This window comes from Anopheles marshallii, chromosome 2 (genome assembly GCF_943734725.1).
Source record: "Anopheles marshallii chromosome 2, idAnoMarsDA_429_01, whole genome shotgun sequence".
Taxonomy (NCBI): Eukaryota; Metazoa; Arthropoda; class Insecta; order Diptera; family Culicidae; genus Anopheles; species Anopheles marshallii.
The window spans coordinates 29,913,445-29,985,454 of NC_071326.1; the positions used below are offsets into that span (position 1 = coordinate 29,913,445).

The window sequence follows — 72,010 nt, forward strand, 5'->3', positions numbered from 1 at the left end:
ATACTTTCAGCTATTGACGCGTTCGTTTGCATCATGTGCAGTGATACTGTACATATGGAATTATGAAATTCACGTTTATCATTTGTCATAAGGCCGTTTAATACCAAAAGAGGATTAAATGAGAAGCGAACAAAACATTACCGGAAGCGGTCCATTCATGCATTTTGTAGCAACGCCCACACGAAAGTAACGAGACCAAATCCCATAATTGTCGGATTTTTTTTATAGACACTACAGGGGTTTACAAAAGCGCACTTGCAAAGCCATGAAGTTTAATGTTAATTTAGAAGCAGTTAAAAGAAAAAAATCCAAATAAAGAAGAATGCGCTCTCATGTGATTGAAAAATCTCGTTAACCATCTAAAGCTAATCTCGTTGACATTAGCATCAAAATGAACACACATATTCAGCAATATCAGCCGTGAAAGAAAAGATGGCTCAACTGATAGTATGATCTGCACGATTGTGAAGTTTCGCTGGCATTTCAAAAAGGCGAAACCAAACCTCACTCACGGGCAACCGCATCCGTTCCGATTCTGACACATTGCGTCCGACACGGTTGTCTGGTGCGGCTGCGGCTGCCATCGGCTTGTCCGACGGGGATTGCGGCGCGATCGTCACATTCGGTTCCGGAATATTTATGTCGTTATGTTAAATCACTCTTATTCTTGTGCTCGCTAAATTGAGTTGCTGACTTGCTGAAAACGTTCGTATTTTTATTTATGTTTACGAGCGGTTACCATGTGGTTGTGCATTTTTGTGTGTGCCGTTTGCCGCCTGGGATGTGGTGCATGTAAAACTGCGCCAAATGCACACCGGCTCGCGGGAACGCGCGAACTGACAGTGCAAAGACGCGAGCATGAGAATGTTTTGCATGAGAATCTGTCGAGCATCGGTTACGGGGCTACGGGGCGCAAACCAGACGTGTACACGGAATGGGCAGACTTCCTGTCACTTTGGACTCGGTGCTCGTAACGTTCATGGTCCCGGTCGCCGACAGGTCGACGAAAGGCAAGCGGTTCACCAAAAAGGCCTGCCCGCCGTCGGGTTGCGTTGGCTGCAGGACCTCAGCACCGTGCAACGTCGGAGCCAAATGATATGTATATTGCGCTATTTAAACGGAATTAATGTAATTTATTTGTATTTATTGTTCTGTCGATTTGTGTGTTTTGCGAACCAAGCGGCCGGTTGGTTGGTTGGGCCGAGTGGTGGAAGGCGCCCTAATCGAAGCACGAAGCGCGCGGCGCGTTTTGGTGCTGAAATGCAAACGAGCAACGAAAAATGGATCGTTAACGATGTAGGACAGCGCGGACTAGTGTTGCAGAACATCTCCTTTGCGGTTCGCTCTACCACCAGACTGTGAGCGGAATGCAACGTACCTTTCGGTGGAAGGTGGTGTAGACGTACCGAAGGTAATAAAGTGCTGGTTTGTCAAGCTTTGTCGATAAAACATGCGAAAAATGCAACCACTGAAGGCTTCTCAGTGGGATGATTTTATTGAAAAGCCATGTGAAAGTGTTTCACTTCTTTATTCATTTCATACAGCCAAGCCAAATGGCTTTCTATAAAGTATTTATAATTGTTTTATAATGTTATTGTTATATTTCACTGAGTTTAGACTTATACTGGAAAAAACACATTGGATATTTTATGTGTTTTCCCAATGGCTATTTACTACTTTAATAGCCTTCGAAAGATGTTCAAGTTTAGTCCTAGAACAAACTCGTAGACTTTAACCTGGACATGTAATAAATAATGAGGTCCCCCGTCAAAAAGAGACTTTAAATATAATATTGGATGAATTCGAAGTTAATTGTTAAAACGCCATCGAAAGTTAGAGCCATTAGAGCACCATTGAACATCTAAAATCTATATGTGTAGCCGAACTTCAACTACCAGAAATTAACAAGTCAGCTGACCAATTAAGCTGCACCAGCGGAGCGGGTATTCCTGTAGCCCAGTAATGAGGAGCGATAAGGAAATAGTCTTGGTTTGTAGGCTCCAAGAATAATTAAACTCCAAACAGGTCGTATGCTTATTGGAGAGTACTTTAAGTCTGGAATCACAATTAGCCTTTGCATTCAATTTCTTCAGTATTTAAGCTTCATAAGGTAATCTACTATAATTATGCTCAAGTAGCTTCTACAATATTTTGCCTTAATAATTTTCTCTCTATTCTAAATTGTCTAAAAACGACCAACGTACATTCTTTTCGTCTGTTTAATAGCTGCTGTCCAAGAGATCACGGAAGAGTCAAAGATTGTCCTAACCCAGAACGTGTTCATTCACCCTAAACCATTCCAAGCAGCTTAAACATTGTTGTTCTTGGGTTTTCACAGCCCACACCAGTGAACCCAAAAGTCATAAATTCTTATTTAAAATCAACGAAAAGCATCAAATCCTAGGGCTTCCAGGTTGGGCGATTGCCATAGAATCCCTTCCCATGAAGCTATCAGCGAAACGATAATCGCATTCGTGTTTTTGTTTGATCCGGTATTAAAAAGTTTGTTTTAGCTTCTGTACCACCATCCCGATGTCTATTACGCTGTGAACGCGACTGTTTGCGTTGCCCTCGAAGCTGGTTCGTTGCTTTCGGGCTTAAGAAAGGGTGTATCCCAAGTGTTGTTTAAAATGCAAATACGCTTCGGACCAAGTGATCCAAAGAACCGGGGGTGACGTTACGCACATTTCCCAGCATAGTTACAGTCCCATTCTCAATATCAGTGCGGGGACAAGACAATGACAAACACTTTCCAACTGATTATTCTTAGGTATGATTGTGCAGGGATAGACTCTCGCACACACACACACACCGGTTGGGATTATTTTCCACTTGAGTAAACATTGTCTACCCGAAACGGAAGTGGAAGCAAGGATACCTTGTCAGGAAGGACGATAACGACACACTCGATGATGATAATGACGATGAGTGACTCGGCAGCTTTCCACCGTCCAGCTCCAGTCCGGCGGTCGAATAAAAACTACAGCCACAGCGTCCTTTCTTGCCCTTCGCACCTTTGGAATAAAACAAACTAAAGGTTAATGGCGCTTGTGTGCTGAAAAAGATGCCCCGGAAGAAGGATGTTATCCCGCTGCCGAAAAACAAAAAGCACAACAAAACCGTTGGTACATCTTCGCACACTGGCTGGAAACCTGCTGTTTGGTGGACGGAAGAGATAATTATACACCCAGTGGCTCAGCGGTGAAACAAATCATGCTGGCAGACACCGAGCGAACGAAGAAATGCAGTTGCAACAAATCGTCCCGTACCCTGAGTCCCCGACCTGGTCTACGGGGCGATGCATTGAAATTGAGTCATTTTCTTCTCGAGTTTCCCGCGGGTACCGGCCGTGGCAGGTGTTGACCATTAACCGTCCGTTCCGATGCCGGTCGGGATGTCCGAGGGGTATCTTATCTTGCGTTAGGTGTCCTATTATAATGATTATAATCATCATTCAAACGAAAGGGCCTTCGAACAACGTTCTTATTTGTTTATACAGAGCCCGTTCGATCGTTAGGGGGTGAAGAAAAAATGAACCACCATTTTTCGATGTTTTATTATTTTATCGTTACCATCATCGTCGCTGTTGTTTTATTTTAAAATAACCTAATAACCTAACCTCTAATAAAACCTTTTTTTGGAAGTGGAAAAAGGTTAAGAAAAAACAACACACACACACCTCGCAAACAACAATCCCGTACGGTGGGCATTTGATTATGAGTGAAGTTGTTAGAAGTGCGACCCAGGCCAAGGATCGGGAACCCGCATTCCAACACAGAGCATTGTATCATAAATTTTAGCGTCAACCATCAAGCGACGGTAATGATAGTGTTGGTGCTTGCAAAAGGTGCCACTTTACATCTTTTACTTTTCGTGTGCGGTTGGAACGATAGTCGATCGACGAATGTTGTTCAGCTGCAGCCAAATGGTGTGGGACAACTTATCTAAAATACCTTCAAAACATAATGTGTTTTTTTTTACCACCGCGCGGTTCTTTTTCTAATGGGTGCAAAACATTAATCGTTGTTTTTACGATGTGAAAACGGCTTCTATTATCGGAGGAACAATTGTTGCCACTATTCCTATTCGTTCAGCGATGCGAGTAAGGGAAGTACTCGTAAAGAAATGAGAAAAATGTTTGCTATTATTATTGGTTGAAATGAAATATGATGCAATTTCATAATGATAAATATGATAAAGTTTTTTTAACCAGGCATTCATTAATAGCCTATTATGCTGATCGTGGAGAGTCTTTGAACTAGATCCAGCTCTCAGTTCGTAGGAGCAAATATCTGCTACACGTGGTTAAAACAATTTCGGAAAGATTGCTCTCGTAATAATGTTTTCTACAATTTATGTAACTGTCCTCGTGTCGTTGATGCCACATGTCCTTGATGTCATGTCCATATTGTCAGCAAAGGTCGTCACGCTGTTCTTGTGTAGTGGAGTGCGATTGAAATTTGGGTTCAAGATTACTCAAAACCATCATTCTTCGCTATTGTGGAGTATCCGGTGTGTACACATTTGACTGTGCGTACACTGCAAGAATTGTGATCTGGAGTCTCTCTTGTATGCCTTTTTAAAATGCCATCCTAGAATAAGACTCGATACATGACCTTCGGAATCCTAGACCAAACATCTGAAACATGACGCACATGTTTTCATTGTGCTCGGTTTCCTGCCATTTTCTTCGCAGAATTTACCATCCACGAACATAATTGTTACTAACTACCCTTCTTTATTTAGCGATTTCTCATGATCAGTCAGCCACCGCAAATCAGTCTGAGCTAAACATATCAAACTGCAAATGGCACATCAAAGAGAAATTTTTCCCATAATCCCATCTATTACTGCCAATTGACGGATAATGTATGCTCGTTATCAGTTCGCGTACAACGCGCGACGTTCTACTGTTTCGAATCATCTCATCTTACAACCCCGTTAAATGGTTCTGCATTAGGTAAATAGCTTTTACTGCTCTTGAAATTCGATTTTTCACGTTTCACGTTACACTTCTCCCTTGGCAAGCGTCATATACTTTCGTCCGGCATGCACGGGAAAAGTTGGACGAACGTCGAAACCCTGGCTCAGTCCCTAGGCAGCACAAAATTCGTGTTTGAAGTGTCCAATAGCGAGTCCCGATCCTAATGTCTGATGGTCGATATTGTAGCAATAATCTAATCATTTCATCACGAGTCAAATGGCAACGTAAATAGGTTTCAAATTCTATTGCTTCGACTGTATCCCAAAAAAAAAAAAACACACCCCTTGAACGTTACGGAGAACATACTGAAAAACATGCAGAAGACATGTGAAACAAATCAAATATAGCTGAATCGATCGATAGATGGAAGTAAGAGCACCTGTAGCCCCAGCCGCTGTTATTAGTACGTGTTACCAACGCAGAAGGTACACCCACGTGCAGGTCTATGTTGTCCCCTTGGGTCAATACAGTGTTTGTATCCGTGTAGTAAGATTGTTTCGGAAATTTATTGCTCACCCTTCTCCAGATCGAAAACAACAACAGGCTACGAAAAACACAACATGTCCTGTTTTTTTTTTATAACACGGTCAATTTGTTCACTTCCCAACACGCACTCGCACGAGTTTCGGGTCGGAATATGATTGTTTTCAAATCAAAAACAACTTTCCTTTGCGCTCCTTTGCGTTGGTCCAGTGCGTTAAAAGGTTTCGTGATCTCCGTGAGTTTTATTTATGGAATGAGTCAATCAAATCATTAATACACGAGCAAATGCCATTTCTTTTGATCGCTTGTTAAATCACAGCTCATGCTTTTGGGTGGAAAATTTATGCTTTTGCTCGTACAATCACAAAAAAGCACGCTCACCAAACGGTTGAACCGTTGAAAGGTACCACCGTCGGTCAACGGCTTGAAAGCGTTTTATTGTTTTATTGATCTTGATCTAAATTTATGATTATCGATAACAGCATCACCTGTCCGGCACTTTGCTCGCCTCGGGGTACACGATAATCAATCTTTATTTTCCGCCGTAGATACTGCTACCGCCCTCTCGCGTCCTATCGCTCCCCGGGTGTTGTTGTTTGGCGGTTGGTCTATTCTTGCCTAAAATGGCGCCGCAAACAGCAAACCGAGCCTTCCCTATGCCCGATGGATTCGATTGCTTGTGCCCCAAGACAGAAGAAAAAAAAGGAGTTTACTGCAGTAAGGCAGGCATTAGATTACAGCTTCCAACTCGGCAGTCGTCTGTCGCGTCTGTGTATAAAGATCACCAAATCCCGATCTCTCCCCCCTCCCACAAATGGGGTAGGAAACGGAGTGACAAAAAGGAAACAGCGAACAGTCGATTTTTTTTTCTTTTCGTTTGATATCCGAAACCCCTTTTTTCTCTCACTACATAGGAGAAGTCATCCCAAAAGAACGGGGGGTCCTAGGTAATCTATCACCGTGATAAAAATCTTTCAATCATAATTTATTCAATTACTCCTGTCAAACGAAGTCATTACTCTTTCCACCGGGTTTCGTTTTCGCTTTCGTTTGCAGGATTTATATTGCGTTCGGGGAATGAGATACAGGAGGACAGAGAGACAGAAAAAAAACGCACACACAACGCAGAACATTGTAGAACGGTCCATTTTGCCCAGTTACAGAGCACGGCTCAAGTACTTTCCGACCACGGACAGGGAAAGACACTACGTACAGTGTAGAACGCCAGCAAAACAGTACCAAACGATGACACACACAAAAAGTAGCAGCAAAACAATATTTAACGAATGATTTATTTGTCTCGCGACCGTAAAATCTCATCCCCGGGCATCATGTGACGGTCGCTACAAAGTGTCCAGATTTTGCAACTACCCCCACCCAGCGCTTTGACAAATCGCGCCCGCTCTAATGTGGATCCAGCCAGTCCGGACTCATCATGTGCCATTACTGCAGTTTTGCAGCGTTGTCCGTCACCGTGGTCGGGTTCTTCGTCGCACTGATTTACGGGACTGCTGGTTGTTTTTGGCTGGATAGATCGGTGTAAAAGGGTGCATGAAGTGCGAAGAAAACGCATTATGGGACCGATTTGTCTTGCTCTAATGACTGGAACTTGTTTCGTTTATAGCGGCAGCAAACGGAGTCATCGTAGCGCAAATGTAGCTTGTTTAATAAATCAGCTTCAAAGTGAAGTTACTTCGCTAAATGAGCCATACCGAGTGACAGCTCAATTGAAGGCAATGACACAAACGTTTCAATCAAAGTTGAGTAGGTTTCAAATGTGGTAAATCAGTGATAGTAGAATACCCGAGGTATCATGATCGAACTGGCGTAATAAATATGCTATATCCAAGCAATTTTCTACCAGCATGCTTGGAAATTTGAAGACTACATATTCAATGGCGCCTTTTCTAGCTAAACGTTGGGAAAACATAAAAAACGGAAGAGCATTTTAATTTGGATGTTATATGACCAAACCGTAACTACTCGAACGTCGATAAACTTATAGGGCACTTCCATGACTTCCAAGCTTCATCTAATAGAGATGTGAGTAACCGAGTTGTTTGCCACTACTAAGATTTTGTACATGATCTCCTGAAAGAGATCGTTCTATACCTTTGCGATATTTGTATTCTCCAGTATCCAGTGGGGCATTAAACATACCTTGGAGGCCCTGAGCGGAATGATAATTGGGACACCTAATTACCACCCGGGATGGGTGGTCATGATCTAATTTCAGATCAGTTTAACATCCTTATCGGGCTGCCCGATATCATCCTTAACGGGATGCGCTGAATATATTTCATAACTGTTGAACGGGGGGTGACTCTTCGAGGCCCCTCTAGCCCCCCACACGGCGAGACCCTAGGCGATCGCCTACTCCGCCCACCGTTAGATCCGCCACTGCCAGTATCAATCGCATAACTTGATCGTCGCTCTGTAACAATAGATCTTAATAAACATGGCGGATGTAGCTAGTACAATCCTTGTAAAGCTCATCCTTTCGGATTTATAATTGTTATGCCATACACTTGAGGTTAAACCTCCTTCTGAGCATTATTCTGTTATACTACGTTATGCAAAAATAAAATTAGATCCATATGTACAACAGCTTCTAGATCTCGACTTTTTTATTTTTATTCCGGACGTTTATAGTCCTTCTGTGCATCATTTTGTTATACTAAATCTTGCAAAGAAATAAGTATGCATGTAGTTAGTAGAATCTTTCTTAGCCTCGTAGACTTCGTTCTATTGGTTCTTATTACAGACATCTGAGGTTTTAACTCCTTCTGAGCATCATTATGTAATAGTTCATTATACAAAGAAATCCTTCCATATAGGTGTTCATGAGATGTTAAATACTTTAACTCGCCTTTCTGTACTCTTAGTATTCGGAAGAATTGTAGAAGAAAATGAATAAGAATTGCCAAATTATCTCATATTTTCAATTTTCACCCCGCATATTAAAAATTCAAGTACATTTTTCAATTTTTAATGATAAAAGTTATTATTAGTTAGTTTGCTGTGATCTAGTCCTTAACAACCATTCATATTCTGATGTCAATAGGGTAAATCATGTAAGTAAATAATTTTTAAAAATTATTATCGCTTCTTGACTCCCCAAACGCATGAATTATCAAGCCTTTTGAGCAGCTTTCATTAATAATGTCCACCATTACGATCAAAAATTGACCTCGATTCGTTGTCTGGCTGGATGCACTGTGCGTCGATTACTGACAGTCCAGAGACTTTGCAACACCACAACGCCGACCGGAAGTGTGCTTGCAGATCCCGGAACGGGTCACGTTTACTGAATTTTTAAATAAAGCCTACCGAACTTCCGCGGCATTGTCGCACGCCAGAATGGCGGGACATGATCCTGAAAAATGTATCCCAAAAAAAAAAAAAGAACCCCAAACGCTGGGATGCGTATGCACGTTTTTGGGAAGCGAACCACCTGCAACACGGTAAAACTAATGAAGGCAACAGGGAACGAGCGGCACATTTCGATAGCACAAAATGGTGGATACTAATGGCGTGCACGGTGCACTGGGCTTGGCGATGGCGTACTTGGGACGGTGAGCATGGTATGCACCGGTTCCACTGCGACAGCCGTGAATAATAAACGAGGACTAATGCTATTTTTTGGTTTTGGTATTGCGTTTTTTTTTGTGTCCAACGTTCGGTCCGTGTTACAGAGACGTTTCAGCAACCAGGGCCTAGGTGTTATCGGTCACATCGTTCTGGTGTCCTTTTTGTACAGCATTACTTTTACTGCTGCATTGTACCAACCAGTTCCGAATTTTCATATCCTATCCACAAATGTATAGCCACATCGGGAGTCGTTTGACTATTTTGTTCCTTTCTTTAGTTTTTTTTTCTTTTTTGTTTATTACGACCACCACACATGCTCACAAACAATGTCCCACACACCGGAACCAATATCGGCATCCAGTTCCGCATATTGTGGGGTTTGCATAGGGTTTGTTTTATTTATTCGAGCTTCCTTGTTTTTCAAACCTATTTCCGAATTGCTGTCCCGTTCCGTGTGCTGCTCACCGCATACCTGCGCCTGTTCCGGTTCCTTCCGGCTTTCCGGTGTTTCTGTAACACAGCGTTGTCGTGTTGCATTCCCGGTGTGCAGCGGTGCGCATAGCCCACGCCCGTGCACACGCATGTCGTACGGAGATTGATGGTCGTTGTAACGTGGAATGATTATTTCGCACATTAATTTTCCCATCCACGCCGTTTCGCACTAATGGTCGTTTGGGGGATTTTTTTGGCAGAAATTATGGCACGGTTTCGGTTACGGTGACTGTGTTTGCTGGGGAGTTCTGTTTTCTTTTTTTTGCGGTAAGGTATTGCAAAATTCATTTGAAAAGTAAGTTTGCTACAAAGTATAAAAATAATGCAACTTTGTAGTGAAAGTTCATTAAAACTGCCGTTGCTATAAAATGGGAGGGATATTTACTCAGCACAATCATTAATAGCTGTAATGCTTCGAAAGGGATATATTGCATGAAATTTCCTTCATCTTTCCGCAATTTCTTCTATGTAATAAATTAAAACAGCATTTTTGTAACAGCTATACAGGATTTTAAATTGACACCCCACGCTCCCGCCTATTCTACTATTGAACGTTTTAATGGGACTAGCCCTGATTGGAAGCGACCGATTCTTCACCGCCCTGTCTTAATCATTATTTATTTGGTTAACGGAAGGGCAAATGTAGGCCAAACCCATCCTTCCCCCAAGGGTTGCCTCCAATCCCTAATATATCACCCACCAGTTTTTGCTCTTGTTAGTCTTCCCGCTTTGTCCCAATGTAGTCGCGGTGATTTGCTTCGTTAAATTGAAACAACCTTCTCCAATGAACATGTCTTACCCTAAACCGGGCGCGCGAGTACTGTATCGGTTTGTGTGTGTGTGAGTGTGTATGTGAACGAGCAACACCCACCCAGAAGGTATCTAGGTATACCACTCGTTCTGTGGTCTTGCGGTCGGTTCCAACTCCCACGCATCGCCGTATTTCCGGAGGCGATAGGATTCCGGCCGATTAGACGCCGGACCAGATGATGGTCCACACTAACGAGATCACGCAGAAAAGGCCATACCGCCATTCGCTTTGTGGAATGTGATACTACTTACCTTTAACTAGCCGGCCATTTGCGTACCGAAGATACTGACGCAGCCACGGTACGCGTCCCAAAGAGGTGACCGAGCCAGCGCCGGCGCGAAACGGGAAACGGGCATCAAATGGCATCGTTCCAAATCGTCATGATGATGGTGGCCGAGGTGGTCGATGCGGTGGAACTGGGGTAGCACACAAGCAACATGGCTACGCAGATAAACCCGATGGCACTCCAAGCACCAAGCGAACCAAACGGGTGGCGGTGAAGCATCAAAATTTATGTAGCGCGATGATTGCCTTACAATGAGTGCAACAATTGCGCGGTGTGATGTTGATTGGTGTACCGGCGCTGTTTATAGTTCCAGTTCTTTCTTCCACGCAACAGTGCCCCAAAGATTCTGAAGGACAATTTGCACAGAACACACACACACGCACACGCCAATGACTTGATTATTTTGTTCATCAACCCATCGAACCGAACAGGTCGGTAAATTGTTCGTCTATAAAATAAATAATCCAACGATTATCAACGCAATTGTTTGCTGCGTGCAATTCACAACTGTTGCCGAGATGTGGGTTTTTCATCTTCTTTTGCCCTATCACCTATTCCCTTCAGAGAAGCATACCCAATGCGGTGTCATCTTTCGCGGCGAATCTTTTCCCAGCCGATACAACGCTTCGCATAGTTTTGCACTGCTTGGCGGCAGTTTCGTTGATTGCAAAGTTACGATTACCTCGCTCGCTGGTCCGTTTATCATGTTGCATGCGGTGCATCCAATGGCCTTGTCCGTGGTTGTACACATGTTCATTAGCACACCATCACCACAAGCATAAACTCGAAGATGAGACTACAGTAGACTGGAATATACTTGTGAACAGTGCCCATCGATTCTGCCCTGAGGGGAATTTAATGAAGATTTTTACGGTTTCGTGGTTGAATAATGTAGTCGTTCGGAATCGATTTGTGGAATGTGCTGCTTGTATGCCGGCAAGTGGAGTACACGACGTTGTATTACGTGGTTAATCAAAGCTCATTAATGCGGCATTAAGTGTAGTAAATAAATTTAGGAACGAGTGAAGTATAAATAATCTGTGTACTAATATGTGATTTAAGTTATTTAAAAACATATCAAACTAATCGTTAGAATAAAAAAAAATTATGAAGAATTGGAAAATATAGCTTTCTAGATAGATTTACCAATCAAACCGATTATGAACCGATAAGCCGATTGTGCTAGAGAATGTACTTCAACATCTAGAAATATATTAAAATTGAACTTTTTTAGAAGTAAGCTTTAATCTTCAAATCATCATGTACAAAAATAGATAAACTAACTATAAACATAAACATAACATAACATAACACAAATAAAATTACCATCTTCTCAATAATGAAAGTATCTTCATAATGAAAAAATAAATAGTCTAAAGTTAATGAGCAAATGGTTAAGAAATAAATGGGTAGTAAATAAATAATGATATAAGGAATCAGCAAATAAAATAAGTCAATAGAAAAGATTAGAACAACGAGATGGGTTTTAAGCAAAACTGCAAAAATAACGTAGTTTTCAAACAAATAAAACAAGAAATATAATAAAAGCTCTACAAAATAAGTTTTAAATCAAAATAGAAAGCAAAACTATTTAAAAAAAATAGAGCAAATGATAAATGATAAAGTTTTTTCAAACTTTAAGTATTAAAATAGAAAACATGTACCGTGCTCAAATGCATTTATCAATTTTATGTTTAGTTGCCACAAGGTGCAATTATCTGCACACTTATTGATTCCTAAGGAAGCAAGTAAAATATGGACCGGTAAGCTCATTATTTCACGCTATACGATTTGTTTACAAACTGCACTTCTAGCTCCTGCCCTATTATTTATGAAGTGTGATGCCAGGCAAAACAATTCTCACCGGCAGTGCTGAAAACAGTGCTGCATAAGCATATTATATCGCTCTTGGGAACTTATTCATATGCAAATAAGCTGTAAAAACAACGTCACTGCAAACGAACGAACACCGATTTTTGTAATGGAACGATCTGTTTATCCTTCGATTGATGAACACGTACCGGGAAAATTCAATTATTTGCCCATTTATTGCAGCTTAGCGGAATGCATCGGTGTACTGGTGCGTTTTTGAATGACTATTCTAAACTGGTCGCAGTTTTTTTCCTCCCCCCCCGCATGTCCACACACATTCGGGAATGGCATTTTTGTGTTGATTTGATTGTACCATCCACGTGTGCCGGGTCACGATAAACTGCATTTGCAGCAGCTCGCGGAATGTGATCGGTATAAAACAATAATAACAACCAACAGCAAGAGAAAAAAAACCGAACTTCCCCACACATAGCTTCCCTCAACTAAACAATGAGTGGACAAAATTGAATAACCGCTTTGAAAAGTGGCATGGCGTGTAAATGGGGTATAAAAATAATAAATTCCATCACCCACGCAAACATCGTTAGTATTGCATGACCGAACGCACTGCATTGCAAAATGTCCTCGCCCACTAATCCGGATTGGGTGTTCCCGGTGTTGAAGGGGAAGGGGAGGTGGTAGAGGTTTTTGCGGACATACGACTAGAGCGCCAGAGAATCCAATTTACACTCGAACCCTTTTTGCCTAAGCGGAACAGACAGTCCGGGTACGGTCGAGTTTCGTTTTCAGTTCCATCATCCCGGGTTGACCAAATTACCGGAAAATTCATTTTGTCACGCAAAATGCATCGACACATAATGAGTGTTGTGGATGGTGTTGCTGTTGCGATCTATGCTACCGCTTTTCACCGAGTCCGGTGTCCGATCGACTGTCCACACTGGGGATGGTTTCCATCTGTACACCCAGCTAAATACAAACCTCACCTGGCAGAGTCGCTATTGAAAACCCACCCCGTTTGGTTTTGAGGTCTTTACCGGTGCATGGTTTGGTATGGTAGCGAGTGTGGAAAACCAATAGGAATGCAAATGTAGCACTGCCGAGCAATCCTCAACTCCAACTACTCCCTATCCAATTCAGCTATGTTCAGCTGAAAATACACACACACACAGCAGTGAAATCGGTGATCGTTCATAATAAATAATAATGACTTTATTAGAATGTTTATGCGCCGTTTCATTTCTGAAGCGTATCAACGACGCAGTAATGCACCGACCACAGGGAAAATGGTGCCCTGCTCAAGCGGAGCTAGATGGAGCGTGGCGTGCAACCGACGCCTATAACATGCACCCTATCCGCACCCCGCACAGAGCACGAGGTTGCAGCTCTGAGTTATATTATTATCATCATTACTACCATTATTAGAGGTTCGGACAAGCGATATTGTGTCCGGTGAGTAGGTCCCCCGGTGAGTCCACAATGGATGTGTTGTCCCTTCCAGTTCCAATACGTTTGCACCAACACCAAATCCATATGCTAATGGGGGAGCAGGGTTTGATCGCAGACACCATGTCACAGGGGTACGTTAACCTAACTGTTGTTCTTGGAGTTTCACTTTCCCTTCTCAAACTGGATACCGAAATAAGACATAATGAGGGTGGAGCAAGAAAAGATTACTAACGAAGTTGTTAAGTAAATGTAAAATATGAGAAAGAATTTTCCTGTATCTGATTGAAATCCTTCAGACTGCAGTCAATTCTTAAATCTATCGTAATAAAAATGATCCGCACATCATCACTCGAAAAGACAGCCTTTAGTGTCTTTTAAGTAGCTAGTCAGATAGCCAGTCTTTTTCAAGAGACTTCAAATAAAATTATTCATAAAGCTCCGTTCGCGTCCCGTTTCCAAATCGTTCCTGGCAGAGGTAAAACATAATTAAATCTCATCCGATACATCTCACATCAAACGTCAAACGGAGTTGGAAGATGTGGTACAGCAAACATCAAAGCGCATTTCGATCAAAACTCGTTCCAAAGATGAAACTTACACTTCACGAACTAGGCCGAACATATCGGACCATCTTCACAAGACTGCACGTATTACACTTGTCCGCCCGTGCTCTTATTATTCAATTAACCCTTCCAGTAATAAAGTGCGTTGATTGCACCGAGCGACTGTTCCGGACTTGAGAATCTTAGATTGCATCTTGGTGAGCACGCTCCACAAAACGGCCAACCGCACTCAAATGAAGTGTATGTAAGGAGAGTGTAACGCCAAACCGTGGCCGAGAGTGGAATGTAAATTAGTTTCCATGGGGCGAGGGTTGACGTTGTGTCTTAAGTATAGCTCTGGTTAAGGAACCTGGTACTGTCCAGCAGAGCGATGCTCAAGATGACATTTCCTGTCCAGATACCGCCCCATTGAAATGGAAAGCGATCGATGCTTCAAAGCATCCGGTTACCGTTCAATGAGCAGTTCGTTTTTGCGTGGGGCGGGAACAAACATTCGACAGATGCTTGCCGACCCATCGGACAAACCGAACCCTGGGTCCTACGTGTCCGTTTTGCGAGAAGGGAGTTGAAGATTAAAATTAATGACCTGAAGCAATTTAAGGTGCCATTCCTTACGACTTACGTGCTGCATCTGCCAACTTCATCCCGGGTTCCCGGTGAGGTGACCAGGTTGGCGTGAGCCTCGAAACATCCTAGCTGTGTGCTGCCATGGGCAAGCACGTCAACCGCAAAGTAATTAAATAATCTGTCAAAATGAAATTGAACTATCAGCTGGAAGTTTGCCGCTGCAATCTCTCAGAGTTCTGTGGGAGAGTTTGTCCATAGGGATGCTTTTCAGCATAAGTTTCGTACTGCACATCTTAATTACACGCTCCCATTCACATCAGGACATCCGGAACACGGGAGACACTGGTCTCACTATCAGTAAGCTGCCCATCATCATCATCGGAATAGTGGAAGATCCTCCCCAAAGAAAGTTGCAGCACTGTTTCGGTTCGAGAAGTTAACAGTTACGTTGCAGTTTTCTTATTGTGGCAATTCAATTGTCAATTTGCTTCACTATTCCATGAATTAATATTGGTTCTTGAGTGGTTTTTTCTGAAAAATCTATTCTCATTTCACACAAAATAATGTCGATTCGGTTCGGATCGCTTTCTCAAATACTTCACATTTGAAGAATCGTACTATAAAAAAGCCTTGCATTTTAATGTTTATTTAACATGTCGACACGATGGATGGTTTATGTTAAGAAGAAAAACAAAAGACCTCAACAAAAGGTAAAAGGTTATGCGTAACGAGGAAGCCAAAATGGAGGCCTAACTAAATCAACCTGTCAATCATAAAATTTATGTCTACCCATGTCATCCCCGCGATCACGCTACTGGGATATTGTGTGCTTTTTATACATGCCCAACCAGAATTCTGGTCCCACCGAGACCATCACCGCGCGTTCTCGCGAGGGTTTTGAACGGTATCGCCGATGGTGGCCACACGCTTGTACCAGCAGCAGGGTAGTCGCAGAAACCCGAAGATTCTCTAGGATCAGTTCCACTTCCTTCCTCTACGCGACCAATCTGGTACCGTCTGTTGGCTTCTTGGAGTGTCATCAGTTTAAATTATTCATACCGCTGGCACGGTCGGTACAGTTCGGAACGAGATGGCAAGAGCCAGTGCCCTTATGAAGCGGATTTTTTGCCTCTCCGTTGCCTTTCAACGTTCAGTCAGACATTTTTGTGTGTGAATAGCAACATTCAGACGCACACACCGTTTTGTCTATGGGCCAGTGCTGTGGATAGTTTGAATAATAGATACCACACGCGACGCGACATTGACACAGATCATCCCTTTGAGGTGATACATTTTTCATGACCTCAGTGACAAGTGGACGGGTTGGACAGTTGGCGGCTGCAAAAATTAAGACGCATCGGTTTGACGCATCCTTCTTCCAAAATAAAACATCCATCATCATTGTCAGTACCAGCAGCAGCAAACTCCCTCTAAACCTCCATCAGCAACGGGGCTTCATATCGACATGCTCCACACGCAGATTAATGTCTTCATTTCGCTTCCGTGACCATGTGCATTTAGTACATTACACCACATACACACACACGCACAGGCAAAACAAACGTACGGCTCGTTCTTCAACGCCGAAGTCATTGTTTTATGGCTCATTCTTCGGTCAGCACGCATCGTATCCCCTTGTCCTGCCATCACAAACCGGCGAATGGCTCCGCCTAATTAAGACATCATTCGCAAAAGGGCTATTGCGTTAAATTGAATAATTACCTCTCGCAGTCGAAACATATTAAGTCACTCGGACCGGCTTAACGGTGGAAGATTTTCTTCCCCAAAAAGAGTACTTTTATTCAGAGGATGAACCACCATGTGATTCGAATTCGGGTCGAGTAACATATAATTAGACTGCTTTTTTAATGTTCCCAATGGGCACGAGAGAAAAACAAAACCCATGCGGGATTACTCAGAAGCGAAACACATCGGGCAGAAAATTATAATTCCCTCAGTGGGATGGACGGTTCCCAATACAAATGCACAATTTAGGCTGCAAGGTTTTGGTAACTTTGCTTGCTTTTATCTGTTTTTATTCTCGGGAAATGGTTTTACTGCTTAGTTTAAGCGGAATAGGAGGAGTCGTAGCTATTGTATTGGATTTTTGGAGGTTGGTTGAAGGGTGGAATGACCGATTGAAAAACTGGTAATGATACAGGTACACTTGCCCATTCCAAATTCCAAGCGTCAATTAAGGTCTATATTAATCGCTTTGATATGCTAATACATTTTCCGTTTCTCGTGAGTTGCATCTATTGTTTAGAAACATTAAATAAATGTTATCTTTAGCATCTGGTCCGCCTTGCTGTTACTATCGTTATTATTACTCAACTTCTTCTCTAAATAATTTACTTTCAGACATTACACCTTAATTTCTACAAACAAAACACATCCTGGGTGTGAAGTGAAACACCTCACCCTAATCCCGACTAATTAACCATCTCTGCCGTCTCTGATAGAACCACCTCTGCCTCTAACACACTACCTATATCTCCATCAAGCTCCTGACATTGTAACGAGAAGTGATAGCCTCTGTTATTCCGGCGTCAGGGATAACGCAAAAGCCGACATTTTTCTCACCCGTCGCAAAAGCGTCCCTTGTCGGGTTAGGGACTTTAGATCAAACCGAAACACCGGTAATACGACTCATTGAGCTAACGCCACGTATGTGTGGGTGTGTGTTCGAAGATCTCTCGCGAGACGGCATTTCCTGGCCATTGGGTCTTAGCCGCTGTGATAATGTGGTGGTGGCAACAAAATTTATGGAAAAGGACTCGTCCGACTTTTCCCTTGCCAGGTAGCCTGGACCTGATCGACTGTTGGACGTGGCAGGTCATGGTCTTCTACCGAAATAATCCCATACATCTTTCCATTGATGGCAGGCCGTATTTTAGCTTGGAATTTTACGTACACAGCCGTCGAACGCGCAAACACCAAGCGAACATGCAAACCGATCACCTCAGGTTCGCCATTGGTTGACCTCTGGAATCGGTGTCGGTATAATCCCTTGGCACGCAATCACACATACACACTTATAGCTGGAAATGGTTGCACTACGGCGGTGCCTTTTAATGTGCTGATACATACATGCTATCGTCCTGCCAGGTATGAGAAGGATCTATTAAGTTGTAAGGTTGTTAACATAACGAGCCCCTAAGTGACATGTACCGGTAAAACCGTTTGTGATCCTTCAACTCGTCCGGTATCTTCCCGGTATAGTAGCAATACTGACCATTTCGTTTCCTTTACTCGTTCCACGCATATGTACATCCCATCGGTCCTGTGGCCCGGTCCGGACAGGGGTGGTAATTTATTTTTCCTTTTTTTCCGCTGTTGTTTCCACAAACGGCACAATTTATGGGTGCCGAAAAGGTGCCAAGTCACCCTGATTACGACGCTAAGATATCCCTTCCTGTCGCTGGTTTTGTGCTGTGAATGTCGACCCGGCAGAGCCCAAATGGCTACGCTGGCGTCTTCATTCTGTACGGCTTGTTGTGTTTGTTTGTTGGCAAGTTTGTCGGGAAATGATACGCACTTTCCACGCAACACCGGCGCAGGCTGAACTCATTCATCAGGCGAAACGCAGCCAAACAAAAACACCCATTCCCGAGCATACGCAAAGGTGTCAAGGAAATGTGCCGGGTAGACTTGCCTATCGAGGTATTCTTTTCATTTCGATGGCTTACGGTGTGCTTCGCAAAGGACGATTTATTACGTTCGATAATATCCATCTTCCGGTGGTGGCTTTGTGATTTTGCTTTTCACTTTACCGCACGGCAGATTGTTAGATTATTTGGTTTCGGTTGCAGAATGGTGAAATGGTACTGATGATCATTATATGAACTTTACATGTGTATGGTAATAATCCAAGAAATGGATACTATCACAAGGAATACTCCGAACGTTAGCTCTGAAACACAGAAAAAACAGATTGTAGGGTTGCTCCACGTCTAAAACAAACTTAGGTAATATTGAAAATTAAAAAAAAGGTTTCCAGAGAGATGCCCTGTCCCAATTGCTTTCAACTAATAGCTGTCGGTAGGGCCACCTCCTCATTACGAAGTTCAACCAAAGTGCGTATTGAGAACACATCGACGTACTATTTTACTGCGTCGACTGTGGCGAAGTTGGCACAGCGGTGTTCATGACAAACACTCTTAATAATCATGAAAAGTTCTCATGTTACTAACACAGTACCGCAAAACAGCTTACGAGCATCGTGTGTCTAAAGAAATTTTTTTTAATGACTATAAGTCCTGGTTTTGGATGTACTAACTGACTCACGAAACTATAAACCACAAAAATAGCTGATGAATGACACCTCAAACAGACACTACGATATGGTTTATTAGTCTTACGATATCCTATCCAGAATATCTAACTTATTTAAATGACAAATATTTCTGGCCCATTATGTTTGGACAAACATGTACGATGCTAGCATGGTATAATGACACTATACGATTACCCTGCTGTAACAGCGATTAACTTAACCAGCAACATTTCGTTGGCCTTCTGGCCGAACAGGACGGATGTGTTTGACCCAAAAATAAATTAAAAATTTACACAAGTTAATCGAAATTACTAGAGGTAAAGTTTTAAATACACTGTAAAAGATTTGAATTCTATTCCTTTTATAGCAAAACTCAATCATTTGTCAAACAACCTGCTACAATTGATAAAACAAATTTAAATGATGTGCTGCAACCATTTGGTCCACTTGGTTAAAAAAAAATCCATTCCGTCCCTTGATAAGAAAGATACTCATCCAATCTTGAGCTCATTTCGCTAATCAAACACAACCGGTTCGAGCCGGCACCGCATCGAATGGTGTTGCGTTTAAGCTATTTCCTATTTTCACTGTCATTTCACGCTCGCTCAAACTACCTACACCAGGCGAAACTATCGAAACAACAACGTGCCCAACCGAGCAGCAGGAAATGAGAATCGTACGGCGTCACGTAACGAATCGATGTCGCAGCCCGAAACGCAAATCACGCCATGTTTTCCAATGATCATCAACACAATACACATTTAACCCCATCCCATGCACAGTTCACGCCCGGCAGCGACTTTGACACGCGAAAGCAATTTCGGATACGATTTTTCTCTGCCTGCGTACAGTGCAGAAAGGAGGAACAAGAAGACAGAACAGCCCGAACGCCATCAGTGGCGAAAAACGGCGAAAACCCCGAAGACACACCGAAAGGACATCCGTGTCAACAGCGTGGCAAACATCGCAACACGACTCCCGGGCTAGCAAAATTGCAAGCTGTGCGCTTACCCCGATATTTCGTATCCCTTCCGCACCGTTTCACCGCATCGATTTCCGGCACCCGGTCGATGGTTCTGTAGCATCTGTTCAAATATTTGCGCTCCACTAAATAGCAAACAAGCAAAACAACGACACAACGCCTCGTCGGCACTAGGCGCCACCCTTGGCGGTACGCTTTTAATGAGCACTCCTGTCCATCCCGGCCGGGATCTGGCGGGCCCGGCGGTTCGGGTTGCGTTTCCAGCTTATCCGTTTGTTCGGGTTGGACCGATACGATTCGGTAGATCTAGCGATCCTTGTAACGGGTTTCGGAGATTGGTAAGGATCGATGCAGTTGGCAACAAAGCTTCCTGCGTCCCGTTACAGTTGCAGTTGCAGCGAACCTAAGAATCCTTCGGCAAATAATCAAGCATCATTTGTGTCAATCAAAGCGACAGCACGCTGCCTGATAGTTTGCCCGCTTCCCATCATCGGCTTTACAGCGACGGGATTTGTTTGTTTTAGCGTCCTCGAACAAAGCGTGTGCATGTTCCCTCTGGGAGTAGACATAGCGATTGATTAAAAAATTCGCCATGAAGTTTGATGGAAGCACCATCGTTACTCTTGGGACTCTTGGGAGTTGGGAGAGATTCAAATGTTGGGCCGTGTAATATCCGAGACAATAGAGAGAGAGAGAGGGAATAATTTTGTTAGGTAAATATTTTACAATTGCATCCGATTAATGTAAAGCTAACAGACTTTCCTTCTTTAGGTGAAATGATTTTTTTTTGCTCCACAGTGTTATTTGGTTTTGGGTGGTATCTGCTTCCATACAAATGTACTTCAAATCAAACAATTTTCCGTTTCCCAATAATAAATAAAATACGTACACACTTGCCAAACACACGCAATCAGCGAGATCCCGTCCTGACAATAAATACAGCCAATACATTATTCCAATATTGATTGTGATGCTTTTGGCGGGATAGCGAGAGTAGAAAGGAAAACCACAAGGGCCAAGATTTGTTAGTGCTTTGTCGGGGAGGGAAAAAAAACAGGTTCAATTTTCCCTGTGTACGCAATTTACGAAATTTACACTCCACTAGACACGTGGCTCCACAGGAGGAATAAACCGTGCCGGTACAGGCGTACTGTGTCAAATAAAGCATACACACATCTTTGGCGATGAAAATTGAACCTTCACCGTGTGGCATGCTCGAGTGATTTTGTTTCCTTTTTTTTATCTCTCTATGTGTATCCCGTGGCCCTCTTCAGGTTGGCTTTACTTATAGCAATAGGTATACAATATTATAATGCCAATCGGTTTCCTTTTTTTATACCCTGTTCTCTGCTTTTAGTTGCTTCGCGTGGGGACACATTACCTTCTCGTGGGGAAGCCGAGTGATGTGTCTAGGCCTTTGCTCGAACGAGTTTGTCGCTGAAGTGCTCCTTTTCATCTCATCACGCCAGGCAGCTTTTTCTGCCTGCGAATTCGACGCCATTCGTTGACATACTCGAGCGGACGAGGGATAAGTGCGGCACAGGATATGGGGCAATAATTTCATGTCTTCCCATCGAGTCTTCATAAATTCGGGCGGGCAAACAGTGGCCAGAAAGAGAGAGAGATCGCGAAATGGTTCGCAAGCTATGTCATAATACGTGCCTTGCTCGTACGTCAAATTCAAATTGTATGTGAACTAAGTGAATTTACGCGAAGGACTTCGCAGAAAACGGGGTATTTTTTTTTTATTCTGGGCAAAATGAAAATCATTTCTAGCGGCGCTAGCTACTGCCTTTTATTGGCAGCCTATTTTCGGTCGCTCATACATCGTGGGCCGGTTGTGGATGTGATGAATAGGACAATTTCTTTTTTCTTCCCTTCTACGTGCATGTTAGTGATTGCTCCTAAGTACTCAGTATATGAAAAAATTGCCTTATTGATATAAGTCGAAGGCGGGATTATTAGTATCACATAAAATTTAATAAAGCCGGAAATGTTGCTTCCCTTTAGAGTGACTCACAATTTTGCAATATGCGTATTTTAAGGTGAACTGACATTTTTTCTACCATTGCTTCGCTCCCTTGAAGAATTCGCGAACGTAAAAAAAAACACTCAGCATCCAACTAAGCCTCTGCGTCAGTTTCATTTCCGTCGCAGTGTTATTTATTTTGCATTTGGTTCCTGACTTCCGGTCCGACTTAGACAGGCTTGGCGAAGCGTAAAAATTACGAATCTTGCACTCGAAGCAACCAACCGTCCCAGCACATGTCCTGCCAATGGTTGACGTGATTTGGGAGCGTCATTTACGCATTATCCTTTTTTTTCGCTTGCTTCGTAATACGGACATAGACTGCACATGACTACAAGAGGCAAACACATTCGGCTGCTATTTGCGGCAGAATTTGGGCTTATAAGAGGATTTAAAGGATCTCTCGGGGCCTCTCGGTATTCGACGGGCCGTGAAGTGGAAGGGATGATCGATTAAACGGGCGACTCACGCACGGGGAACTGCACAAGCCTGGAAAAAATCCTTTTGAGTATTTTGGGGAATTTTTCTTCTCGTAACAAAAAACCGAACCGATGCTGATGACAATGTTCTTGAGCGGCGCTTGATATACATTTTTTATCTACATCTTTTTCCTTTCCTTTTTTTTTTGGTTTTGATCAATCATCCGACTGACAGAAGCCGGCGGCGGCGGCGGCGATTGGCACGTGAGAATGTACTGCCAGCAAGGGTCACTTTGCTTTCGGCCTAACCGCCGGTGGAATGTGCGTACTGGCGTGGCTTTAAACATGTCAAAAACATTGATGATTTCTGATAGGGATTACAGCGTCTAAGTTGTCACGAAAATTTCCAGTCTGTAAACAGGTGAATGAGCCTTCGGGAAAGAAAGGATGAGTAGGGTACCGGTATAGCGAATGTATCGCACGAAAAGTTTCTGTTGGTTTACAAAACAAATATTTATGCGTCGACTAGGAAGCATTTCTTTCGAGGTAATTTTTGGAAGAAATTTCATGTTACGAATACAAAAATACTACATTTTGTATTCATTATTTTATTTTTTACATTAAATATTTCATGCTAGGACGTCAACAAATAGCCACCCTCAAAATCATAACTGTAGTAAACTTCTGATTGCTTGAGGCCGTGGTCAGTTTCCCAGTTTTCTTAATACAACCAAACCAGTTGGCATTAGTTTTAATTCGATTCCAATATTTAACACTATTAATTTCAAAACGCGGTTCAAGACGAAAGTTCATCGAAGAATAGAGTTGTTATGATGTACTTATCATTATTCGAGTTTGTTATCATCACTACATAAAACTTATATAATTCTACTCACAAACGTCTGTGAGACATCTCCTTCCCCGAGACTTTGTCCAAAATTGACGAAACCCTCTTAGCTAAGTTCCAAAGGAAGATGTTCAGAAGGATTTTTGGCCCCGTATGTGTGAAAGGACAATGGAGTAGTCGCTACAATGACGAGCTCTATGAGGGGTGAACTGACTGTCGTACAGCGGATTAGACTCACCAGGTTCCGTTGAGCCGATAAATATGAAACTAAATAAATATATGAATTTTATTTATGGATTTTTTGGATGGATTTTTAATATATGGATTAAATGAAAATCGACACAATAATTAAACACAAAAATACTCAATTTAAAGTCGTTCGAAATAAAACTCTCAGACCATCGTATAACATTCAGGATTTGATGACCAAAGTGGCCGAAATCATTATCACTCAAGCAATATATATTAATCCGATTAACATAACGCCCCGGACAATGGATTAGACTACTGTTTTGCATTTCTAATCTGTCACTGCCTGCTGCACCATTGCGACCAACCCCGGCCACTAGAAATCGCAATTAGGATCAATTAAGTGCAAAAATATTATTATTAGCACCAGAACGCGTGGTCGCGCTGGGCGACTAGCTGAACAGTCGCTCTTCTTCCGCCCGCTTGTCGGGATGGTGTTAATAAATCGAATCTGCAGTACCTGCCAGCACATCGTCGAACATTAATGATGGCTAATAGATTCAGTGGCGGGGTTTCAAGCTGTTTCAGCCCCTTTCGGAACGGCACAACCAATCGTGAAGGTCGATCGGTGTTAATCTCCTCGATTATGCGCTGCCATATGGTAGGAATTATGCTTCGGTGCCGTATGCTCTGTTCCGCCGGTGAGCAGCACCGTTTATTTATTGACCAACATCCGTCACCACAAGCACTAGAAACTGTCATTGCTGTGTATGTGTGTATGTTTGTTGTCCTTCGTCACTCGGCCATGTGAAGCCCGTTGGTCGTTGGTGAGTATGTTGTTGCACCATTCGAGCATATACCAAGCGTGGCAGCCAGAAGGTCCATTGTCTGTAAAGGATGTTATGGACAGACAGAGGGAGGATTGTAACAAAATCGATAAACATTTCCAAAATAGGATTAAAACTGACCTGTGGACCTTTTTCTACGGATTTATTCTAAATTTTCATCCCTCGCCTTTGGTTCATACATACCGTCTGGTCGACCACTAACCAGCTGAAGAGGGACAAATCACGTTGTCAACCAGCCGGCATCCACTTGGTCCAGGGACCCGAACACAAACATCCACGAACTTAAATCGTTCCGAATGTCCCTTTTTTGCTGCCCCTTCCCTCACTTCTATATCTTCCATGTTGGTCATTAGTTTTTTAGGATTTTACTTTCGACTCCTATCCTTCGCAGGACACTGTTGCGCCGCCACGATCCCTTGCAGTTGAGAAGTTTGGATCCGGCACATATTGTTTGAACTAATAATGCAAAAATATCTGGTAATTTATTGTCCACATGCAGAGCTACGCTTATGGTAGGACATATGCCCCCTGAGGTCATCACCATCATCTCCGTACGTCACTATTTGACGTACGCTACGATGTACACAGCTGGTCAAGCAGTGTGAGCAAAAAGGGACATAAATGAAGAACCTGCAGTAGCTCTGCGAGACCCAAACACTTGGTCCACGGACGACCGAAGAAGGTTGATTTATTGTTCGAGCACAAAACAAAACTCAAAGCCAAAACACCATTTAGCATATGCATCGTCTAGACGGGTGTGTTGCTTTGCCTTCGTTGCTCTTCTCCAATGGTCTACTCTCTATGGTGCCACTGTGTTCTGTGCATCTCGTCCGCTCTATTCGTATTAACTTTTCATTTCTCTCTGTATATTAGACTACATTATCGTTAAAGTAATGGGTTTCGATCCTTTTCTTTTGTTCTTCTCGTCTGATTTGCATACTGTAGCACTTTGTCATGGGTTAGTCAAAGGTAAGGAAGCGAAGAAGAATGTGTTCCCTGCGCGAAGCCAGGCATACTAAATAATAGACCAGATAAAACGTGTTTTATTAAAGCACTGTGATGTGCATAGTACCAGTTTTATTCCCCAATTCCGAAACTAAGGTATCATGTGCTGCTGAGCCACGATGCCAACCTTCAAATAGACATCCAAACTGCCATCCGCTTCGCTTGGGTGGCAAAAACGAAGCGTAATTTGTTTGGACAAATCTTACCATTTCCTGGTTCAAAGATTAAGTGTAGCACTTTCGAGACAAAAATTGAATTATTCCACAAACTTCCCTAACCCTTAACCGGCTTCTTTTGCCAATTTGCTCCCGTGCTCGTAGTGTAATATTTTCTGTTTTGTTCCGTGCAAGTCGCACCCCATATCACACGGTACACATTTCCATTCCCGCTCCATCTCGAATCGGTTCGCCGTAGCAAAACTCTAAACAAACACACCCTATTTTCTTCTTCAATTTATCCTAAATTACTCACAAGAGTATTTTGTCTTGCCGCCTTGGTTGTTTCCCCGGGAGGTGCCAAAAATCTCGTAAATCTTTTTTTGTCCGTCGTCTTCTTCCCCTGTGCTGCGATCTACTTGGCAGGCACGATGGGTTGGGAGTGTTTCATCAAATATTAAAAAAGTCGGAAGAAACTTGCAACCGTACCGATTGTTGCCCTGCTTGTCGGTGTCTGATGGTGCCGGTGCCCATTTATCAACACCAGGGCCGGGTACCGTTCGATCACAGTTTTGCTTTTTCCCGGGGAAATGTCTTGCCCGCTTCCTGAAGTCGTTTGATGCAACAGTAACAGCAAAGATTCCCCCTGGGAGCTCAACCTCCCCTCTTTTGTGCCAAAATAGTTATCAATGAACTTTGAGCCTTTCCGTGCCCGTGCTTGAGGTGAACAGCTCAATAGACCATCCGCTTCTCGTCACCATTTGCTTGTGCCCGGTAGTGAGCAGGGAGCGGATCCGTGTACCCTCCAGGCAACGGTCAGGACTCATCGCGTATTCTTTGCTCGATTTAGGATGATTTTCTACTTAAATGAGTCATAAAATATTTAATAATGCTGCCTGCTGCATTATTCAACCTAATGAAACTCTCTCCTGGTCTCTTGTGCGGAACAAATGTTACGATTTGTTGCATTCCGGGGGCAATTGATGGGTTTGGACGTTCGTTAGTTTGGCCAGCAGCTTGTAGCCCTCGGACATGACCAGTCAATTAGAAGTGGAACACACAAAACACAAAATTCAGCTCTAAGCGCAACGAAATAGGGCTACAATTTACGATTATGGCATCCTTGCCCAATTGCGCCGTTGTACCGTTGTGGCCCTAGCCAAGCGAGAGGGTGCAAATCTTTCTCAATCCTTTCCGGGAAAAAAAACGCGAGCGAAAGAAAAACGGTTCACTCACAGCAACCCTCCCGTGGACCTTGGACAGGTGAACCGGACACTCTCGGTGTGCTTAATGTGGCAACAGAACAAATAAGTTCGCATGTCGCTTTTACTCGGTGGAAAACAAAATTCAAAAGAATAAAAAACAACACCAAGTGACTGGACATGGTCAACTTTGGACAACTTTGGACGGGCAGAAATAAAACACAAGAACGAACAGCATTCACCAACCGTTGGGCTGCTTGATGCCGGCCGGTTAAGATTGAATAATTCATGAATGAATGAAAAATTCCAAATTAGATTAGTTGCGGAAAGTTTTGAAAGGACCGAAATAGCATGTCGCCAAAAAAAAAGTTCCTTCTTTAAAAAAAAACATGTCACTCGATCTCCTTTTTTGACGAGGTAAGTTGTGCGTGTGCGTTTTTATTCTTGCGTAAGTTTGTCATTTTTTGCTCCATCTTGAAACTGGTAGGCTTTGTGCTTTCTTTGAGCTTTGGCGCATTTTTTCACAACCTCCCCAAAGGTGGTTTTTCCGCGTCTAAGAACTTTAACGCAACAACCAAAATGTTAAAAAAAACCGAGCCTGTACTCCTGGTTCCAATTATCATAACTCATGCCACGCAGTTGAATATTGGTCCAATTTGGTACGTTCTTTCTTGTGCGCTATAATAACAAAAGGTAGAACCACCCAGCACACCATCATCACAGGCCACTACTGCGGGACCGTTCAAGTACAAATCACTGTTGTTCACAAACTGTTTGCACCAATCTGTCGACACCGGGTGCCGTTTCCACTAGTTTGTTGTCCTTGTTATTGCCATTGTTCGCCTCTTTTCTTCGCGTTGTCACCATTTTTTCCAACTTTCAAGCCTGTTTACACTTCGTTTTTATTTCGTTTTATGATAGTTTTACTTTTACTTTACGTTTTTTTTTAATGTCTCTTTCTGCTACCTTTACAACAACAAAAAACTCATTCCTTTTATCATGTGCCGAGTGGTAATGGTTTTTTTTCTTGTTGTATGCTCCGATGACGATCTACAGACACCAGAAAATAAAGAATGGAGCACTTCTTCCGGGAGCCCTGTTTGGAGTTGGTGTTGAAAGCGCTGACCGAACCGTGTGCAATGTTTCGTGCGCGTACGAATCGCGTGATAATAATATAACGAACGATTTCGGATATAACTATTCTGCGAAGTTTGCAGTGCCAACTCCTGCTGCCTAAATAGAAAAGTAATCCAAGTTCGAAATGACTTTTATCCCATCGCCAACCAACATACACAGCAATCACGCGCAAATGGTAAAAGTTGGTCTAACGACCGTAGGTAGGCCTGGGATTGCTGCTATTGGAATTGGCCCCGTTAGTTTAAAAGCACGGTTATTTGGTGAACATGTTCGTACATTGTGAAGCATATGACAAAAAAAAGAAGTTTCCTTATGGAATAAATTTGAAACCGCATATTTAAAAACGCATCTTTCGATATCTAATCGTTTGCTATCGATCGCGATAAATCTTGCTGGCATGTTCATCCAATAAAGCTTTTATTTCCGAATGAAACAGTGAATGTTGTACTGTGAAAGGACATTCTATTTCTGCTCCTACGGAATGCTGTAAATCAAACACTGTCTGCGTTAGTCGATTCTTCACACATTTTTTCATGGTCAATTTATTAAAACACAGAAACACGGCTTATCCATAAACTATAGAATTGTTTCCCAGACATGGGTTGCGAGGTGTGAATTTTACCAGCTGATTTTTTGATTCAGGGCCGTAAGCCGTATTTTTTAATAAACAAAACAAATCCTTAGATTTCTTTATGATGATGTGATTAAAATCGAAAAAAACCAATTAAAAGTTTAAATTTATACTTTTTCATCGTAAAACCAAGATGCTCATTGCAGGTTTAGATGGAGATAAAAATTATGTTATCCATTCAAAGGTGGTTAACAATGTGTGAATGTTTGGCTCGCTCAACAACAAGCCCTTGTAAAAAAAGATGTCTAAGTGACATATAGTGGAGCAGGTATATCGGTTTGTATAACTATAAACCCCGATAAAATCGAGGTATCTTAAGATCTTTACAGAATATATCGAGTGATAAGTAAGCATGTTGCATTTCATGTTGCGGGACCACATGCCACATAGGGCCACATTTCTAGTAGGCAAGAGATTAAAAACCCATCTGCGGGTAAATAATGTCAAAAAAATCCAGAAAAGGTTTGAATTTGTTGTACCGGATAAGAATAAGATTCAAATGTACTTTCAAATTTACTTTAGAAAAGTGAATTCGTCTACGAAACCGAATGGTTCAAGATTGTTTCACCAATAACCCTTCTTAAACCAAACCTTTAAACTTTTAATTTAACTCCGATCGAAGTGTTTCATGTGCCCTATCACTGCAAGATACACCGCCAGGAGTAGAAAAACAAGACACCACATTATCTGCTTTGATGTGGAAGTTCCACCAGCTGCCGTAGAATACAATCAGACGCCCGTGTGGACACACTTTTCATTAAATGGATGATCCGAAAAATCTTTGCAGACCAAAACAAAAATGGGAGATGGTGAAAACAGTTTCCAAGCGAACATCATATACAGAGATTTAACAAAATGAACACCACCTGCGCGTACGGGCGCTACAAGCGAACGATCCTTTCGGCTAGAAGTTTCGTGTCTTTTTGTTGTGTTTGCTAAAGTTTTCACACAGAATTTAGGAAAATTGCGCAACAAAAAACATGGGTACGGCATAAACACAAAACAAATACAACGATGGTTATGCCTTTGCTAAACTCTTACCATAGAATCCTTGAGCCATCCTTCGAGCATCGGAATATGCCGTTGGTTTCCTGCCGTATATCGGGTTCATGTTGCCAGGGGTTTTTTGTGTGTATCGTCTCTATTTTATTTTTGCGACGATCGTCACCTTTTGCCAATCAGCAAACGCAACCCCAGCAGCAGTTGTTCCGCCGGCCCATTTTGTCCGTGGCACGCAAGCACTACCGATACTCGGTGCTTCGAATCACGTCCGTCGCTAAGAATATAATCGAAACGGAAGCTAACACCAAACACACATCCTGGCCATCAAAAACATCCCGCGTTATCTAATTTTGCTGTGTCGCCTTTTGTTAGGAGGGTTTCATATAGGGCAAGCTGGTCGAAAATTAGACGGCTAAGCAAGTGTTGAGAGATGATTTTAAATCATGTACAGCAGATCGTTCCTTCGTTTAAATTACAGATGGTAAAATATTTTCTCCACTGTCTTTAAAGTGTAGTTTCATAAATCTTATTCCAGAAAATATTACCAACAATTTTCGAAAACCCGTCGAAAGCATAAAGTATTTGAAGAGATTCCCAGCTAGACACCGGATTTGTCAAAGGATGGTGGAAAAGACGGATTTTTTTTTGCATCCCCCACCGGGAAATTGATATCCTGCATCTTCACACGTGTGTTTGTGTGGACGCGAGAGCAAATGTCCTCTTGCACTCCAACAGCCCGGCGCTGTACGATCGACCCTTTAAGGTTAGATGATGAGCAACCGTGCACCGTTTCGGTGGCTCATGATCCTAGTATTTTTTTGGCCACCACATTTGCCACTACGGACGTCGTTTCATCTGCCGCCCGCAGGATGCACACAAAAACTACTACCCCGGGGGTTCGGTGCTGGATGGCCTGGTGCAGGTGAATTCAACGATACGAGACAACAAACGATTCAAGAAGTGGTTCCTTTGATCTTCCGCTAATTTTACGTGCCACATCGGTGGCTTCCTCTGCTCCTCCGCCCGATAGCAAACCAGACACCGGATACCGATAAGGCAGCGGATGAAATTGGCCGTGTGCTGCACGATGGCGTCAACATGCGGGACGCTGAAGTTGTACTTGTGCAGCCCGAAAGGATTGTTCGCCCGTTCGCATTCGTAGTCGATCGGTTCCGCCCATGGGAAACGAGACCGTCCGCTTTGATCAGCTTATTTAAAGATGTTGTCGGCAATTTATCGTCCCGCCAGCATCCCACGGGGCGGCCGTTTATAGTGGGCGGTGTTGTTGGTTTCGCTAACGTGCCCTTGAATCGATGCCGGCCAGCTCAATACGTCCATGCATGATCGCCAGACGTGTTCGCGACACAACAACCTCGGAATGGTATTGATGAAGTTGTTCTTTGCGTCGTTTGTAGGACTGTTGGACGTATTCCTCGTTTCGAGATTTCGTAAAATATTCATAACTTAATGCTGTTACCCATTTTCGGCAGCAAGGTGACAAAACCATTAGCTCCTTCCAGTTGGGTATTTTGCTTAATCGCAACCATAATTCATAAGCAGCAAGCACGTCTAGTAGTGGTAGCTGCTAGCAAATACACATTAAACTACCATGTAGTTTACCCCCGTTTGTCTACCCAAAACAGGCTGCATAATAAATGTGTTTCGGTGTTTTGGGATAGCGCCAAACGGGGCACAAACAACACAAACGATGACATACCAATTTAAATCCCACACAATCAACACAATGTTTGATTGCAGTTTGTAAACTTTTTTACGGAATGAAACCGCGGTAAATCATCTGATAACACTGAGAACGGGCGAAATAAAGAACAAAAAATGTTGAGAAACTCGCAGCACAAGTGCTGACACAGCTCGTGTGACATCTTGCGCGGGAACGAAACGTTTCGGTGCAGCGTTCCAAAAATTCCAACATGTCATCATTAGGATCATATGGTGTCGGGTTCAGTTTCTCTGGCAAAAACCAAGACAAAGCATACTCTTCCCCAAAAAAATACGAGAAGGAAGAAACAACAAACACCACAAAAACGGACCGATCGGCCGGACGGAAGCAAGTTGGCTCACATGTGTGTGTCGTTTGCCGGTCGTCGAAGTCACCGGATTCCTTCCGCTGGTGAGACACCGAGAAACACTCCCCCGTCAACAGCCGATCGATCGGGACGGCGGGCATGTACCGTTCGTGCGACATACAACATTCGATGATGTCTGGTGCCTTTTTGTGAAGCGGTTTGTAATTTGAACCAATTCACGCCTTCCCTGTCATCGTGAGCGGACAGAAAAATTACCATAAAATATCATCGTTTCAACACCCGGATAAGCAGTTTGGTAGAGAACGGGAACGTTCCGGGAAGCGGCAAACCGAGAACCCCGGGCAACCCAGAACGCCACGACCCAACGGAAACGGGGCAAGCGATCGTCAAAGACGTAGACACAGCTCGGCGAAAACGGGAAGTCGCAGCCGGCAGGCGAGAGACTGTGGTCTTCGGAACAAAGATTAATTACCACCACAAATCACGAACCAATTTCCCGGATTTGGCTGTTGGGGGACAGTGGACTCCTCGGGGTTTTACTTTTTCGAGGTTTGGTTAACCCGCGTTAAAGCTCGTTCGGTGTGTTTCGTGGAAGAAAAGGCGAAAAATCTGTGACGGGAAGGAACTAGCCGCAGACCATAACGAATTCGTGCAGCACAGTTTTCCGCGTATTAAAGTTTGCTACACTAAAGCTTCCAATTGTCCGCCACGAAACCGTCCATGAACGACCAAGCCATGCACCATATGTTTTGAAGGATGTAGCACATATCAAGAGATCAGGTCTATTTTTGGAAGGCAAATTCGTGTTGACGGTAATAAATATCCGAACGACATGTTTTGAAGCTCAGTATTGTTTCTCCCTTTTTGGGTTTGTTCTGTTTGGTATCTTTAATAGGACATGAGCATCCTGTAGGATGTGATGTTGCAGATGCAATATGTTTAGGGTGAAAGATTTAATTTATGGACCATAGTTTTGTTAGTGGTTGTGTATGATGTGCTTGGATGGATTTTAAGTATCCAATAAATAATTAAGCTAAGTATGCGGAAGAGCGTAAGAGGTAGAAGTGGCTAATAGAATAGTTAAACATTGATAAGATACCATCTTTGGGTGAGTTCTTTAAAAACCAGGCAGCGAATAGGAAGATCCTCAATTTTAGATAATGATGACCTTAGATCATTATATTACAGGTTTATAAGACTCCTGCAGCAGACCAAGACGGTGAAGTGGTTGTAGCACCTCACAAATAAGTAAATAAGATCCTTGTTCTATTCTGAAAGAAATAAACAGCGGCAAACGAAAATGTTTACTCTGCTCTTGATGCCATGTTGCTTGTGCTACGAGAAAGTCTCTTATCCTCCAGGACTTTCAATTGACTATTGATCGAGAGTGCTACATTCAACACGCACTGTCATTGTGTGCAGCTTACCATTAAAATTATTAATTGTAATTTCTCACAAAAGATATTAACAATTTCATCACATTTCGCGCATTAAATTCAGGCAACTCATAATAAATACCTTTCAACGAGTCCCACCATCATTGTCAATCACTCATGCTTCTTCTGAAACATCACAGTGTCCTGGCGGTTGCTTTCGGTGTGATTTTTTTTTTCAGTGCTAAAATTATTATCAATTTCTTTTAATCTATTTATTTAACGACAGTAATCACAACTATTCATGTCGTTAATAATATTTCCCCTCAAGCGTACTCCATCTTTTACTTAATCGAGATTTTTGGAATACCTTGAGTGACATTTCTAGCTTAACTCTGTTACATTAGCTTAATTTGCAGATATTCCACCATAGAGAACTAATTAATTATCTCTTCAAATCAACAACAGTGTACGCATTCCAACACACTTATCATGTAAATATGTATCGTATGCAAGTGGCTACATTCATCAACTGCACTCGATAAACCTGTGCCACAAAGCCGAGGAATCTGAAAGAATTCCTTTTCCGAATGTATCACACTCGAAAACCATTCATTAGGTCAGCGGTCCGGATGCGTACGCAAACATTATAGCGCACTCGGTTGCGAGGCCATCCATCTTCAAGTGGAAAGCACCGCAGAAACAATGCACCAGGCCACTATTAATTTCGGTTTCGGGTGTGCATTTGCGTATGCGTGTTAATATCCGCGTGCCACAATCAACTCTCGTCCTGGCCGAGGCTTAAATCGACCTCAAGCCCCGCGTGTGGTGCCAACCGCACGATAGTGCTAGAAAAGTTGACCAATGTTTTGAGGCTTCCGGGCATCAAGGATCGGGCAGGCATTGGAATGGCAGCTCCACGACCTAGCCTCATCGGGCCACGGGAGTGTTTGGGTTTGCACACCGTGGCATTAAAGTGATGAGCACCCGAGCCCGGAGGATGCAGCCAATCGAAAATAATGTACAAATATGATGATCGGTCTGTGGCCGTGTGTGGATGGATTATTAAATTTAATTACACACATTTCATTACCCTGCACCGTTCGCTTGTTGAGTTCCTGGAGGCCATCTCGTGCCTCCAGTGTGCGTGTGCGTTTGTGTGTCTCTGCGTTACGCATCCGATTCCACCGCACGGGCCGAGATAATGAAAAAGGATGCAAATATTCACGTTTAACCTCTGCCTAGCTGTTCATTCATGCGCTCACCGATCGGCCCCTCGTCGCGGTCGCTGGATCGTGAAACAATTGTGCCGCGGTGTAACAATGCGCCAACAGAGCGAAAACAGAAATGTTTCCACCGCGGTGATGCTCTATTGCTAGCTTTAATGTAACGCTTTCCTGCTCACGGAACCGTTCATCAATTTCATTTACTTTGCCTGAAAGCAAAATCACCCCCATCCATGAGCATCAATAAGCTTTTGTTTTGTGTACGCACTCACCGGCGGGAGGAGAAAAATCAATTTCAAGCACGTTTATGAGACGGTGGATCAGTGCCAGTGTGGTCGCATGACATGATGAACCGTCTGGCAACCACATCTGCCAACCGTTTTCCGTTCCTGGCCCGTGCAATTAATCATCTTTAACGACACCGAAACGTTTGCTGCAGCGTCCACTGTTATCAATGGTTGGCTTTTTTTTATTTATAGCGCGGTGTACCATAAAAATCAAATTGGCTCCAGAACCATGTTCCAGGCGAACCGAGAGCAATAAAACCGACACAACGTACGAAAGATGCAGACTGTAGCGATAGAGTAGAGCCGTCGTCCAGATATTGTTCTCGCGGTTGACAGACAGTCGCGCGAGACGCATACGTTCCGTTTTCTCCCACGAAGATGATCACCGGCTCGAACGGTCGGTAAGAAATCAATATCGACCCGGTTCGGATGGTGAAACCGTGCGGTTTGGAATTCGTCACGAAACGTCCACCTTTAGGATGGGCATGATTTATGGAGGTGACCTTCACTCCAGGCGACGACAACCGTACCATAACTTTGTCCGTGTTTGGACGAGGCACGATCGTGTGATCCACCAGCAACTATAGTGCTTGTTTGCTTGTTTTTTTTTATAGCGCCATCCTAATTTCAACCAACCATCGACCGTGTTTAATTATTCGTTCCGTGATAAAACTTGTCACTCAGCGGGTGGAATCGGGAACGAGATCCTCATCACGGATTACAATCCCAACACCCGCTGGAAACCGTTCGGTTTCTGTTCATCCCGAACCGATCCAAAGCGCCAAACAGTATGCAATGTTTCGAGTGGTCGTTAAGCTGCCCGGGTCTTGTGTTTCCCGGCGGATCTCCCAATGTACTGGGCAACGGTTCGCAATTGTAGACTGTAAAAATGGCGTGAAATTTATCGTTGACATGTGTTTCACTAATTGGCCGTAATGAACGGTTGGAAAGGCTTGGATGACTTGAGACTGTGTCTCTAGACTTTGTCCTTTATCCTGGAGCTTACGAGCCGGATAATGTAAACGTCTCAAGGTTCTCATTGGGCGCTCTCCACCAAACAAACCCCCTGTCTGGCACTGGCACTTCCTGTTCTGTAGATGAAACCATAACCAGACTCGGCCCAACAGAACCCCGTCGAGTAAAGCTCATTTTGTGGGCATCCCCGCCGAGTGGGGCAGCTAATTTTCGGCTGCATCCTGCCAAGTGCGACCTTCCTGTCCCAGGCTTTAATCACTCAGCAGGGCGAAGCGAAACCATCCAAGACAGGACAGGACAGCACTGCAACAATGCATTCTACCCAATTTGTCCCGTGTCACCGTTGCCTACCGTTGTTTCGCCGGTTTTAAATGACTTCTTTTCACGCTGCGTTTAAACTCTCCACCCGATGGCAGTGTCAGGGGCCCGTCTTATGGCACGATCGAGTCGTTAATTATCGACCAATTTCACAGTCGTTATGTTTTTATGATCTTCTGCGAACCTCCAACACCCACCTTGCTCCCGGCAACGTGCGGTGCTGGTGTGGTAGGTGGTGCGAATATTTGCTTTCAGTCAACAATTTATAAATTCCCATCGCGCATAATGAAAGTGGCCCTTCTCGCTGGCAGGCACATGAAACAAACCGTAGAGATGCGAGAGCCACGGAAAATAAAATTCGGAAAAAAGGCAAGCAATAAAAGCAAACAGCCCACGCCCGACGGCGTGGAACTTGTTGCGCAATCAGTGGCTTTGTAACCTATACAAAGAATACGGGAAACATTTTAGCAAAACTCTTCCAGAATTGCGCGTAATTCGCCGATACGCGGCCTAGGGCCGGACTGATATTTTCCGCTCTGTAGCAGGCGCCAACTCGCGCCAAAAAAAAAAACGTTCCAAATACTTTGAATCGAACCACCCCATCCAATCGGGGTAGGAGAGCATATTCAGTTTTTAATTGTACACAACGCTGCTCGATCCGAATCGGAACGACATGGTGGACTTCTGGTTGTTAACTTTAACGATTTCTTCACGTGTACTTTCGGTGACTACGTCGACGACGACGACGACGACGTGCCAATCGGTTTGGAATCAGTTTGCCAACGGGGTGGAGACCAACGGCCGACCGACCGTACCGGGTGAGTTGTAAATCTGTTTATGGTTGTGCGTCATTTATTTTATTTCATTTCTCGATGGTTTATTTCACCTCCTTCACCAAGTGCTTACGCACATGCACCGATTGCCGTGGAGATGAATCGAAGCGGTCTGTGATTGAATTCCTGTTTCGGGAAGCGCGGGATGGCACACGAGCCAACGAAGGTGGGTTGGTGGAGAAGGAACGGGGTTTTTGTGATTGTAAAATTCAATCATGGTCGATGGTGGCAATATAACGCATTCATCGAATACCATTGATTGCTTGCGTGTCATTTACATGTGTAATAATTCCTTCTTTTTTGTTGCTCCGGCTTAGGCTTGTTTGAGCATTCGACAACGGCCGTATGGTAATAGTAGCACGAGTGTTTTAATTGTCGGATTATAATTAAATATCTTTTGAATGAACCGCAATCGATAGCTATTAATTGTTCGAGTATGTTAAACTAATAAATTGCGGTTGCGGCATCGAGTATGTAAATGAGCATTAAGTGTGCAAATTAGCCGCCGTGTCTTTGCTTACAGATGGCGCTAGTGTACTTGACAGACCACAATTTTGGGTAACAAAGTTATATCCACTTTTGAGAAGAAATTAGCTGTTGTATATTACAGATTTGGACAAAATGAAAACATAACATACGAATGGCAACACTTTGCACGATTATGTTATTTTGCTCTTTCAAAAAAAAAACGGATGAAATTCGCCAAAGCCAAAGGCTTGTCGTTCGAAGTACTATTTCCCTCAAGGCACGGTGACGTACAAAAAAACCAAACAGGCGAATTTTAAAGCACCACGGATGCAAATACGTCCGTGGAAGGAGAGTAAAGCGTCGATTTTCGGGTCGAAGTTTTAGGACCCGCTCCGTACGGTACCGTCTGGCACAGAAGTATATTCCCGATTCCCAAACAACATTTCGTGCGCGAACATCATGGGATTGGAAATTACTTGAATTTCGTTTGCCTGTCTCAAAACCGGATGATAAGTCTGCATGAGGACGAGAGGGAAAAACTGTCTTAAGAATACTGCTACCCTTTTTGGCCCAGGCGATACGGAGGAGGGAAGCGCACAGGAAAAAATAAATAAACCCCCAGAAACAAAACCCGGTACAGCTCGTAAACTGCCGAAACAAACGGGCTGTTCGTGGGCTGTACGAACCCTGTCCGGAACTCCCGAAGCGACTTCCGATGCATGAAAACATGATTTTGATGTCGCCAACGTTGGACGGCGTATCGTTCCCTGTCAGAAATAACGTTTGAGACCCCCGAACGCTATCACGTAGGACCATTTGGCATTCAGCCGGCAGCCTCGCGGGACTCCGTACGGTGGCGCACGGTTCAAATTTATTTCGAGCTCACACATTCGATCGAAGCGTGCTCGAGTGTTTGCGTTGTGTACTTCCGTATGATTGAGTAATGAGCGGTGGGAGTTAGTCTTCGTGTGCTGCGGGTGATTTACAATCTAAACAGGATTAGATAAATAGGATTTGGTCGACAGACGCGCTGGTTCCATATGGTAATGTGCGATATGCTTCGGAAAAAAATCCAAATCGTTGCATACACATTTACTCAATTTATTTATTTTTTCTACCACCAATTTGATCGACACTTTAAATCCGTGTTAAAAGTTACCCTTCGTACTCCCAATTGCATACATTTGGGCGCTTTAGCACAACAACGCATAATTAAAGTATGCAATCTGCATGACACACACTCCACTCTTGTAACGCCAAACAATGTCACGGCCATCAATCATGATACTGCATCGAATCGCATAGGAAAAAAATGCACCCTCCACGGTAGAAGTTCTGAGCAACTTGCGATTTGCATCAGTTTACAAAACAGATCGTCAAAACTGTCTGCACATTCTCGGCAATCAAAGCACTGCTCCCTGTTATCATCGGATGGCGTGCAACTTTGTGTACCACGTGCCAATTGAACTAGTTTTGCGTACCACATTACCGATAAGCCCTTAGCCTCGTTCCCGATCGTGGATCGATCATTGCTATTTATATGCTGCTGGTAGTGCATTTGGTTATATTTCACACAACAGTTCTAAACAGTCGCCGACTGCGTGAGGATCGTACCAACCAAAATGTTCCGTTTGTGCGTTATACTGGCTGGAGTTTTGCTCCCAGCCTCAGTGCTGTGTGCTCCGACTGTGGTAAGATGGCACAACAACCCGTGTGTTGCATATTTCTGCCGGCTGTTCTACATCTGAGTCCCTTCTCCGCAGCACTTGCAGGACTATGTCCCTGAGTCTCCCACCACACCGGATTACAATTCCATTCAATCCGTGGACGAACAGCCGCGTATCGGCACCAAACCACACGTGATGGAACCCACCTGGATCACGGTTACGGTGCCTCCGATTAGCTATGGTCCCACCGATCCAAAGCCTCATGCGATGCCACCGTACACTAGCTACGTTGTCGTTCCACCGTTACATCAACCCATGGGAGGGCAGTGGCCATTGTACTACCCCAACATGCCGGTACTGCCGTATCAATATCCTATCAACCATATGTGCCAGCAGCAGATGAGCCCGTACCGTGCGACATAAAGCAGAACCGAACTCCGGAACGTAGCCGTGTCGCGTGTTTTGCCTTCCTGTTGTTTGTTGGTCAATGTGTTCTGGGCAACGGGTGATGGTTACCGAAACAAAACAAAAAACCGTCATATACCCATCCTTCCGGTCAGACTATCGATTACATGCTTCTGGTTAATTTATTCTACCCACTGGAATCATTTGTTTTCGGGCCGTATTTATCGTATGCTTCCTTGCTGCTGTCCTTGCCGTGTTATGTTTTGCCCATGGCTTTCGCGCGTTTGCTGTGCGTTGTGTGTGTGTGTGTGCACGCGCAAGCGAAATATCATATTTTCTTCTTCCGAGTTCCCGAGTTCGGTGCCCAGTGTCAAATAATTTCATCAATGCTATATTTTAATTTTATCACAAGCTTCTTATTTTACTCGAATTGCACGCCAACTGTGTTGGTGCTGCAGTTCTGGAGGAGGAGGGGGGAAGTAAATTATACGTTTCATTAATGATCAGATACAACGGATCTTACAGGCGGGAGAAGAAAAAAAAAGAAGAAAAACAAGGACATTCCTCGATGATCAAGTCATTTGTCTGTATCGGGTTTCGTGTGAAAAGGGAATCCACTAGACGGACTGCTTTCATCGCAGTATTGCAGTTATTGGCTGATAAGTTTTGACAGCTCAATGCGGTGAACGTTTTGTGCAGTGAAGCCACGAAAATTAATTTCTATGTAATCTATAGTATTTTTTCCCCCGAAATTGGGACCATAAAAGGGTAAATAAATGAGATGTTAAGGTATAAAAATTAAGCAGTGTTTGCTAACATTCAACAACACACAACATAGCCCCGAAGTGGTAGCAAATTGTTCGTACTTGGCTGCATTGCAGCAAACGTAAACCATCGTTTAGCTGGCAATTTTCGGTTTATTCAAATTAATCCCACGCGTACCGAAGAAAATTTATAAACCAAAACCTCCCAACCATTTCGTATCCCTTGCAATGCACCGACAAGGAAAGTACCAACACAACGGAGCCAACCGCGGAGCTATGCAAGCTTCCCTGTTGCAGTGAACATTTATTTTCGCTGTTGTGATATTATTATTTATTTTTTTACTTCTCCGTAGTCTGGCTTAAAGTGGAGCGCGAGTGCTTCCACTTTTTCTGCCTGTAAACAAACCAAGCCCTGTTTGCAATCCTTGCCGCATTCGAGCGTTCGCGAAAACTGTAACTTTATTTGTCATAAACACCCCGGCCACCGGAAAACCCACGCTGCTCCGCAGCGGTGCAGTGCTTCAACCGCAACTTTGGTTCTTTACCGAACGGATGTGCCGGGCGAAGATGCCCCGCACGGTCACCCTTTGCCTAGGTCATCATGAATTGAGCTCAGAGTAAATTAAAGTCGGATTACGCTGATAATGAGCTCGCGCGCGACGGTGACCGTACAGGTTCATCGGATGGACTGTCTGTCCTGGTCCGGTCGCTAATGGTGGGTCGAGCAGTCACGGTGCCCGGCGCGTCTGGTGGTAAAATATCATTTCATTGATATCTCGCTACAATGTAAGCTTTAATATGCGTTCGTATACTTGAATAGTATTACTACCACTACTACCACTACTATGAGCGGTGAAATCCACCTAGGAAACTTTTCGTTTCATTCTTCTCCCGGTGCACTATATCATTATTTTCTTTATTATTACACCAGACGATCGGTGGTTGGTTGTATTTTAAGTACCAAAGCGCAGCAAGGCTCCACATAAAGGAGTAATAAAACTCAAACACAATCTTGAAGCGTTTTACAAATGCAATAAAAATACCACCTCCGACCGTGCGAATGAATCACGCCCTTTTGGTCGGTTGGAATCGAATAAACTGTTGCATTTACTTTATGTTTTTCCTGTCGAATATATTTATATTAAACAAACCAAGCGCATTGTTTAATGTTCGCATCCTTGAAGTTCTATTTTAAAACCGATAAAAAAGGAATGGAAATTGTACCACACTCATAACAATGACCGACTGTACCGTACCGGTTGTGTGTAGCGCGTATTGCATACATTCGGCGCATTGCCTTCAACCAAAAGGCTTTTTCCGGTGCAGCGGTGTCAAACACATTCAGTTACTCGATTTTAATCCACCGAACTGCAAAAACGCACTTTAACAAGAAATTTGCATTTAGTTCAGAAGTGTGTTCGTTCTTTTTGTGGGATCAAATTAATTTCTTAACAATTGAAAATTACTTTTAAAACGCACAGCGTAACAATACTGTCCAGCGAAATGTTCGAACAGTGAGGCACAATTTTATAAAATTACATCTCTATTTAAAGCTCATTATCGCTTAGCGCATTATCGCGCTGTAAGTGGCAGACAAAAAATTCTAAATAATACTAACGAGATTTATTATTTCAAAGCTTGACCGTTTCGCAACACGGTAGTAGGTGACGATGCGTTCCTGCGTGTACATTTACTTTTGTGGACTGGTGCTTGGTTGGCAGCTACAGCTCATCACTGTTCGTTTGTGTATGCTGTACTGGCGAAAGTGGGTTATGTATAATGGCATTATATTTTCCCACTTTGCAGACGCAATATGAGGAGCCTTTCTCCACGGAGTCCGTTGCAGAGTCGTCCTGGAATGAGACGAACCTGAATATTACTGTAACACCATACAAACTGTCCTTCACGAAGCAAAACGAGCTCGTATTTGGAACACCAGTTAACGAACCAAACGTTAACTCCTCGTCTATTCACAACGGATCCATCAGTACAACTCCGTGGCCAGATTTTAGTGCACCTAATGCAACTACTACGATGCGTATCAAAGCTGCAGCTTCTGATTCAGTGACCGAATATCATTATTCTTACAACGCAATAGACTATCAGGTACAAGCATCTTATAACTACGACTATGAAAACCTCATTGGTATTGCTAGCAACCGCTCCGGTACGTATAGTGGTGAACCACATTAGAAAAGACGCAATGGAAACAACTAAAATCTTTGCTCGCTTCAGTTTCCAATCGATCAGATACTCGTATTTTGCCACCAACGAACCTCATCGCGCCAATCAGCCCTTTGTTTGCTAGCACTTTCGCTGGTCCACAGTTCCAAACTCCACTCAAGACAGCTCCAGTAAACAGTGCTTTTGGAGTCGCTTATTCGCCCTACAGCGGTTTTAACCTGGGTAAATCTAGCACAGCCAACGCAACAGTTACTGTCCCGCCTGCGTCACTATTTGGAATTCAACCTCGAATACGCAGTCCACCGGTTGAGTACAAACTTACAACGGACAGATCGAGCACCGTGCGAACCAAGAGCTCCCGCACTAAAATGGCTGCCACGAGGAAAGGGACCACGACTAAGAAACGGACACAAACCACACGACGATCTAGCAAGCAAACGTCTACACGCACAACAAGCGGTGGCAAACGGTTCCGTGCAGTTGCACCACAAAGCATCTCCCTACGCACTAAGCCGTCGGTGACGCAGAAGCGAAGGACTAGCACTCCTAAATCGCACACTAAGCCATTCCGATCGTTACGACGTACGCGAACGCCACGCCGCAGGAAACCAACGAAGCGGCGCCTATTCCGAATGCAACGCCGAACAAAGCCAACGATCAGGAAAACTCCCATCGCTAAGCCACGGTTCCGCAAGGCTACCCTCCGTCCACGTCAAGTTTTCGATTATGATTTCATTTATTTCTAACATGAAACCCTTACCTGCACTATACTGTAGAGAGGGTTGGTATCGTTTCAGCACCTGAAGTTTAAACACCAATAAAAATGATGTTCCTTGATTGCCGGTAGATGGCGCTAGCGATGCAGCTAGTAAACTGTCAGTAGCACCTAAATCAACTGTGGATACATGCTCATTCCCAATTTCAAACGACTTCTCAAACGACGCTAAAATGTCACTTTGGTATTACGACTTTCCGTTTGACGTTCCGTTTGGCAGTTTCAGACGTTTCAAAATCATTGACAAAAGTTTGTCAAACGGAAAGTTAAAAATTTGCACTACCATTGCCAAACGGAGGAGCCGTTTGAGAAAAAAATTTCCGTCAGTCGAGAGCTACGGAAAGTACAATTTACCATGAAGGGGTAGCAAAAAAAGTGGTTTTCGACACAAAATCAAAGCAAATATGTATGTTTATAAGAAATCTGTCGTTCAGATAGCCAGAAAACAGTTTTTAATTACTTTTTAAATGATTTGTTGTCTGACGACATTCACCACGCATCCACGCATCGCACACCGGTCATCTCAGGTACGTTAGCTAGGAAAAGCTGCATTTTGGTCTCCCACCATTCATGGGACACTGTCAACGTTCTTCCTAGTGTTCCTAGTCCCATAGTAAATGAAAGATACGTTGGCAACCGTACCTGGGCTGACCGCTAGGTGTAGAAGCACGGTCAGAGACCTGTTGGATTCATGAACAATTCGGCACAGGATATGTATCAATACGACAAAATGGTTAATATTTCGAGTCTACGCCTGAAATAACTGAAGTCTTATTTAAAAACGATCAATCTCCATGTTGGACAAAGCTTGTAATACCCTTAACGCTCGTCCGTATGCCCTTTTTTCAATTTGTGTACAGTTTTGCTATTTGACAGCATAAAAGATCAAAGCTACCAATCATCGAAACTATCATCGTCTCCAACGGGTGACTAGAATGCAAATTTGCTTTCCGTTTGTTAGAGTGTTTCCGTTGGGCTGTTTTCCGTTTGAGATTGGGAATGAGCATGATAATGTCAACAAACTACGATCGTATGAACTTGAGCGAACTTGGTTCGTTTATGTGAAGAACTAAACGAACGGTAGCGATCTTTCGTTCGTTTGTCTCTTATAAAAACTGTGTCCCTCGTCCCTTATCCCCGTTCATATAGTTCGATTAAACTGCCGTCGCCAGGTCGCTCACCAAACGTTTCTACTTTCGACAGACAGTTCGCTCAACCTGCAGCTCTAGTTCGATCCACCTACGTTACATTCCGTTCGACCAGCGTTAAAACCCGTTCGAGGTGCGTCATTCAATCTGCTTCACAGTGCTATATGGATAGCTCAACTGGGGTATTATTTGCGAACTGCAGCGACACAATTCGCCAAACGAAGTTCGTTCGTTCACTTAAAAGAACTGAACGAACGAACGTGCAGATTTAGTTTTTAATTACCCATCCCTAATTGAACCCCACTTTTATGAATAGAACTAAATTTGATTCACGCACAGTGGCTTTCTTATCAGAGGCTTGTTGCTGCGTTTCTCGTAGCAACAACCCGATGCGTTCCAAAAATAAACTACTAACATATCGCGCTTTTACAGATGCATATCTTCAACACAAACAGCAAGCTTTGCTTATCATTTGCTCAACCGCAACACTTTCCATTTGTACTACGTTGCAAAGCACACCTTCGGTAGTACTAGCTAGATGTGATTTGTTATAAACTTTCCCAGACTCCCCCCCCCCCCCTCCCTCCCCCCACACACACACACACACACACAGCTAGGAAGGAAGGTCGCTCACGGTTCCATGACACGTTGGGGCCAGCTAATCCGCCCATCGTCGCTACTGTTTGCCCGTGTACGGAGCCCTTCACGCATCCGGCAACACCTGTGTTATTTTTAGGATCATCTTGAGGTTGGCGACAGCAACTCGTCGCAGTGCAGCGGCACCTGATTGCATCCATCGGCCACCTGCCCGGGGAGTTGATAAAAAGGGTGCGATAATGTGCTGCCGGCCAAAAGACATACGGTAGCATCCGTGCGCGTTGATAGGTGACGCATCCATCCGCAATGGCCGCAAGCGTAGTGGACGATGTCCGGTACCGGCGTGTACCGCCCGAGGGTGGCTGGGGTTTGCTGGTTGGCGTGGGCATGGCGATGATGTTCGTCGTGACGCTCGGTTCGCTGCCGTCGTTCGGGCTAATGTTTGGCGATTTCCTGACGGAGCTGGGCGAGGAAACGAGCGCCATCGCGCTCATCACCAGCTGTTTCTTCAGTGCGCTCAGCTTCGCCGGCCTGTTCACCAACACGCTGATGAAGAAAACGTCCTGCCGGACGGTTGGGTTAATCGGTGCCGTGTCCTACATCATCGGCAGCATGATGACCATCTTTGTGCGCTCCACCAACGAGCTGCTCATCTCGTTCGCCGTCTTTCAAGGTATGTATGAAGGGGGAGACAGTTGGAAGGGTGGCCCTCCCATCTAATTATCCCGTTGTGTGTGTGTGTGTGCGTTTGTGTGTATTGTAGGCGCCGGTTTTGGGCTGATGATTCCGGTGTCGTACACGACGTTCAACGCGTACTTCGTGGAAAAGCGGGTGGTGATGATGAGTGTGGCCCAGACGCTGATCGGGCTCGGCACCATGTTCTATCCCATCTTCATCCAGCGCTCGATGGATGCGTTTGGGTTTCGGGGCTGTATGGCGGTACTGGCGGCGGTCAACAGCCACACACTGCTCGCGATGCTCGTGATGCATCCGGTCGGGTGGCATATGCGCCGGGTACCGCTGGATGCTACGTCCAGCGTCGAGTACGGCCCGGTACCCACCACAGCAACGGCGGCGGAACGGTCCAAGACCGAGGACGACTTCCCGGAGCTGCCGGCTGGTCGGGGGTTGCCCCAACGGAACACCAAGCTGCGAGGATCCCGCCGGGCGTCATCGATACCGGGGCTGGGCAACTGGTCCGGCCCGGTGGTCGTTAGTGACAGCACGGAGCGTGACACGAAACCGGCCACCAAGTGGCAGATCCTGGTCGACTTCCTTGACCTGACGCTGCTGAAGGATCCAATTTACGTCAACATCGTACTCGGCATCTCGTTCGCTCTCTACTCCGATCTCGCCTTCTTCACCCTGCAGCCGATGTACCTCTTCATGCTCGCGTTCAGCAAGGTAGGTCACGTCGGCCGTATTGCCGACCAGGCCCCCGTATTCGCATAACCCCAACACCGAGCCGGAGGAGGCGAATGCAATTTAAATTTCCAACCCGAACCGCAGCCGGTGGTTGACGCATGGCCGTGAATACTAATGGCATGCATCGCACCGTACCGCATCGGCTGACCGGCCCTTCCCATTCGGCCGGAAATCGGAAACTGATCGGACCCCCCCGATTTCGGTGTTCCGTTGTTTGCATCTCATCCCATCCAATCTATTTCCTGCTCTTTTTGCGCTGCTTGTTTTATACTATTTTTTTTTTTTGCTTTGGTTGTGTTTCTCTGCTGTTTCCTTTACTGCTTCTACTGCTCCAGTCGGACGTTTCGCTAATCATCGCCATCGGTGCCGGAGCGGATCTAATATCGCGCATCTTTCTGGCCATTTCGAGCACATGCCTGAACATTAAGGCCCGCTACGTCTATCTGGCCGGCGCACTCTTTACGATTGTGGCACGTTTTGGTAATTATTTAAAATCCATTCCACCGACCCCGACCTCGGACGCCTCCGAGGGCCGTTCGGTTCATCCATCGGCCACCGACGCCCGGAACATTGCTCACATCCGAGTGGAGTGGGCGAGCGGGTGAAGGAAAAGGGGAGGGGGGGGGATATAACAAACCCTCCAATTATCGCTCCGAACGCTGACACTCGTGACGTAATTTTGCATTTTCACAGGATTTTTGTGCGTGTTCGATTTCTACGGCATGGCCATCGTAACCGCCATCATGGGTTTCCTCCGCACCTGGATCCACGTACCGCTGCCGCTGGTGTTTTCCGAGTATCTGCCACAGGAACGGTACGGTCCCCGCGTCCCAGTGCGATTGATGTTGCGCCCGTACTTATCTGTCCGCCTTCCGGTACGCCCGGTTTTGCAGGTTTCCTTCCGGCTACGGGTTGTTTATGTTTCTGCAGGGAAACATTACGTTTGCGATCGGTCCGATCGTGGGCTACATCCGTGACGTCACCGGAAGCTACACCGTTTCGTTCCACTGCCTAACGCTCGTGATGGCACTCTGCGTCATACCGTGGTTCTTCGAAATATGCTACTACCGGCTGCAGCGCAGGGCGCGTAAGGAGGAACCGGTCCAGCACGTGACGATACCAATGATACGGGAAACGAAGGCGTGAGGATGCCTGTGGAGGATGCCGTCGCAACTACTTCGCACCACGCATTCATGAGCGTTAATGAGTTTAATTTAAACCATATATTGAATTTTTGGTTTTGGTTTTGTGTGCGTTGAATGTTCAACCGATTTGTTGAAATATTTCATCACCATAAAGAAGCGTGCAAGCTCTCGGTCGACCCAATGGAAATTGCATACTAGTATGACCGCCAGATCGCTTTCGGTTGATTTGGCATCAGAAATGAGCAGAAATACACGAGAAACATAAAATTTAAGAGCTAGTGTTAAAATTCAAACCGTTGCATCACTTAAATCATTTAAATCTCGTTGCAAAAGTTCCATTCGCATGGGAGGAAAATTGCGTGCAAAGTTGCGTGAAAGGCGATGCACACGATGGAGTTGGTGCAAGTTAAAGAATTTTCGTAAGAATGGTTTATTCTCATTCTTGGATGGGGTTGGGGGAATTAAGGTTCAGAAGGATTCTTGATTTAAACGCACGCAGGCAGTGGATGTGATGGCACAACGTAGATTGTTAAGCCAGAAATCAGATCAGCATGTTCGACAACCGGTGGCGCTTGGTTATAGCAGTGGTCAACTGGACAAATCCCGACCATGTGACCGTGCGTCTAGGATCGACGCAACGATCCAAAGAAGAAGCTGCGGCAGTTGCAGTGCAGGATTTTTATTCTATTTCGAATTTTGCTTCCTGAACGTGCGTTTTTGGAAAGTCCTGTTGCGACCCTGAACAAACCGCCCAGCTACGAAACCCTGTACAGAATGTTTAAAATTATGTTGCAAAACCCGGCCACTATTCGCCACCGTTTTCCATCGCATCGTGCCCTGATGCGAACTATTTACGTATTGCATTGGAAAATAAATGATTTCGATACCCACGCGATGTTGTCCCTAATGCCGCGTTAGTGCAGGCCTCTTTGCCGCTCGTATCTGCTCCCAACAGGCGGTTGTTGTCATTTCGGAGGTGATTTTCTCTCCGCCGGCGATTGCCGGCGATTTAAAGGCGACACCGTGGCCACTCTCACTGTGCTCAGCAAAACCCTCTGCACGCGGTCTCTCGGAGACGCGTACACTTTCCCTCTCGCGAGCAGGCATGCGTTTTGGATTCCCTTTTCCGAGTCGGTCAACCAACGGACGAAAGTGCAGGGATGGCTTCGCAACCGTAGAAAAAGCGTTAAGTTTGTTTAAATTATTTTTCGGACGATTTTAAAACGGCCCAAATCATGCTTCTACGGCAGAATGTAATAATAGGCGCATCGCCTTTTGATGAATTAAATCATGGGTATCATGGGTAAAACTTTGTTAGTGTATAATTTATTTTTCCTGTGTATTTTACTGCTGCAAAAAAAAAATCTGTTGTGTTTTTATTTTAGAATTTGCACACTTTTTATCGACATAAAACTGGGTCTTTCATTTATTCTGTCAACGATGTTGCAGGAAACATGTTATAGTTTTTTTAAAGAATTTTTTAGTTCCGAATTGCACGAATAATCACCCGATTAAAATGGTTAAATGAATAATCACCCGGATAACCGGCGCTTCAGTGCATATGGTGGCTTAATTCTATTTTTTAAACGTTTGCATTGACTTACGTAAACTTCTTCTAGTATTTTCGTAACATTGTTATTATTAAAAATTTACACCACTATTATGAAAACACAAAAATTTCGAGCAAGTAACGGAAAATTGTAACACGCCCACCCCTGTAGTCTGCAGTTCGAAAAGCAACCGCGGAGACGAGATTCAGGTTCCGCATGTGAGAGACGAAAACAGTTCCTTCGAGCTGACTGCCGGAGTCGGACGTAATCTCGCGGGTCGTGCCACAAGATCACCTAAAACCGTCACCCCACCCGGGAGTGTTCGCGCGTGTGAACGTGTACGTTAGTTTGTGCCAGTGTGTGCATCGGTACCGTGGATTGATTACCTCTTCGTCTTGTCGATTGTGAACAGTGCACATATAGATTTCTGCGTACCGTGACCGTGTAAGTAATCGGACACCGGTTCAGCCGCCGGATAATCGGAAACCCGAACCCCGTGTCCAGCGGGCCCTGAATGCGTACGGCTGTACCGGGTCGGACGTTACCGTCCCGGTCGTAGTGCGCGTATCCAGAACACAGATTATCCCGCTGCCATCTCGGTGCAGCAACAGCAGCTAGCCATTGACCTTTATTTGACATTTAAGCGAACGACTCTCCTCTAGTTCTTTGGCGGCCAAATCCGACCATTTACGATACACCCGGCCCGCATCTTTCTCGGGAGCGCTCTCGCTTTCTCCCGCATGTGCTCTCCATGGCCGCTCTCTCGCTCACCTTCTCTTTCATACACTGTCCCCAACGTGGTACACTTTCGTCAAACCAGCTGTTCCTATCGTCCTGCGTTCCCTTACGTGCTCTGGCAGTGTCCTACCGTACCCGCACCTTTGCATCGTGCCGCGATGCTGGCGAGCGGATCTTTACGAAAGTTTACACGCGGCGATGACGTCGAAACGAGAATAAAATAGAACCGAAAACCTAACCCTGACCGTGTACCCGTGCCAGCGTACCATCGAGGTTAGCGACGCCGATAAGATACAGCGTGCCTTATCGGCACGCCGTACTCCAATGCCCGGCCCGGTGTTTTGATTCGGTGTCTTCATGCATGCGGAAATGTACGCCACCATAACCGCGCACCATCGGTTTGAGAAAGCTTCCAGAACCGGCTTTCAGCTCCCGGACGGCCAGCAATGTGAAGTGGAAGAACTGGTTTTCTGGAGTGGAATGCAACGTTCCAGCGACCCGTACAGGAGGAGCGGCGCATTGCATAAGAAGCCAGTGGAGTGACCTCTACCATCTAGTGCGCGATCTTCCGCTCTGAATCGATCATACACGCACGATCGTCCAGTGAGCCCTGGCGCAGCAAACAAAGCACCGATTAACCACGAGCACACAGTGTTTGTTTTGCAGCCTTTTAGTTTATATTATGTTGATCCTCGGTAGGGCCATTGATATGGACAGCACATGTTTACATAACTGCAGCGATGATCAGTTGGCGCCGGATGTAGTGTCGATGTTACTCTATCATCGACGGCACGCGATACTGCATGCGATTTCCAGCGTTGACATTGTCACGGTGTCAAACGACAATGTCAAGGTCGTTTGATAACCTTGAGCCGTTGGTGGCCTTAAGTCCCATTGCTTTGGCACACGCATAAACCACCAACGTGTCGGATAGAATGAGATAATGTAGTAGAGTGCAGGAAACGGTGTGGACTTGAATTCGCGAATGTCTCGTATGCCGCTATAAATAGACTTGTGTACTAAATTCTTGATCTGTCTCTTACACACTTTCTCTCTCTCTCTCTCTATCTCTCTCTCTCTCTGTCTCTCTTTCTCTCTCGTTCTATTGCTCTCATAAGCGTTGTCTTGCGAGCCAAACAAGACGCAAAACAAGTCCCGTGCAACGTACAATATCGACCGTAAACGACAGTTAATGTTTATACTTTCTTGTGTGACTGTTATTGCAGAACCTGCGCCATGAGTCGTCGATATTCGCGCGTCGAGTCCAGCTCGGATCTGATGCAGTTCCTGGACCGGGGTCACTCGGCCAATACGGAAAACCGATGGACATTCGAGATAGCGTGGGAAGTGGCCAACAAAGGTATGCAGACCACGTCATACTGATGAAAGCGAACGTTCCTAACCATCTGTTGCCATCTGTTGTTACAGTTGGAGGTATATACACGGTCATCCGCTCAAAAGCGTTCGTCTCGACCGAGGAGCTGGGCGATCAGTACTGCCTAATTGGACCATACAAGGAAGCGTCCGCGCGCACGGAGGTAGAGGCATGCGAGTTTCCCAGCAATGGCCCATTCTATCGTGCCGTCACCGCGATGCGCAATCAAGGTTATAAGGTGCACTGTGGCCGATGGTTGGTAGATGGCAATCCGCAAATTATCCTGTTCGACATCGGTTCGGCGGCATGGAAAATGGACGGCTATAAACAGGAGCTCTGGGACTCGTCCAATATCGGTATTCCACATCTGGACATTGAGTGCAACGATGCGATCATTCTGGGATATACAGTTGCATCCTTTATCGATGAGGTAAGCATAGCATCTCGATGGTCTCGAGTAAAACAAACCGCTGTTTAACGTTCCTTACGTTTTCTTCCCTATTCCAGTTTAAACGCTGCGCTGAGGTATATTCACACGAGAACGAATACGGACCGCCAAGAATCGTGGCACACTTCCACGAATGGCAAGCGGGTGTGGGATTGATAGCACTACGAACACGTCAGGTGGACGTCGCAACCGTCTTTACCACGCACGCCACTCTGCTCGGACGGTACCTTTGTGCGGGCAATACCGATTTCTACAACAATCTCGACAAATTCCCGGTGGATGAAGAAGCCGGTAAGCGTCAAATCTACCACCGGTACTGTCTGGAGCGGGCGGCCTCACATCTGTCGCACGTGTTTACCACCGTTTCGGAGATCACGGGTTACGAGGCGGAACATCTGCTCAAGCGCAAACCGGATATCATCACACCGAACGGGCTGAACGTGAAAAAGTTTGCGGCCATTCACGAGTTCCAGAACATGCACGCGATGGCGAAAGAGAAGATACACGAGTTTACGCGGGGTCACTTTTACGGGCACTTCAACTTCAATATTGAAAAAACGCTGTACATGTTCATAGCGGGTCGGTACGAGTTTACGAACAAGGGGGCGGACATTTTCATCGAGGCGCTAGCCCGTTTGAATCACATGCTGAAGTCGAACAATTCGGACGTGACGGTTGTGGCATTTCTCATCTTTCCTGCTAAAACTAACAACTTTAACGTGGAATCATTGCGGGGCCACGCGGTCACAAAACAGCTGCGAGACACGATCAACAGCATACAACAGGATATTGGCAAGCGAATGTACGAGACGTGTCTGCAGGGCCAGCTACCCGAGGGTACGGAAATACTGACGAAAGAGGATATTGTAAAGATCAAGCGTTGCCTGTATGCACTGCAAAGGGATGGCAATCCACCCGTCACCACGCACAACGTGGTGGATGACTGGAATGATCCGGTACTGGACTCGATTCGTCGATGTCATCTCTTCAACACCAAATACGATCGTGTGAAGGTCGTGTTCCATCCTGAGTTTCTCAACTCGACCAATCCACTGTTCGGGCTTGACTATGAAGAATTCGTACGCGGTTGCCATCTAGGTGTGTTTCCGTCCTACTACGAACCGTGGGGATATACTCCGGCCGAGTGTACTGTGATGGGTATACCGAGCATCACTACGAATCTGTCTGGTTTCGGGTGCTTCATGCACGAACACGTTGCAGATCCCAAATCTTACGGTATCTACATCGTCGATCGGCGCCACGTAGGGCTGGAGGAGAGCGTCCAACAGTTGTCAAAGTTTATGTTTGAGTTTTCCAAGTTGAACCGCCGCCAACGTATCATCCAGCGCAACCGTACAGAGCGCTTGAGTGATCTATTGGATTGGAGAAATCTAGGAATTGTAAGTAGTAATCATGTGTAAAGAGCTGTTAACCAATTAATCAAATTAATAATAAACCAATGGTGTAATTTCCATTTGCCCCACAGTATTACCGTCAAGCTAGAGTGAAAGCCCTGCAAAGAGTGTATCCCGATTATGTGGACGAGTCGACCGAATACTTAAAACGAGCGACAGACTTCACATATCCACGACCGATCAGTGCTCCACCAAGCCCGAGCTCATCCAGTAAGTCATTAGATCGTAATGGAATGGTTTTATCAACACAGCCCTCAAACACATGCTTTCCACTTTTAGGACATACCACACCGGCACCTTCCTTGCACGGTTCAGATGATGAGCAGGATTCAGTTGATTCAGAGGAAGAACTGCAGGAGCTTAAAATGAACTCGCACCACTAGACCGAACGGAGCGAACGCCAGCTAACCAACTGTTCACCTTGAGTTAAGTCCAGCAAGGGCAGTGCATAGTGTCCAGAGTGCACCATACACGATTCAAGATGATATTTTAACCGATGTTGACATTATTATGAATACAGCTCTGTCGTAATGTTGCCAGTTTTGCCTGTGTTGATGTTCAGTCCACGAGTAGCAATTTCTACAAACGAGTGAATTAGCTAACAGAGATTGTATTTGTTATGCCTTGGGGTTCGGACGGATGGACGCGGAAGCACAGATCGTTTACCATTGTTTGTACGTTAACTTATTACATTTATTAACAATAAATAGATAAAACACTGTGACGTGCGGCAGCGGTTGCCAGCACGTCTGCTCACCGCTGATGCTCAACCCGAAGTCTCTCGATTACGCATACGCGTTGATATCGGGTCAATCACGCATTGACCCGTAAGCGACGCACCTGTGTCACGCACACATCTGGATGTTGTCGCATGGCGCAAACAACCCAGAGCGCAAAACATGCGACAAAGTCTGCGTCTGCAACATCTCCCCCTTCAGGATAGCTGATACCCGTCGAATCTTCGTGGGGCTCTTCTACACCTAGAAGAGCGGCGAAGTGGAGGTATCGGCTTTGCTTCCGGATGATGTACTTGTTGTTGTTCAGCTGGTGCCGGGGAGGGAATCGGAACTGACCGTTCCGATGTTTGCACGTCCGGAAGCTTCGTTGTCAAAGGTAGAGACGCTAATGATGACGATGAGTTCGCTGACAACCATGCCGCAGACAAAGACGATGATGATGATGAAGACGAGGACGTAGGTGATGACGAAGACAATGACTTAGATGATGGTGATAAAAACGATGACGTTGGGGATGACGATGACAATTGCTTAGATGATGAATATAAATCCCACGAATCCAGTAAGACATCTAATGGTAAACGTCTCGACTTTATGTCCGATGATCGACGATCGCTAGCGATCATTCTTCGACGCAGTTGATTAACATGACTTCTTATCATCCGATCACCTTCGATTTTGACTTGATACATTACGTTTCCATTCCTTTTAACGATAACTGCCGGGATCCATGTCCATGAACCTCGCCTATAGACTTTTGCATATACTTGATCGTTTGGCTTGAAACCTCTTACACCTGTTTCAACTGTTTCATGCTGAACCTTTGCTGGTGGACGTAGCAACTCATGATTGGTTCTTATAGTTCTGCCAAACATCATTTCTGCCGGTGTTTTGCGATGTTCTAGTTGTGCATTTGGAGTAGTTCTATACGCTAGCAGAAATATATCTATTGCTTCTTGCATTGTTGTATCTCCGTGCTTGATTTTCACCAACGCTCGTTTAAAAGTGTCAACAAAACGCTCTGCTTGCCCATTTGACTGTGGGTGGAAAACTGCGGTTCTTATGTGATGAATACTATTTGCCGTACAGAATTCCCTAAAAGCCTCACTTGTGAACTGCGTTCCATTATCCGATACTAATGTAGTGGGCATTCCAAACCTTGCAAAAACACCTCGCAGAATAGCTATCGTTGCTGTTGTTGTGATACTTCTTGTTTTAACAATTTCCGGCCACTTTGAATAAGCGTCTACTATCAACAGGAAATAATCCCCCTCTATGGGACCAGCATAGTCGACGTGTATTCTCTCCCACGGGAAAGAAAGTTTACCCCATGGGACTGGAATCTCGCGTGGGGGTGACTTGGCCGCGGCAGCACATGATGAACATGCACCTACTCGTTCAACTATATCCCATCCTCGTCGCCAGTTGTTATGCCTTGGGGTTCGGACGGATGGACGCGGAAGCACAGATCGTTTACCATTGTTTGTACGTTAACTTATTACATTTATTAACAATAAATAGATAAAACACTGTGACGTGCGGCAGCGGTTGCCAGCACGTCTGCTCACCGCTGATGCTCAACCCGAAGTCTCTCGATTACGCATACGCGTTGATATCGGGTCAATCACGCATTGACCCGTAAGCGACGCACCTGTGTCACGCACACATCTGGATGTTGTCGCATGGCGCAAACAACCCAGAGCGCAAAACATGCGACAAAGTCTGCGTCTGCAACAGTATTCAAACACCCTAAACCTAGCTATATTTAAAAATACATCTTGGAACTGTGTTGCAATATGTTACACTTTTAGCAATAAAACAAATCTACATTTGGAACGTAATGCCATCGTGTTGCATGTAGGTTCTATTAACAAAATAGAAGTCACGCCCAGCCACAGGCCGCTGGTGAATTATCTAGTATAACTAAAAAACTGTAGCCGGAAGATCTGTTCCTATTCGGTCAGGTCATCGTACTGAACAATGTCATCGTATTTGAAGTACTGCACGTACTGCACACGCCACATAAAACTTAAAGTTACCGTTTTGGTAGACAAAAGGCGTTTTATTTAGATTGTTGGTTAGTTAAAATAGAATCAAGCACAAGTTTGTTAGATTTTTGTGATTATCATTATTGATTACTTAAACTTTGAAAAACAGTCGCGTTCACACTGCGTTTGGCAAATATTTAAGTTTGTTAGATTTTTGTGATTATCCTTATTAATTACTTCAACTTTGAAGAACTTTCACGTTAACACTTTGCTTGGCGATAGAAGTTAACGAAGCCTAAGCTGGATAGTGTGCTATCCTTCGATCTTTAAATATTCACACAACTCAGTTGATTTTGTTGTCTCGCAAAAGCTCTCAAGCTTGATGGTGGTGCAGCCGCCGCACTCTTCGTATGTGAAACATATTTTCGAGCAAGAGTAACTCTGATCTGCACAAACGCTGCAGTCAGCCGATCCTAGTTAGATAAAAGAAATTACATTAAGACATACGTTAAGTTAAACACCATTGTACTTCCAACGTACCATCCTCTTCTTCTTCAACAGCATCATCATCATCTTCATCGTAACCGTCCAATCCTTCTTCTTCTGGTACTTGTGGAGCCATTACAATAAACGTATCGTTATAGGCCATGTGCTCATCTACAACCAATTGGATGACCGAGCTTTCACTCTCGCAATAACTGGATGCAATGTCGCGATATTGATTCTGCTTGCACGTCCAACTTGCGGCATCGCTCGTACACACGCGAGGGCCGTTCACGGTGCAACGTTTATCTCGTGTTACTTCCGTAGACTGTTCCGCCGTCATGTTAGATACCTTCATCTTGCGAACATTATAGGATGAACGAAAGTATGTCGTACCGCAGTACGAGGCTCCGAAAAACGAACTACCGTAGGACGCATTGCCTTAGGTTAATGAAGAAGACGAAACACCATAGGATGCAGAAGAACAGATGATGGTTATAGTGATGCAGACGATAATGATGATTTGCGCATGGACGATGATGATAATGATGCCTACGATTTTCCTAAGCAGGGTTTGTCATAGTACGATGATAATGGTGTTAACATTTTGTTGTAGGGCAAAACTTCGTAGGACAATGTTTCGTAAGACGATTCCGTAAGACGTAAGACGTCGTAGGGCGATTTGTCATAGGAGGAAATGACATAGGGCATGTCTATCTAGGAGCTAGAGTAGGTGGGATAATCTTCATAACCGTTGGTGAACTTTCCCTCGGTAGCATAGTCATCTAAACTATTACTTCCAATTCCACTAGGTTGTAAGGAATCATCTCCGAAATATGATGGTTGGGATTGAATCGACTCAGCTACGAACGATGGTGTGCTTTCCACTATGTTATTGCTATACACGCTGTTGATGCTAGGTATCGATGCTGAAGAAGTGGTCGTACATGTTGGTTGTGCGTAGGTCACACGCACACACATACCTCCCTGAAGAGTATACCCTTGTGAGCAATAGGCGCTAGATACAGTCGTGCTGATCACGCACATACCATCCCTCAGTACGGCGTTACCTCGGCATTGGGCCCTTATTCTCGTCACTTTCGTACAGCGACCGTTATCGTACTTGAAATCATGCATGCATGTTGGCCGACCAATCACGCAGAGATTGTTGTGCAGATTTCCACCAACTGGACAGCTCGGTTGTGCAGTTTCACACTGTACACTGTAGTTCGGACCTGGTGCGACACAATTTCCGTCCTGCAATAATCCTTGAGCGCACGTTAGATGAGCGACACGTCGCTTTACGCAAAGGTTGCCGCGAGGCTGGTAGCCGATAGCACAAGTTGCACTACGCACGCAGCGCCCATTGGTCAGCATTGTACCGGGAGGACACTCTGGTAGTTTGTAGCTAACACAGACGCATTCCTCGCCAACCATTCTGGAGCCAGGTTCGCAAGACGGACTTCCGCCGATGCAGAGATTACCGCGTAGAGTGCTTCCATATGCGCAGGAAACCGTACGGTGGACTTCACGCTCACATTCCTTTCCCTTCAGCGTATAGCCGACCGGGCAGATCAAGCGTTGCGAGATGCACCGATCACCCTGCATTCGAAAATCGAACGGACAGCTGGCCGGTTGCCGGTCCAACTTTGTGCACTGGCCTCCTGAGAACGTGTAACCATATTCGCACTGTGGTGGTCGGGCTAATATGCACAGATTGTCACGTATGCGTGTTTCAGGCGGACATATCGGTCGTCGGTATTCCGTTTTAACGCAACGACCTCCGACGTAATCGTAACCGTGCTCACAGACAGGACTGCCAATTACGCACAAACCACGTACAAGCCGTGACGATGGTGGACACGATAGAGTACGCTGTTCCACGCGCACGCATGTGTTATCCTCCAGCTGGAATCCGGCTGAACAGCTTGTTTGTGCGATACACTCTCCATTGACCAACATAAATCCATCTCGACAATTAATAACCGTAAGTTCTTCCCGTTGACAAACATCATTGTTCATGTGGTAGCCAGGCGGGCAGGATGGAATAGTGACACAGTAACCTTGTTTCATGATGCTTCCAATCGCACAGATGGCGGCCTTTTCATGCACGGTCACACATGTTCCACCCTCATTCCCATAGCCTGATGGGCAGTTTGGTCGCATGTAGACACATAAGTCCCCTACCTGCTGGAAACCTTCCCGACAGGAGGCAGACTGTGTCTGTAGACGCACGCATCGATCACCTTGCAGAATACTGCCCGCAGCACAAGTCATCGTGTGATAAGCGATACACTGACCGGATTCCATGGTATAGCCGTACGGACAATCCAGCTGTGTGACGGAACGCCGTGTACATACACCATTGTTCATGTTGAATCCTGCGGGGCAGGAAGCTGCTTGCGTCGACTGAATCGTCGGTACCGTTTGTGTGGCACATCCAGTTGCACAAGGAAACCCGCAAATACCGGTTGTGCAAGGATTTACACAGCCACCATACATGCAGGGACTTGGAGCAGGTGCCGGAGCTGCAGGTGCCATTGTACCGTGACACTGTCCGCCGTAGTAACTGTAACCTGCTGGACAGGATGGATAGGATATTTCCTGAATTTCACAAACACCATTCCTGGCAATACTTCCGTCACGACATTGAGCCGCAATGCTCGTTTGACACCGGTCCCGATGCATGGTAGAACCTGGAGGGCAAACTTTGGGCGTAGTCATCTGCATCACACACTGGCTGCCCTGCAGCGTGTAGCCCTCCATGCAGATCATGTCACGCGAAATACACCGTTCGCCCTCTAGTACTGAACCACTCGGACAAGACATCGCCGTCTTGGTCGTGCTTACACACATGGAATCGACCTTTCTGTAGTTGTAACCATACTCGCACTGTGGTTGCGCCACACATCGACCTCGGACATATGAAAACCCAACTTCACACGTTGGTGACAACTGCTCTTTCCGCACACATGCTCCACCGCGCGATACCGCTCCCGGTGGACAATCGTCAACGTGCATAACACACTTACCGTTGCGGAACTGAGCTCCTGCCGGACAGCACGGTTGCTCTCGGATCTGTTGTACACAAATACCGTCACGCAGTACGAATCCAGTATCGCATCTCGGTTCACCCACAACGCACTGTTCATTGCGTTGAGTACTGCCGGGTGGACAGGTGTGTCGGCCAACCAGTTCCCGTACGCACTCACCATTCCTTAGCGTGAATCCCGCCTCACACATCACTGATGATGAAATACACTCGCCACCTAACAGGCGCATCTCACGGGGACAGGTCGCGGGTTGTTGGTTATACCGGACACACTGCATGTACTCGAGCTTGAAGTCACGCGGACAAATCTCCCGCTCTAATTCGCAGACATCGCCCACTAGACGTGCTCCGTTCGGGCAGATGGCAGGTCTTCGTTCTTGATTCACACAAACACCGCCACCGCGATCAGTGAAGCCCGAAGGACAGCTTATTTCTTGCACAATGCACACACCGCCTTGGGGTCTCGTCCCAGGTGGACAAAGTGGAGCAGTACGGCGCTCCAGCATACATTGGCCGCCGGATGCTCGATACTCTGGTGGACACTCCGGGTTTCCCACGACACACATACCTTCAGAAAAGGATCCTGCCTCACAGGTGACCGGAGCTTCTTCATGTTGAACACATATGCCGGCTTGCTTCTGGTAGCCCGTTGGACACTCAGGCCCTATGTTGTAGTGACATACGCTTCCCACTGGCCTAAATCCCGGTGGACATGTTGTTTGGATGGTCGTATTCTTGATGCACTGTCCATACCCATCGTTCACGAAAGGATAGCGACACTCGGCGGATACCACACAAACACCGTCCTGCAGCATGCCACGCTCGCAGCGCGCCTCTTGGGTGGTGTGCTGAACGCAATCCTCGTAACTCAGATCATACCCGGCCGGACAGGTAAGCTGTTCGACGTGGCTACTCTCTTGGGTGCGTGTTTCAGCCGCCTTCGATTCTTGCTTCATACACTGATTGCCTATCTGTACATAACCTACCTCACAAGTACATGTTACTATTGGTGGTGGTGGTGGTGGTGGTGGTGGAGGTTGTACCATTCCACACATTTGCATAGCACATGGGGATTGCAGCTGACATTGTCCATTGATGAGGTTGTATCCTTGCTGACAAGCAGCTTGACCAACACAGGTGTTTCCGACTAGATTATAGCCTGGTCCACAATAGCGTACTGATTGCAAGCACTGTCCATTGCGATATATGCTTCCAGCGGGACAAGTAACGGAGGGTCTCGAAGTAGAAGTGTCACCACCTACTGGTAAATTTCTAGAAATGCCTAATCCATAGGGAATTAAGCTGTTTGAAGGTATTTGCCGATTAGATCGCTTTAAAATGCCATTCCTTACACCTGTTACATTCCCAACAGGTACATTGGTTACAGTTATATTAGCAGCAGTTACATTCCCATCAGTTACATTTGTAAGCGTTACATTTCCATCAGTTATATTGGTAGCAGTAACATTTTCACCAGCAGGAATTCGTGATATTGTTTCATTCCTGGATACACTAACGACGAACGCGACTTGCAACATCCACACCAACAGTAGGCCGCGAAATAGATACTGTAGAAAGAAAACCCAGAATAGTACATAAGCTATTAGCATACAGAAGCACCGGAGGACTTCTTCAGCAGATCACCATAGAGAGGATGTAAAGTAGGAAAATTAACTAATGTGCGAACGTTTCCTAAGTTTCATAATAAAACCGCGAATGCTTGAAACTCCTTACATGCCGTAAAATGGATATCAACTAGTGTTGTGCTTAATGAATCTTTTGCGAAGAGTCATTCATATGAATCTTTAACCAGTAGTCATTCAAATCAGGAGTCGACTCTCTAAGGACTCATGAACCCACAGAGATTCATGAATCCTCAGAGATTCAAAATCTCAAACTCAAACTTTTGAGGATTCATAAATCTCTGAGGATTCATGAATCTTGGAGGATTCATGAATCTTTGAAGATTCATGAATCTCTGAGGATTCATGAATCTTTGAGGGTTCATGAATCTCGAGGATTCATGAATCTCGAGCATTCCTGGATCTTTGGAATAGAGATTTAGATTTATTCATTCATTTCAATCTGAATCTGAATTACCCAACACTAATATCAACGCCTGTTCACGATTCGAATTCATTAATACAGTTGCGCCATGGAGGTGTCAGCGTCGACACCTTAAAAAGAAAATATTGGTATGGTTTCAAATTCAGAATTACTAGTTTGGTTCAAAAGCCCTACAACGCCCTACATCATTCATGTAAGTTAGCACACACTTCATCTTTTTCGTCGATGATTTAAAGTCTCACATATAGATGGCGCTGAGCGCAACTTGAAGACACCAAGAGGTAAAATCTATCGATCATAATTCATGGAGAACTGCTCTCAATCACACAATCTTTATGTTCCTTCGGGTTCTAATGTACTGCATTGTATCATTTACACGAACTACTTGATATAGTTGGACATCCGCAATGATACTAAGATACTCCTTCCCAAGTCCCATTCCTTCGTCCCACTATTTTGTGTACCATAATTTGCCTCTTTGAAAATGTCACAACTTCCACGGGATGGATTTCATCAGTGCCGCACACCCGTTAAAGCTTTCCACACGTTCAAACCCACCTGCCTTACAGCTGTTTCCATCGCGAACACTCTTAATCACACCGTAAATCCCAACGAGTGTTACGGCGTTCACCATATAACAACTTGATTAACACTGACCCCCAAAAGAGTTTTGGTATGATTTAAATACTCTTTGCTACTACTGACTATCATTGCTCTGAGGTCAAAACGCACTTTTAAAGAAGAAGCGTTCAATAAGTGGAACGAATGGTATAGTTATTTTTGTCTTCTACTTCTGGTGTACAGCAGAGTTACGTAAAATGAAAATTATGTTCCGTGGAGGAACTCATAATCGTGTCATATTCTGATGATTCTTATCAGCGAATTAGTTCAAAACGTCTGACCTGGTCATTCTTTATCGCCTGGAGAAAAAATTCCGAGAATTAGCAATGTTGAACAACATAGTGAGTTCGGTATTACAGGGTTTTCCAATCATCTTTTTGTGTCCATCGTCTTCTAGTAACTGCCACTTCACCAGTCATGAAGGACGTTGGCACGAGGATGCAAGCCTCATAATCCGGCCAGAAAGGATGCGCATGGTGTGTGTTAGTTATTGCACTATTATGTGTGAGAATCTGCACACACAGTTTGTGTTTTTATTTGTTGTAAAATAGGATAGATCGAATACACTATACTGAATCACGCATGCGGATATGATATTGCGAACCCTGTACGCTAAGATTTTCGAGAATGTTACTATCAATGAATGTTCTTTTGACCTTTTGTTTGTGTGCTTTCTGATCAGTGTTCTTGGAAATCTAACGCGAATCTCTTAAATTAGCCATGATAGCCATGACTGTGAAGAAGTAGAAAGTAGAATGACAGCGTCATATGACGATGGCTGTCAACGCCACGTGCCGGCACCGCGAGTGACGAAGCTAAGATACAGTAGTACGATTAGTGATGAAATAGAGTGAACAAAAAAGCGATCAATTGTCTAAAGTTTGGAAAAAAACGGTTGCGACGTGATCTCTTCATTGCGTAACATATTTATTCAAAGTCCAGACAATTGATCGGTTGTAAGTGTAACGTGACAATATGGTTTCTTCTGCATCAGGGAAGGTTGTAAAATGTAACGGAGACGAGGAATCGCATTCAGTTCTTCGAAATACCGGCGTTTCTGGTACAACTGTAGCAATAAGTTTTGTACAATCATCGGTACAACCGCGACGTCATCTTTGCCGTCAGGATTTTCGTTGACAAAAAATCGGTATAAATGCAGTTGATGTATCTTATGGAGCAACAATTCTAACAACCACAGCAAATGTTCACGCAATTTATGCAGGATAGAGAGTTTTCCGTACACAGGACTGACTATCCCAGTAGCTACGGGTAAATAAAAGTAAGTCAAAAAGAAGTCTTGGCGTTGCCGATAAAGAAAAAGTAGAGAGTTTTCTTCTATGACGTATGACGCATGCACATATGACAACACCTGGAGATAACCACAGCAGACATATTCTCACATTGGCCACGCTCTCATTAATGGAAGGCACTTCTCGGATAGTATTGACGTACGGACATACAGAGGAGCAAATGTCGACTCATACCGTTTCCTGGTTACAGTTTAGTTACAACAGAAATTGTGCGTAGCCAATAAGCTGGTGCCCCGAAGGCTCAACACAGATTGGCTAAGGTAAGCTGATTTGGCAAGAAATTTCGCGATCGCGTTGGGGGAAGCGCTGCCGAAATACACCGTTGCAGAGGCAATGTCACTCAAAAACCATTGGCGTATGGTGAAGCAAACTGTAACACGTAACCAGAGGAAGTAATGGTTTGATGATGAGTGCAGGCGAGCACTATCCGAGAAAAACGGTGGCGTACCCGAAAGTTCCAGCGCGAGACCCAGCAGAAGGGTTGATGTCTTCTGTGATCGAGGGGTGATAGCTCTTTCCGTAGATTGTTGTAATCTAGGAGATGATGTCTTCATCTGCATTCATAGACGATGACTGGGGCAGAGGAATCGGCAATCTGATAAACCGTAGCCGTCGAAACAATAGCCCCAACCGTGCTGTCTACGTAACGTGTATATGCAAGTAAAAGAAATTGAAAAATTCCAACATACTCCCTCAATTCTTGAAAACTTTCATTCCCAAACCCATTCGATGAAGGATAAACGACGGTTAGACTCTTCATCTTTCGGCAGCGTTTTTACACAGACGTTGAAACCGGTTTACAGTCATTCGTTAGTTGAATTCGAACATGAAGAATACGATATTCCGGCTATCTGTTATCTTCAGCCCAGAAAACATTTCATTTCTCCAATACCCTTCATTTCTTGAACGTAATTAAAAATTTAAAACATTTTCACGAAAAAATGAAATTATTTTTTCGCGAAATTAAACATTTAACGCAACTCCGGTTAAGTCGTAATTTTCATGCCATGACGGTGCCACACGATTTCTGATTAGGCTCGTACTTTGCACTTGTCCCTAATCACTGTTCGCACGAATAATCTCATCTAAACAACTATCTAACCATTGATTATTCCAAATTTCATATAGTGAAACATGTAAAACAAAGCACTTCGCGGGACATCGGTTGGTTATATAAGTAGCTGTTTGAATACATGGTCCACATAGTCTTTTGTCTGGACTAGCACTTTTCATCATAGCACGAATCATTCCTACCAGTCTACCATTTTAGGTGTTGTGGTTTTTGAGTTTGGTGGAGTTAAAAAAATTTCTGTCCAAGCTTTATTTTTCGCTTTCGTAAAGAAATCGTTTTTGCTGGCGCTTGTTTTTAAACCCATTGTTTCGTCGTTTTTTTGGCACTCAATGGTCAATCAGCAATGACGATCCCTTTTAAGTAGCTGGCGCCACCTAGCGCAATTCTAACGCATCGCTACCCTAACTGAAATTCAGAATTCTGTTCCGGCGTATGGAGCCGCAAACTGATAAATATTTCCTTTTTTTTTGCTAAAATCCAATAACTGGGCATTCTTCTACTCTTCACCATTGTTACATCGCAAACGAGATATTTCAGTACACAGTTTATTATGGCTCGGTATTCTAGAAATTGGTCCATGCGCAGATCTTGAAGTAGATGGCGGAGCAGCAGCTACAATTCTACCATCTCGTCATCGATTTCAAGGCCGTATACGCCACCATAGTCAGAGTAAAACTTTATGACGCAATGAGCTCTTTTGAATTCCCGGCCAAATTTACCAGACTAGTACGAGTGACAATGGATTGGCAGACGAAGACGCTTGACCGTGAGCATTTTCGAGGACTCCTTCAGCAGGTCAAGACCGCGAGGCGGTTGTAGAGCCGAACTAGTAAGTAAGTAAGTTCTTCCGTGAATAAAAAAAATTATTTATCTATTTGTTTAATTTACAATTGAAAAACAAAACTCATGGGAATCTTCCAATGTACTTGCCAGCATACCTGATCCCATGGTAAATGAAAGTTATGTTTGCAATCGTGCATGGGATATACCGAGTGATCGGTACAGATCAGGGGTCTTCAAACTTTTCAGCCCGCGGGTCGCATTGGTTGAAACTATGATAGCGTGGGGCCACTTACACATTACAGGGTTTTACATTAGATAGGACATGACGGATCCAACTCGCACAAACAAATAAGATAGACACGAATATTGATATTCTATTCACGAATATTCTATATTCAAGTTTACACTAACACAAGTAACAAATAAAACAAGTAACATAGTTTACTGAATCGCTAACACTAGATATGGTATCGCGTGCACAATTTAGTGAATCCGGCCAGACTGTTTGCATACCAGCGGATACAAGCGTTGAACTACAAAATTAATTTGCAAATTTATCACAATTATTTATCACCATTGAACATAATGTTAAATCGATATTATGCACAACCTTCGTTTAAAATTTGATGATGATTTGATGAAAAAAAAAGATGATTTTTTTTTACATTTTATAGTATTAAATGATACCAACTATTACAGTATTTGATATTTTAACAGTTAAAAACATTACAACTTTCCTAAATTAGACATTTTCATTAAAATGGTAACAATAGCAATATCGTCACGGGCCGCACTGAAGACTCTCGAGGGCCGCATGCGGCCCTCGGGCCGTAGTTTGGAGACCCCTGGTATAGATGCACGTTTATTGTGTTCGTCCTATCCCACCCGACTAGCATATTTTGTAACTTTTGTACGTTCATCCTAGGTGACGCTATATTCGTGCCAAATTCGTGTGCTGGTCGGCTGGATCAGGCATGAAGGACTATCGCTGTTGATGTTATCTCTTCAAAGTCTTGACTTAGTGTCCTTCATAAAGTCCGGTTGTCCAACTTGATACATCTTGGAATTCGCAGTACTTCTGTCGGCCTACTGTTTCTTTTGCTACCCTTTTCTGTTTCAAGCTTTCTGTAACTTGATTGTCGATTCTGGGTTGGAATGATGGAACGAAGTTATTTCCATTCGTTAGTCTTTGACTTGGCGATTGTAGTTCATTATCTCTTGACGTATTTTGTGACAATGCCAACTTTACGTCAGAACCGTCGTCCGCGCATCTCTTGAATATATTTTTAACGACCCTTTGTGTTGGCTAGTAGTTGTGACTTCAAACGACTGCTCGTTCCTGAATGGGGTATTCACTGGTAGAATATTGTGGTCCGTTATCAGTATACAGTACACTCGGTATACAGTGCGTCGTCTACCATTTTTTGAGCTTCTCGATTATTCTTTTTTGATGAGGATTCTTTTAATTTTACGCTATCGATATAACTTGAATAGCTTTCTGCTATTAAAATATACGCTCTGCCATCGAAGTGAAACTTGTTGTAAAATAATTTTTCTTTCAAAAAGGACATCCCAGCATCCGCGTTTTCCACCTGCTTCGAGGAGTGGGAGAAGAGGTGGAAGAGGCGCATTGCATAGGAAGGGGATTACTTCGAAGGTGATGACCTTCATTTGGCTTAATAAAAAAACCATTTAGGAAAAAAACGTAAAGTCACTTTATTTTTCGGACACACGTTGGGACCGTCTTGGTTCGCTTTTAGGAGTTACCGCGTCTACGAAAATTGGCTTCTCATCATCCGATGATGCTTTGGTGTTTCCGCCTTCTTCACATTTGATTGGAACCGAAATCCGGAACCCCAACTGCTGATCGCTGTTTAGCTGTTCGCCATAATCTGTTGTACCGACAAAGAATTCTTTGCTGGGCACAAATTCGAAGAAAATAGCGTCTCTTTTCACGTATATTTTTCCATCCGTCTGGTTATAAAACCTGATGTTTTTCTCTGATATATCCAACAAACAACAATTTGATGGCTTTTGGGTCCCATTTAATTCGTTTTTTATTACGGGTACGTGTACATGGACCATCGCGGTCTCTCGAAATGGTTCACAACTTGGACCAGTCTGTCTTTCTACCATTCAAAATCTCTTCAGGACAACGATCGGCAAAGGATCAGTTGATTGATTGATTGTATGACTGGAGGCAGAGTGCAGTCAGATAAGCCTTAGCCTTCGAATCAATAGCTCCAACCGTGATGTCTACTTAACGTACATACACTGCAAACGAACTCAAATAAAAAAACACTAATCTGATTGAAAAAACACTAATCTGAGTAGACGTGTTATCTTCTCTTTAAAATTCAGGCTCCAGACTGACCACAAGGCACTTCGTTCGAATATTTTCCAATAGGCAGGGTATACTCGTTACTACAGCCAATCGCTTACAATGATTCGCGTTAACGCTTCCATTATCATCAAGTGATTTCACTATCGAGTACAAAATAGAATACAATCTAGACTCATCGTTAAACACAGCAAACCTGAAAAGGATTGCGTTACCGTTATCGCAGAAATATATTGCCCCTTAGTCTTGGCGCTTACCGTTGTCAGAATAGAGGAACAAGACCCATTACTCAAAACGGTTTGTGGCTTTATCTAGAACGAATGGCCTAATGCCAATGTTGCCAGAATAAGTCAGTGAACATTCAGCATGCTTTCATGCAAAGCGAGACTCACTTACCAAAGTACGTAGCTGTATTTTGTTACGATTTTTTCCACAGAGGGCGCCGCAGTCGACTCGCAAAATTCGAAAGAGCCCGAAGCAGCGTTAGATCGATTACCGGAGAGGCTGGGTTGACGACCGAAAAACGAGAAGATATAAGCAAGTGCTGACGCTCATGCGAACCTTTTTTTGGCTAGCAACTAAAAACACAAGTTATATTTTTAACCATGTCATGTACCTTGTATGGTTAAGAAAAGTGTTAAAAGGACTTGTGGTGTGAAAAAGAGTTTTGAAAATCGAACATTCGTAAAACCAATTGTGGTAACGCCAAAGGTATTATATTACGAAAACAGACGCGTAACTAGTTTCACAGCTTTGTTCGTACGGCAGGTGTCTTAACAAAGTGAGAAAGTTTTACATGGTTAGGCATTTCAGATTCGTCAGATATAGCTTATCTATAATCTACCGAAAGATCATCCCCGTGGGAAATTTTTTGAAAATAAATGGAATCCTATGCCATTGAAAACTAATTATGAAATATTCTCCCAAAGTAATGCTAAAACCGTTTAATTTCAATGTAAAACATTAACATAATAAATAACGGGTTCCGGCGTTCCGGATTAGTCGGAGTTTCCAAAAATCATGATCCGGACCGCGCTCGGGCCCCGGAACATTCTGGATTGACCCGATCCGGCAAATGGTCGGATCAACCCATCTCTAGGCGGGAATCAAAGATTCATCTTATTGTATCAGCGTTACGTAAAAATTGAATGAGCCCTAGGACGTAATGATCACGACGCAAGGAAAACAAGAACAGAACAAGTTGATCTCTAAATCCTAAACACTAACAATGGGGTAGATCACGGTCTATGCCAGTTTTTTGTATGCGTTTTGACGTTTCCAGGCTTATCCGCTTACAGCTCGTCATACAAATGGCAAGCCAAGTTAAGCCTATTAATCTAATATTAGATTGGTTTCTCAAGGAAAGTACCCAAGTACCCAAAACCCAAACTCGACAAATGTCAAAACAAAGAATTTTGCTAGCTGGCCTGAGCCAGGTTAGGCCAAGTTTCCCGTGTGCGAAAAAGGTAAACAAATTTTTTTTAACGAAAAGAACTGAAAAAGGATTATTTTGATTATCAGACTTGTATATTATTTCAAATACATTGACATTAAAATCAAATTTCTGAAGTTAAATCGATTTTTCTCAAATTTTAGTTTCACAAAAATGATCCCTTGTGTCATTCTTTATGTCAAAATGCAATGTCCTTTACGAATCTGTACAGAATGATACAGCCCGGTACCTGGATTATTTGACAGATACAGGCTTAAAGCTTAAGCTTTCTAACTTTTGGGATGATCTACCCCAAGAAGTAAGTCGCAAAAGAGTATATACTGATTACTATATCATCATGTTCCCTGCAGGAATTCTAACGCCATGGTTTCTAACGCCGTAACCACCGTGGAGTATTTGCATCTGTGGCGAACCGGCCACAAACACTACCACACAACTCAGAGCCAACAGCAACAACACAGCGTCTTCGTAGGAAATCCACCAGCGCATCAACAGCCACCTGAGCAGCAATTCCCTGAATTCAGTTCCCCGTCCTGTAAGGCTTCAGCGTAAGCAGTTGCGCTGGAGACAATGCACGGCATTGTATTCAGGGATACAGCGCGCACACACACGTTCCTGTGCAAAGCAGTTCTGCAGTCACATCAGCCAGTCTGTGATGAACTGCCCACGAGCATGGACTGCACTCCCGGATCCGATCAGTGTTAATACCGCGAATACAAAGCTACGCTAATTCCATGATACACAGAGCTCTAATATCCATAGTCAATAAAGAATATGATAGCCTACAAACATCTCTAACCTACCGGCTACAGTGGTGACCCCGACGATTACCGACGCACTATAGTGGTGACCTCCAGCAAACAATATTTGTGACCTCAAGTGCAATAGTGGCGATCCTGTGTACCATATTAGTGTAAAAAACCCCGCGTACTGCGCCCCGGGTGCAAACCCGTGTATCTCGTTCCACGAACCAACTCGCGTACCGTGTCCCGTGCCCAACGAGCCAAACCGCGTCACGCGCCCGACAAACACAAACGCGTTGTGTAAAAATGAATCCGGAAAGTGAATCGAAAAGCCAAGGTGCTTCTCGGCAGCTACAGTTGTTAATGATATTATTAACCATCTGAAGGGAATCCATATTGTCTCACCATAATAGACAAATTTTGATCTCCTTCTTCTCCTTCTTCTCCTTCCTTCCTTAACGGTAACTTTTCCTCAACAGAATTCATATCGATGCATTCTTTATCGCTTGGCTTCCGTTCGTTAGCAGCCAACCCCATACAACGCGATATTAGTCATCTATCAATGGGGTAGATCACGCTCTAAGCCAGTTTTTTGTAGCTAGCGTTTTGAAATTTCCAGGCTTATCCGCTTACAGCTCGCCATACAAATGGCAAGCCAAGTTAAGCCTAGGAAAGAAGGATTAGATTGGTTTCTCAATGAAAGTACCCAAGTGCCCAAAACCCAAACTCGACAAATGTCAAAACAAAGAATTTTGCTAGCTGGTCTGAGCCAGGTTAGGCCAAGTTTCCCGTGTGCGAAAAAGGTAAACAAATTTTTTTAACGAAAACAACTACAAAAAGATTATTTTAATAATCAAACTTGTATATTATTTCATTGCATTGAAATTAAAATTAAAATACTAAACTTAAATCGATTTTCCTCAAATTGTAGTTTACAAAAATGATCCCTTGAAAGAATGACATCTTTATGTCAAAATGCTATGTCCTTTACGAATCTGTACAGAATGATATAGCCCGGTACCTGGATTATTTGGCAAATACAGGCTTAAAGCTTAAGCTTTCTAACTTTTGGAATGATCTACCCCAATGCCAGACTCTCCAGAAGCCAACATCCTCCCCAAGTGCGACTTCCACGTTTCACAATAGGTAACAATCCGTTCCCGAAAAGTATAAAAGAGCAGGGAACATAGAATAAGGCGATTCATTTCACACTTTGTTTGGTACTAGTAGAAAGTGGTCCTGCGAAGTACCACTCATAACCAATAATTTTTATAAATATAAATCTGTGGTGAAACGCATAATTATCGTACGTCACAATCGTGAATCAAGAACAAATAAGTTTATACATAAAAGACTGTGGCCGGACGATTTGGTCCTATTCGGTTACATACTGAACAGTTAGCTAATTTTACACAAAACACAAAGATATTGTTTTGGTAGACGATATGTAGTTTATTTAAATTGTTGGTTAGTTAAACAGGAATCAATTAAGTCTGTTCGGTTTTTGTGATCATCATTATGAATTACTTAAGCTTTGAAGAACTTTCACGTTCACACTTAGTTTGGCCATAGAAGTTAACGAAGCTTAAGCTGGATAGTGTGCTATCCTTCGATCTTTAAATATTCACACAACTCAGTTGATTTTGTTGTCTCGCAAAAGCTCTCAATCAGCAATGACGATCCCTTTTAAGTAGCTGGCGCCACCTAGCGCAATTCTAACGCATCGCTACCCTAACTGAAATTCAGAATTCTGTTCCGGCGTATGGAGCCGCAAACTGATAAATATTTCCTTTTTTTTTGCTAAAATCCAATAACTGGGCATTCTTCTACTCTTCACCATTGTTACATCGCAAACGAGATATTTCAGTACACAGTTTATTATGGCTCGGTATTCTAGAAATTGGTCCATGCGCAGATCTTGAAGTAGATGGCGGAGCAGCAGCTACAATTCTACCATCTCGTCATCGATTTCAAGGCCGTATACGCCACCATAGTCAGAGTAAAACTTTATGACGCAATGAGCTCTTTTGAATTCCCGGCCAAATTTACCAGACTAGTACGAGTGACAATGGATTGGCAGACGAAGACGCTTGACCGTGAGCATTTTCGAGGACTCCTTCAGCAGGTCAAGACCGCGAGGCGGTTGTAGAGCCGAACTAGTAAGTAAGTAAGTTCTTCCGTGAATAAAAAAAATTATTTATCTATTTGTTTAATTTACAATTGAAAAACAAAACTCATGGGAATCTTCCAATGTACTTGCCAGCATACCTGATCCCATGGTAAATGAAAGTTATGTTTGCAATCGTGCATGGGATATACCGAGTGATCGGTACAGATCAGGGGTCTTCAAACTTTTCAGCCCGCGGGTCGCATTGGTTGAAACTATGATAGCGTGGGGCCACTTACACATTACAGGGT

The 72,010-nt window shown here is 44.3% G+C and overlaps 4 protein-coding genes across 4 annotated transcripts; 3 read left to right on the forward strand and 1 right to left on the reverse strand.

Moving 5' to 3' along the window:
- Positions 1 to 38,928: 38,928 nt before the first annotated feature.
- Positions 38,929 to 39,396, forward strand: LOC128717829 (uncharacterized). Its single transcript, XM_053811502.1, has 2 exons — positions 38,929 to 38,997; positions 39,070 to 39,396. Exons 1-2 carry the CDS (start codon positions 38,929 to 38,931, stop codon positions 39,394 to 39,396), a joined length of 396 nt encoding a protein of 131 aa, XP_053667477.1.
- A 5,756-nt stretch (positions 39,397 to 45,152) lies between these two features.
- LOC128706875 (monocarboxylate transporter 7) lies at positions 45,153 to 47,417 on the forward strand. Its single transcript, XM_053801818.1, has 5 exons — positions 45,153 to 45,519; positions 45,610 to 46,250; positions 46,607 to 46,751; positions 46,965 to 47,085; positions 47,165 to 47,417. Exons 1-5 carry the CDS (start codon positions 45,153 to 45,155, stop codon positions 47,415 to 47,417), a joined length of 1,527 nt encoding a protein of 508 aa, XP_053657793.1.
- A 3,523-nt stretch (positions 47,418 to 50,940) lies between these two features.
- Positions 50,941 to 53,325, forward strand: LOC128719643 (glycogen [starch] synthase). Its single transcript, XM_053813271.1, has 5 exons — positions 50,941 to 51,064; positions 51,133 to 51,509; positions 51,587 to 52,927; positions 53,014 to 53,152; positions 53,222 to 53,325. Exons 1-5 carry the CDS (start codon positions 50,941 to 50,943, stop codon positions 53,323 to 53,325), a joined length of 2,085 nt encoding a protein of 694 aa, XP_053669246.1.
- A 2,654-nt stretch (positions 53,326 to 55,979) lies between these two features.
- LOC128717830 (neurogenic locus notch homolog protein 3-like) lies at positions 55,980 to 60,740 on the reverse strand. The gene is given in 3 exon segments (XM_053811503.1): positions 55,980 to 56,140; positions 56,208 to 56,591; positions 56,813 to 60,740. Coding segments are annotated over 3 exon segments (4,473 nt in total).
- Between the last annotated feature and the right edge of the window lie 11,270 nt (positions 60,741 to 72,010).

Coding starts and splice junctions, on each gene's coding strand:
- LOC128717829 (XM_053811502.1), top strand. CDS start 38,929: ATGTTCCGTTTGTGCGTTATACTGGCTGGAGTTTTGCTCCCAGCCTCA. Junction 38,998..39,069: donor TGCTGTGTGCTCCGACTGTG/GTAAGATGGCAC, acceptor CCTTCTCCGCAG/CACTTGCAGGACTATGTCCC.
- LOC128706875 (XM_053801818.1), top strand. CDS start 45,153: ATGGCCGCAAGCGTAGTGGACGATGTCCGGTACCGGCGTGTACCGCCC. Junction 45,520..45,609: donor CTCGTTCGCCGTCTTTCAAG/GTATGTATGAAG, acceptor TGTGTATTGTAG/GCGCCGGTTTTGGGCTGATG. Junction 47,086..47,164: donor GAGTATCTGCCACAGGAACG/GTACGGTCCCCG, acceptor CCGGTTTTGCAG/GTTTCCTTCCGGCTACGGGT.
- LOC128719643 (XM_053813271.1), top strand. CDS start 50,941: ATGAGTCGTCGATATTCGCGCGTCGAGTCCAGCTCGGATCTGATGCAG. Junction 51,510..51,586: donor TTGCATCCTTTATCGATGAG/GTAAGCATAGCA, acceptor TCCCTATTCCAG/TTTAAACGCTGCGCTGAGGT. Junction 52,928..53,013: donor ATTGGAGAAATCTAGGAATT/GTAAGTAGTAAT, acceptor TTTGCCCCACAG/TATTACCGTCAAGCTAGAGT.